This window comes from Emys orbicularis, chromosome 1, assembly GCF_028017835.1.
Source record: "Emys orbicularis isolate rEmyOrb1 chromosome 1, rEmyOrb1.hap1, whole genome shotgun sequence".
Lineage (NCBI taxonomy): Eukaryota > Metazoa > Chordata > Testudines > Emydidae > Emys > Emys orbicularis.
Window position 1 is genome coordinate 219894485 of NC_088683.1, and position 72089 is coordinate 219966573.

General features: G+C 41.9%; 1 protein-coding gene across 1 annotated transcript; it reads left to right on the plus strand.

Moving 5' to 3' along the window:
* The first annotated feature begins 21537 nt into the window (after positions 1-21537).
* On the plus strand, positions 21538-53196 carry TAB3 (TGF-beta activated kinase 1 (MAP3K7) binding protein 3). Its single transcript, XM_065413565.1, has 6 exons — positions 21538-21721; positions 35207-36656; positions 40576-40736; positions 42818-42911; positions 47610-47693; positions 53048-53196. The coding sequence occupies exons 1-6, from the start codon at positions 21620-21622 to the stop codon at positions 53194-53196; spliced, it is 2040 nt and encodes a 679-aa protein (XP_065269637.1). The 5' UTR covers positions 21538-21619.
* Positions 53197-72089: the final 18893 nt, after the last annotated feature.

Consider the following 72089-nt stretch of genomic DNA (forward strand, 5'->3'; position numbering starts at 1 on the left):
TTGGTTGTGTTTTCCCCTCTGCTCACAAATGTTATGGAAGATTTAGGTAAGACAGTAGAGACATATGTCAGGTCAATGTGATTTTGCTTCGATAGGCATCTACGTCGACCCTCAGGATGCACTCAAACACCTTTCTGGCTCTAGAGAGGTTGTAGTTAAATTGCCAATTGTTAGCATCTCATAATCTTAGTATTGCAAGGCAACAGAATGTAAGCTAAGGTCCCCAAGGCATTTAGCACAGATATACCACATATTTCTTGGTTTTACTGCAGCAGTGGCACCCTTATCTACTCTTTTCTGCACATTGTCTAATTATTTAATATTGTGGTATCCTGAATCATGACAGGCGAGCAAGCGAAGCACCTTTGTGATCCACCACATCTTTATTTTTTGGTTGTAGAGCTCTGCAGATTGAGAGGGGAAATGAACAAAGAATTGGGACGTGAATTCCATCAGTAGCCCCAGCATACTTTAAGAAGTCTCAACATCATTCACGGCCCTCAATTATTTGATTGGCGTTGCTAACTTTAATGATGAATCAGTAACATTTACTTTGTTGCAGTACTATTTCTCTCATTGTCTTTCCCATGCCAAAGCTTTCAAGTGATAGTCTGCATTCTTGGCTAGTCTCCAAAGTGCTATGATAACTCATGTCCAGAAGAACAGTCTTTTTTATCTGAATGAATTTCAGTTGTTAATGCCACGCATACAGTCTAAATTGACTGGTTGTGTTTTGGTGTCTCAGCCAGTTGCACTTGGTTTAGATCATTACAGTGTTGTCCCAGCAGTGGGCTGAGCTCTGTTTTGCCGAAAGTCCGCTTTCTTTGTGGTTCAGTTTGGCATTTTAAATGGACACAGTTCTGTGTGTTCCTCTACCTTGTTTTCAGGTTACAATTGACTTTTCTTTATAATGTAACTGTCTCTGCCCAGTCTGCTTCCAAGCTGTTAAGCAGCAAACTCCAGAATCTGGAGGATGTAGCAACCTGCAGTGCTAGGAATGTCTCCACAACAACTGGTCACTGTGATCATTGAGGCAGGAGATGGAGTTTTGTGTAAGCCATCCTGTAATCCTAGATCAGTGTTTCCCAAATTTGGGATGCCGCTTGTGTAGGGAAAGCCTAATTAATAGTTGCACTTCAGGCAAGTTTGAAGTTGAGCCAGTCTTGGTTGCAAAGCCTGTTCAAAGGATTAGAGGTGAGATTACATGATTGCATCTGCAGCCAGGTCACATGCCAGTCATGTTTACAAGGCTATAATTGGGTGCAGATGACTACTGAATAGATAGTAGACATGACTGGGATGAAATGTTAAAGACCCTTTTTTTTGGCCTAGTTAATCCTTGATGAAAGAGAATTTAACTTGAGCTATGTTCAGATTTCATGGAGTGGAATGAGGTTGCCACTTAGGTGTCGTACTTATTTATAAAAACTTTAATATCCTGGCAACTTTTCCTTCCTGGTCACTTATTTCTACAATCGCTGTAAAATGTGTAGCAGTAACCAACTGTTTTTACAAGGTTGCTGCAGTATTGAGGGGTGTGAGAAGAAATGATATATCTTCGCCTAGGAGTATAGCCCAGACATTTGACAAAGAACTTACTCATTTTTGGGCTCTGCTCTGTTAGGCAACAAACCAAAAAATAGTAATATTCTTGTATTAGAATTAGAAAGCACTGAATTTAATCTTCTGAACTAGTTTCCTTCTTGTCTTCTCATGTTTTGTTGTTGGCATACACTTTATGGAGGGTAGTCCATTTTTCAGAAGTATGTAACCAAAGCAGCAAGGGAGCTGAGATAGTTTTATGGGTATAATATCACATATTTGGAATCAGCTGCCCCCACTGCCTATGGTGATCAGCCAGTGCCTAATCTTTCTAAGCAGAACTTTCCTGGAGCAGAGCATGATTTGGGCAGCGGCGAAGCTTAGGGGAGGAGTTGAACAGGTTCTTTCCCCTCAACTCCTATCTCTTTCCAGCAGCCACACATCTGGCTCAGCTGCCAGGCAGCATTCCCTCATCTCCTCACCCCTAACACTGGCTTCAAAACAGATCCCAGCCAGCAGAACCTTGCCTCCCCATTCACCAGCTTTCATGTAAAAACAGCCAGTTTCTTGCCCTGACCCCACTTTTGTGGTCACAATCCAAAGTAGCACAGATGATAATAGAAATGGAGCCATAAATTGGATACTGGTCTGAGGGTCCTGAATGTTTGACAGCCTCTGCTCTAAAAGTAAGTTAAATCATCAGCTACCTCTGTTTGAGCACTCAAGGCATACCTGGTGTGTGTGTGGTTTACACCAGGGGTTCTCAACCTTTTTCTTGCTGAAGCCCCCGCAACATCCTATAAAAACGCCAGGGCCCAGCAGGGGAGGAGAGGGACCCTTATGCATAGGCATAGTTTTACTTCTGTTTGGGGGTGGGAGGCAAGAGCTGGCGGGGCTTGAGCCAGCTCCTCACAGCGGGGTCCACGTAGGGAGTGCCACCTCCACCCCCTGACTCACTCAGGAGGCCACCCAGCCTATCTGGGTGCAGGGAGGGTGCAGGCAAGGGAATAGCTAAGGGTGCAGGGAGGGGAGTAGCTAGGTGCTGTGTATGGGCAGGGGGGCTCCCAGCTTTGGGGGTGGGGGCGGGGGCGCTGGGGCTCCTGGCTTCATTTCCCCCCCCCTCCCCGTTCCTGGCTTGAGTGGGGAGGTTTGCCGGCTTCAGCCCCACACTGCTTTGGGGGCTTGAGGGGACGCTGGCATCCGCTCCCGGCTGGGGGGTGGGGGCCACCAGCTTCAACCACGCGCCGCTCCCGGCTTCGGGGCGGGGGGGGGGGGGGCACCGGCTTCAGCCCTGCGTCACTCCCAGCTTCTGCACTGGGGCTTGGGGCACTGGGTTTCAGTTGTGGGGCTCCGTGGCCCCCCCTGAAAGGGCTCGTGGACCCCCAGTTGAGAACCGCTGGTTTACACTATAACAAGCAAACCTTCCTAGTGCAATGGAATATTTTTCCATTTATTTACTCTAGTAAATCAAACCTCTGAACAACCCACTTCTTTGCCACTAGGCAGTTTCTGGGAATCCTGTGTTTTGTAATGCCTAAATAATAGTATTGTTTCAGATTGGTTGTTGAATCTGACCTCTTAACTGATCTGTAAAAGTAATTAGATATTGCTTGGAAAAAACTTACACTTAAAGTAGCCTTTTCTGAAGACTTCCCATGCTCCATAGACTACAAGAAATATGCTTAGATTATGTGTGCTAAGATTAAATGTCTATGCTTCAACTTTTACTGATCTTAAAGTATATTGTTTTTCCCCTTCAGCTTCACTGGAATATCAGAGAACTGATTATGTATGGTGTTTCTGAGAAAAGAATGTACAGTGTTCTACTGGGTGACTTCTTGGTTGAGAATACATTATTTTAGGACTGTACTTGCATTCTTAGAGGATTTGTAAATCCTTCAGGGTTAGTTTTCTCATAAATCAAAGAAATATCATATGATATATGAATTTCTTTATTAGTAATTTAAGGATCTGCAAGCTTAATGGGCATTACAGATTGCAAGGTGGTCATTGTCATATAAATCGGTCAGAATTTGTTATCAAGATGAAATTATTGCTTTTTTTTAGGACTGTCGATTAATCACAGTTAACTCTCGCGATTAACTCAACAAAATTAATCGTGATTAATTGCACTGTTAAACAATAGAGTGCCAGTTGAAATTTATTAAATGGATTTATTTATTTGTTGTTTTTCTACATTTTCAAATATATTGATTTTTATTACAACACAGAATACAAAGTGTACAGTGCTCACTTTATATTATTATTTATTACAAACATTTGCACTGTAAAAACAATAAACAAAAGAAATTGTATTTTTCAATTCATTGTCCGCCACTTCCCAGTGGCTGGGAATGGCGAACCGTGGCCACCAGGAGCTGTGGGTGGCCGTGCCTGTGGATAGTTGATGTAAACAAACTGTCTTGCGGCCCACCAGCGGATTACCCTGATGGGCTGTGTGCGGCCTCCGGGCCGCAGGTTGCCCACCATTGGGTTAAGGCCAGGTCTACACTACCACTTACTTTGATATAACTTACATTGCTCAGGAGTATGAATAAGGCGATGTCTACACTAGCACTTTTGTCGGTATAACTTAAGTTGCTTAGGGGTGTGAAAAAAACTCTGACACACAAGTAACACTGTCAAAAGCACCGGTGTGGACAGTGATATGTTGGTGGAAGAGCTTCTCCTGCCGACATAGCTACTGCCTCTCACGGGGATGGATTTATTATGCTGACAGGAGAGCTCTCTCCCGTCGGCATAGAGTGTCTTCACCATATGCGCTACTGCGGCACAGCTGCACAAGTGTAGCACTTCTAGGGTAGACTAGCTCTTACAAAATCAAGGGGAAATCTCCCTGTGAAGAATTAAGTTGCAGAATGTGGAAACCGGCTTACTTGCTGGTACACACAACCTATAGCTATTGATTAAGCAATTCATGAAATACATGATGTGGCTGGGGGAAAAAAAAGAACCCCAAAGTTAACCAGGCATACTGTCAGCTTTGCCAGCTTTCATGAACACCACAATTTTGGCCTGTTATATGCAATCTCCAGCCCTGGGATCTCACTTCAGCCTGGTAGTTAAAATTAGCTCAGGAGCTTGCTCCAGTCTTGGGAGTTCATTTCAGTTTAGGAGTGAAGTCCAGGTTAGGAACTTGGTTTCAGTTAAGAACTCATCCTTAAATTTAGGGTTTCAGTCAGAAGCCTTCTTGTCTTTTACTAGTGGATTTTATTAAGGGATGTTTATTTTAAATACTGTTACTGTAACTCTAAGTTAAATTAACATACATTTTATAGGATCTCAAATTATTACTTACTTTGATATTTAAAATGGATTCCAGATTATTTTCAATCTATATTTGAGACTATGATCTGCATTTTCTACACTATAATTATGGAGTGACACTCTTTACTAAATGCTAAGCACTGTCCTAGCTGCTGCTTCAATGAAGAGAATGTGATCTAGCAGTTTGTCTGAGCCTCCTTTCAGCTTTAGAGAATTGGATACGATTTCAGTAGTTACAAAGGCCATTTAAAAAAAAAAAAAAAGCCTATAATTTTTTGTTTGGTTTCTGGGGAAAAAACACACACAGTTGTTAAATTAAAACAAATAGCTTTCTTTTGATATCATTCTGAAGTATTTACATGAAATTAAGATATATTGGAAAAGTTTTTTTTATTTGGGAAGTTTAGAACTAATTTTTCTATAAATAAAAACTTATGCCATTCTATAAAGTTGAAGGGAGATATGACGAGCACATCAAGGTTCTGGTGCTTATTAGGAAACAAGTTATAGAATTATCTAGAAACATAGGCCTTGGCTACACTTGCGAGTTACAGCGCTGTAACGGCTCCCCCAGCGCTGTAACTCACTCCCCGTCCACACTGGCAAGGCATTTGCAGCGCTGTATCTCCGTGGTTGCAGCGCTGCATGTACTCCACCTCTCCGAGAGGAATAGCGAGTGCAGCGCTGCCACTGCGGCCGCCCAATGCGCTGTGAATGGCCTCCAGAATTATTCGGCAGTATCCCACAATGCCTGTTCTAGCCACTCTGGTCATCAGTTCAAACTCTACTGCCCTGGCCTCAGGTAACCAACCATGTGACCGACCCTTTACATTCCCCGGGAATTTTAAAAATCCCCTTCCTGTTTGCTCAGCCTGGCGTGGTGTGGAGTGCTATCAGCGAATCTTTCCAGGTGACCATGCCTCCACGTGCCAAGCGAGCCCCAGCATGGAGCAATGGCGAGTTGCTGGACCTCATCAGTGTTTGGGGGGAGGAAGCTGTACAGTCCCAGCTGCGCTCCAGCCGTAGGAATTACGATACCTTCGGGAAGGTATCAAAGGACATGATGGAAAGGGGCCATGACCCGGACGCCCTGCAGTGCAGGATTAAAGTGAAGGAGCTGCGGAGTGCCTACCGCAAAGCCCGCGACGCAAACGGCCGCTCGGGTGCTCCCCCCGCGACCTGCTGATTCTACAAAGAGCTGGATGCGATACTTGGGGTTAACCCCACCTCCACTCCGAGCACCACCATGGACACTTCAGAGCCGGTGTGGGGGGGGGAGGAGGAGGAGGAGGAAAATGGGAGTGATGGTGGTGGGCCAGCTGGAGACACCCTGGAATCCCTGGAGCCATGCAGCCAGGTGCTCTTCTCGAGCCAGGAGGAAGGTAGCCAGTCGCAGCAGCCGGTACTTGGTGGAGGAAAAACAGAAGAGCAGGTTCCCGGTAAGCGTTTTTTTGGGGGGGGGGGGGGTAGGAATTTTTTCGGTGCGGGCTCTTTGGGAGAGGACGGTTAGGCATGCATGCCTAGATGCGGAATAGTGCATTGATGTGGTTTATCACATTGCGGTAATCGGCCTCGGTAATCTCCTCGAATGTCTCATCCAGAACGTGTGCAATGCGTTTGCGCAGGTTTATCGGGAGAGCCACTGTGGTCCTTGTCCCAGCCAGGCTAACGTGTCCACGCCACTGTGCCGCGAGGGGCGGGGGGACCATTGCTGCACACAGGCAAGCTGCATATGGGCCAGGGCGGAAGCCGCATTGCAGTAGAAGACCCTCCCTTGCTTCCCAGGTCACCCTCAGCAGCGAGATATCGTCCAGGATGAACTCCTGTGGAAAATGTTGGGACAGTGTTCAGTGTAGGTGCCCCCTGAAGCTGTTGGCTCTCCCCAAGGCACAGAAACCCAGAGGACAGTGCAGCCCTGAAGCAATCAGTCCCCCTACTCACCATTTTGAGGCTCCCGTGGGATATGTGTGCTCTGTTTCGGACGGGAAAATTATGCTATTGTGTAGACCCTGTGTGTTTTCTACTCCTTAAGTGCGGGGGGAATCATTACTCTGTCTGGTATAAACAATGCTGCCTCTGTTAAATGTTGCGTTTTGCCTATACAGCTGCATCAGCCTTGAGACCTCAGCCGTCCCTCTTATCACCTGCTCAGAGACTGCAAAGACTCAGGAAGAGACCGCGAAAAAGCAAAGAAGACATGCTGCAAGAAGTGATGCGGCAATCTATTAAAGAGAATGAGAAAGCACAGGACTGGAGGGAAAGAGAAAGCAGGATCCGCCAGGAAAAACACAGCGCACCGGCGGCAAAGCACCGCGCACCGGCAGCGGCAAAGCACCGCGCACCGGCAGCAAAGCACTGATAGGCTCATAAGCATCCTGGAGTGCCAAGCAGACGCAATCCAGGAGCTGGTAGCCATGCAGAAAGAGGAGCAGTACCGCAAACGCCACCGCGCCCCCCCCCCCCCAGCCCTTGTCCCCAAACTCTTTCCGTTGTGCCCCACGGTCACCTCCAACCCACTTTCCCCAACTTCTGTGTTCTTCACGCCACACGCTGCCTCCAACACCAGTATCTTCACCACCCAGCCCTGAAAACCACGACCCTTACCCTCTGCACTCAACCCCCCTCACCATGCAGTATAGCTGTCCTGAAGTGCAGCACTCACTGCACAGCACACCAGACAGGACATACGCGAATCTGTGATTGTACTGTTCCCCACTCCACCCCCTTGTTTCTTTTCAATAAATAATTTTTTTTCTTTTCAATAAATGGATTCTTTGGCTTTGAAAACATTATTTATTATTGCATAAAGTAAAAGACTCCTTAGCCCAGGAAATAAACAGGCACTGCAAGTCTGCTTAGCAAACACTGATTCCTAAAGATTGGAACTACTGCACTTCACTCCCGTGCAGGGCACCAGATATCACTGCTGGTTTTCAGCCCCAAATTGCTCCCTCAAGGCATCCCTAATCCTTGCAGCCCCGCGCTGGGCCCCTGTAATAGCCCTGCTCTCTGGCTGTGCAAATTCAGCCTCCAGGTGTTGAACCTCGGAGGTCCATGCCTGAGTGAAGCTTTCACCCTTCCCTTCACAAATATTATGGAGGGCACAGCACGGGGATATAACTGTGGGGATGCTGTTTTCAGCCAAGTCCAGCTTCCCATACAGAGATCGCCAGCGGCCCTTTAAACGGCCAAAGGCACACTCCACAGTCATTCGGCACCGGCTCAGCCTGTAGTTGAACCGTTCCTTGCTGCTGTCAAGGCTCCCTGTGTAGGGTTTCATGAGCCATGGCATTAACGAGTAAGCGGGATCTCCAAGGATCACAATGGGCATTTCAACTTCCCCTACCGTGATCTTCCGCTCTGGGAAAAAAGTCCCGGCCTGCATCTTCCTGAACAGCCAAGTATTCCAAAAGATGCTTGCGTCATGCACCTTTCCGGGCCAGCCTGTGTTAATGTCAATGAAATGCCCACGGTGATCCACAAGCACCTGGAGAACCATAGAGAAATACCCCTTCCGATTAACGTACTCGGATCCTAGGTGGGGTGGTGCCAGAATAGGAATGTGCGTCCCATCTATCGCCCCTCCACAGTTAGTGAACCCCATTTGTGCAAAGCCATCCACTATTTCCTGCATGTTACCCAGAGTCACAGTTCTTCTGAGTAGGATGCGATTAATGGCCTTGCAAACTTGCATCAACACGATTCCAACGGTCGACTTTCCCACTCCAAACTGGTTTGCGACCGACCGGTAGCTGTCTGGAGTTGCCAGCTTCCAGATTGCAATAGCCACCCGCTTCTCCACTGGCAGGGCAGCTCTCAATCTCGTGTCCTTGCGCCGCAGGGTGGGGGCAAGCTCCTCACACAGTCCCATGAAAGTGGCTTTTCTCATCCGAAAGTTCTGCAGCCACTGCTCGTCATCCCAGACTTCCATGACGATGTGATCCCACCACTCGGTGCTTGTTTCCCAAACCCAAAAGCGGTGTTCCACAGTGCTGAGCATGTCCGTGAATGCCACAAGCAATTTCGTGTCGTACGCGTTACGCGGCTCGATAGCATCGTCGGACTCCTCACCCTCACTCTCACTGTCACTTTGGATCTTAAGGAATAGTTCGACAGCCAAACGTGATGTGCTGGAGAGACTCGTCAGCATACGCCTCAGCAGTTCGGACTCCATTTCCCGCAGACAGATCGCACTGCTCAGAAACCGTTGAAAGATGGCGCCAAAGGTGGACGGAAACAAAGGGATTTCTGGGATGCGAAGCGATGCATCACGGGACATTGGGACAGAACCCAGAATCCCCCGCACCCACGCCCCCTTCCCACGGCGCCAGAATGGGAAAAGGTGCTCTGTGGGATAGCTGCCCATAATGCACCGCTCCCAATAGCGCTGCAATTGCCGCAAATGTGGCCACGACAGTGCGCTGGGCAGCTGTCAGTGTGGACAGACTGCAGCGCTTTCCCTACTCAGCTGCACGAAGTCAGGTTTAACTCACAGCGCTGTAGCCAAGGCCATAGAGGGAAAGGGGAACGTGGAGCCCACTAATTAGGCAGAGCAGCGGGAGTACTGGGTGAAGTGATCTCTTTTTGATTGAGGGCAGAAGGCTTGGTTTATTGGAACCTAGAAAATTCTTGAGGTAGCCAGGGCATTTGAGAACATGAGAAGTCACTAGAATTTGCTATTCCATTCTAATGTAGGAAATTTGAAAGCTGCTAATTAATATAAATGTATGTAATTACCTAAGGTAATTGCCTAAGACAATATATGATTTTTTTTCTGACTCCACAAGTCTAAAGGGGTAGGAAAAAAGCAATTGGATGAACTGAAGTGCAAAGTAAATATGGTCAGGGTTAAAAAAAAATTCTCCTCTGAAGAGTACAGAAAATAATTTATTTGAATTCTTCATGATCTAATGTGCCACTGAATAAAACTTATTGAAGGGAAGAACAGACTGGTGATAAGTTTGATCCATCATTAAAATGTAGCTGCAGTGATCATTTAAGTCTTTGTTCCAGGCCTCTGAGCAGCTTTTAAACTGCTAGAGGACAAAGACATGAACTTGAGAGAAAAAGTTGCAACTTTCTTTTATGCTAATATTGTCTTTGATACAGCACAAAATGAGCCGTTTTTAAAAATGACCAAAGCACTTCACTCTTGATGCATTCTTTTCAGGTACACTATTAGAAGAAATGGAGAAAATCAAAGGAAGAACAAAAATAATTGTATTAGATACTAGGGCAAGAAGATTGGTTGAACATGAGAAATGACCAGATATTGGTTACAAGTATCTGTAAAGGGAAGAATAAAATCCTACTTAATGCTATTAATTTTACATCTGAAAAAAAAAAGCAGAACACTAGCCAAATTGCAAAAGATGACGTCTAGGAATGCTGAGAAAAGCACAGGAAGGAGGTCTGTGCCATTTTTTCATGTGATGAAACTAAAGTGGAAGTAGAGGAAAACATCTGAAGTTCAGTCATTCTAAGCTTCTGATATGTGAGCACTCAATAATATAGCATATTTTTACATAACTGCTCCACAGAGAGGCTATAAATTTACAAAAGCAGTTAAAGGAGGCTTTGGAGGGATTTACTAGCTAGAGACTGACATTGCTGACTCAGTCTCCAAACCTGATTTCCACACACAAAATAAATTTAATGGAAACACGTAAGGCAGTGGATCTCAAATTATTGTACGGGTGACCCCTTTCACATTGCAAGCCTCTGTGTGCAACTCCCCTTATAAATTAAAAACACTTGTTTATATATTTAACACCATTATAAATCCTGGAGGCAAAGCAGGGTTTGGGGTGGAGGCTGACTGCTCACAACCCCCCATGTAATAACCTCGTGACCCCCTCAGGGGTCGCGACCCACAGTTTGAGAACCCCTGACGTAAGGACAAATTGGAAAATTATTTGAGAAGGTATGGGATCTTTACCTAGGCATCATGACTGATCTAGAGAGACAGGTTGAACCCATATCAGGAGAAGGCTGAAATATTGCTCGTGGAACATAATCCTAATTGTATGCCTTTTAGGATTTAAAATTGAAGATCCAGATTTCCACCCTACATTTGTTTGTAGATTAAGTTCTCACAGTTCATTGCTTCAAAATGGTGAAAAATTGGCTGTCCAGCCAGCTCAGCATCAATTTGAACACCATTCAGATTGATATGGTTGCAACCTCATACAGTTAAGGTAATGAAAAAACAAATGAATTGATAAAAATGAATTCGTATTGTAGATCAGATACACAGGAGAGAAAGAGAGGTCTTAATGGCTAGTAGCTTGGTGACTTGATTGTGATCTTGTTTTACTTACAGAATTGCTACTTCTTTTTGGACAATATCTCATCTTTCGACAAGGTATCATTTTTGGCAGAAGGACTGCTGTATGGCTCTGGATTAATAGAATCAGATCTAAAACAATTTTACCTGCTTAAACATACATTTTCATTTCTGCTCCGTTGATCTCAATCTTCTCATTCATTATTAAAATATTTCCCATTCCTCAACAACAGGCATTTAGGCTTTCCTTTGTTCATTTTCTTTGTTTTTCAGGTAAGGGGTTAGTATTTGGTACTTTTCTGTATGATAGATTTCTGTGTTTTTTCAGGAAGAATAAAGAACTTGGAACAGTGGAATAAATATCACCCAAAATTTGCATATCCATCACATGCTGCTGCCAGTCATTGATCTGTAAACAGGGTTAACTGAGTTGTAAGTTGGCAGACTGAGAGATGGAAACATACAAACAGTTAAGGATTAACATTGCAGCAGTGTGTTGTGTATAAAAGACTTTTGGAGTAGTTAGCTATTTCCGTATGCAAATAAATATTATCTATTCTGTGTTAACATCATTTATAGCAGTAATCCTTGATTGTTCGTTTTCATCAGCATTTTGCAAATTTACATATGGTACATCTTGAATGTGTCTACATCCTGCATTTAATACAATAGAGAGCAAAAAAAATTATGGAAGGGGGGTAGCTTAATTCTCTTCCAAATAAGTCTTAAAGTGCAACTAAAATCAATGTCACTTTTGATCTGTAAACATACTGTATAAAAATAGCAACATCTTAGACATCAGATTTTCTCCCTGTATGTATAGAGTTCTATCTGTTTACTTACTGGTAAAAATACACATTTACCATTTCCTTTATTCTTTTTTAGTCCTGCAGAGCCAACATGGCTAAGAGAGGTTGAGTGAAATTCTCTTTCTTACTTTTTGTACATCGTCAGAATTTGGTTGGGGCTTCAAAGGAGTTTTTGATGACTTGGGGTTCAACCCAGGCCAAAAAGGGGTTGTCACTGCCTGTCCTGCAATTCTGGGTGCCTTCTGTGCTGCTGTGGCTGACAACCCTGACACCAACAGCCAACCTACAAGCATGCAGGTCACACTCTGGCTTCTATTACTTAGGTTGTTGTTTTTTTGGGGGGGGTTGTTTTTTTGCAGTGTAACCCCAACACCCTCCCCCCCACAGTCCCGAATTTCCCCAGAATTGTCTGCCTTGCAGTGTTCAGCCCTCTCCCTGAAAACTTACAGAATCTTAAGTTCATTGCTCCTTTAAAGAGACGATGTGCTGTAGCTCATTAATTTAATTAGATTGTGACAAACACTCTTATTTCATTCACAGCATTGAATTGGTTTATAGTAAAAATAAAACAAGTTTATTAAATAGTCATAGGTTTAAATGATACCAAGTACAATGAGTAGAGAGAGATGGTTACAAACAAACAAAAGTAAAAATACACTTCTGAGATTAAAACTTAATTTCAGCAAGTTACAATCTTTGCCTAAGAAGATTTCTCACTTGTATTCAGTGCACATAGACTTCAGCCTCCTTGGATGAAGGATGCAATGTTCTGTGATTCCAAGAGCCCTGGCCCTTTGACTCCCACAAAGCTTTTTGTTTCTGCTTATCTCTCCCAAAGTTCATTGACACTGTTGCAAGAGGCCGGAAGGCTTCCTGCTGTCCTCCCTTCCTGTTGACTTCCCATCCCCCTGCTGATTCATATGGAAATGGGGCTTCTATTGTTTTGATTCCCTGCTGCTTAATTTACATACAAAGGTAGAGAGCTACCTTTTCTCCTGTCTAGGAGAGAACTTGCTTTTCCCTCTTTGGTCACAGACTTTAAAGCATATCATCAGTGACTATCCATAATTCCTTGTATATAGGGCCCTATGAAATCTGTTTTTGTTTTTTTATCAAAATTGTTTAATACATTGACAACAATTAAGTATCCTTACTATAAATACATAAAAATGTTCAGAATTGGATTGCAATGGGGAAAAATATTAATTAGCCCCTAAAAAAAAAAATCCTACAATTTAAACAAAACATCCTGCAGATATACAGTATATGGTAAAAGTAACACATTTTAAATCACAAGTAGCACTCGGTAATATGACCAAACTGACATTGCTCAACAGTAACACAAGAATTCCACAGAAGTCTCTTACAATGACAATTTTACTGAATTCATATTTGAATAATAAAAAAATGCACTAAACATAATTCATCCTTGCAGCAGTTGTTGCCATTTTAAATTAAACTCAGTAACTTTCAAGCTCCCGATATGCTGAAGGAATGCTTAAATTAATTTCAAATTTGATTAAACAATTTCGAACTAACAAATCATTTTATTGCTAAGTACCATAACTTTTTGATGTCTCAGCTAATAGAGTAAATTTAGCATACCTTGTAGCACCTTCAAGAAACATTTGGAATCAGTTTGATTACAGAAACTTTACAGAACATATTTGATGTGTTGGTTGTTGATCTCCACTCTTCTCCCTTCCACCTTTTCCTTCTCCTAATTTATATCTGAAGAGCTGAAAAGGCTGGCTTGTGGTACCTTTGCCCCAATGTAGAGATACTGCTTTGCATGATTACTATGCCCCTCTCCCCCCAACTTTACCAGCAGGGTGAGCCAGACTTCCATTATTGCCTGTTGAATCGGAGGATCCAAATGAGAGTCGCAAGCCACTACTTTTTCTTTTGGTACCCAATTCCGTGGTAGCACAGTGACACAGTCCCCAGAACTTCTTTCTGTCAGTGCTCTTTGATATATCTGTTGGTATTCATGTTCTCCCTGAAACAAACCTACTGTTATTTCCATATGTGAATAGAGCCAGGGATCACATTAATCGTAATAAAATGTGAGAGATCCTTGACAATTGGAAATGAATGAGTGGATGGTGCCATGCTACTACTCTGAGTGGAATGAGAGAAAGGAGGACTCGGAGGAAGGAAATGGAATCTGGGATCCTGAGGAAGGAAATGAAAGAGTCCAATGAATGAAGATGGAGAGAGATACCGAACTGGAGGGGAAGGGAGCAGGCAGAGAAGACATTTATAAAACAGAGGAATGAGGAGCAAGAAGTGAACAATATAGGGGAGCAAAAATTATTAGAAAAGATAACCAAAAGGAGGAAAGTAGGGCAGAAATACTAAATAAACAGAGATGAAGGAAGAACCCGCTTCAACTGAGACTGTTTAAAAAAAAAAAAAAAAAAGTTTTTAAAGAAAAAGAATGAAGACCGAAAAAGAGGAAAGGAAACTCCAAAGGTAATAACAAAATGTTTTTTAAGTACATCAGAAGCAGGAAGCCTGCTAAACAACCAGTGGGGCCCCTTGACGATGAAAATACAAAAGGAGCGCTTAAAGATGATAAAGTCATTGCGGAGAAACTAAATGGATTCTTTGCTTCAGTCTTCACGGCTGAGGATGTTAGGGAGATTCCCAAACCTGAGCTGGCTTTTGTAGGTGACAGATCTGAGGAACTGTCACAGATTGAAGTATCACTAGAGGAGGTTTTGGAATTAATTGATAAACTCAACATTAACAAGTCACCGGGACCAGATGGCATTCACCCAAGAGTTCTGAAAGAACTCAAATTTGAAGTTGCGGAACTATTAACTAAGGTTTGTAACCTGTCCTTTAAATCGGCTTCGGTACCCAATGACTGGAAGTTAGCTAATGTAACGCCAATATTTAAAAAGGGCTCTAGGGGTGATCCCGGCAATTACAGACCGGTAAGTCTAACGTCGGTACCGGGCAAATTAGTTGAAACAATAGTAAAGAACAAAATTGTCAGACACATAGAAAAACATAAACTCTTGAGCAATAGTCAACATGGTTTCTGTAAAGGGAAATCGTGTCTTACTAATCTATTAGAGTTCTTTGAAGGGGTCAACAAACATGTGGACAAGGGGGATCCGGTGGACATAGTGTACTTAGATTTCCAGAAAGCCTTTGACAAGGTCCCTCACCAAAGGCTCTTACGTAAATTAAGCTGTCATGGGATAAAAGGGAAGGTCCTTTCATGGATTGAGAACTGGTTAAAGGACAGGGAACAAAGGGTAGGAATTAATGGTAAATTCTCAGAATGGAGAGGGGTAACTAGTGGTGTTCCCCAAGGGTCAGTCCTAGGACCTATCCTATTCAATTTATTCATAAATGATCTGGAGAAAGGGGTAAACAGTGAGGTGGCAAAGTTTGCAGATGATACTAAACTACTCAAGATAGTTAAGACCAAAGCAGATTGTGAAGAACTTCAAAAAGATCTCACAAAACTAAGTGATTGGGCAACAAAATGGCAAATGAAATTTAATGTGGATAAATGTAAAGTAATGCACATTGGAAAAAATAACCCCAACTATACATACAACATGATGGGGGCTAATTTAGCTACAACGAGTCAGGAAAAAGATCTTGGCGTCATCGTGGATAGTTCTCTAAAGATGTCCACGCAGTGTGCAGAGGCGGTCAAAAAAGCAAACAGGATGTTAGGAATCATTAAAAAGGGGATAGAGAATAAGACTGAGAATATATTATTGCCCTTATATAAATCCATGGTTCGCCCACATCTCGAATACTGTGTACAGATGTGGTCTCCTCACCTCAAAAAAGATATTCTAGCACTAGAAAAGGTTCAGAAAAGAGCAACTAAAATGATTAAGGGTTTAGAGAGGGTCCCATATGAGGAAAGATTAAAGAGGCTAGGACTCTTCAGTTTGGAAAAGAGAAGACTAAGGGGGGACATGATAGAGGTATATAAAATCATGAGTGATGTTGAGAAAGTGGATAAGGAAAAGTTATTTACTTATTCCCATAATACAAGAACTAGGGGTCACCAAAAGAAATTAATAGGCAGCAGGTTTAAAACAAATAAAAGGAAGTTCTTCTTCACGCAGCGCACAGTCAACTTGTGGAACTCCTTACCTGAGGAGGTTGTGAAGGCTAGGACTATAACAATGTTTAAAAGGGGACTGGATAAATTCATGGTGGCTAAGTCCATAAATGGCTATTAGCCAGGATGGGTAAGAATGGTGTCCCTAGCCTCTGTTCGTCAGAGGATGGAGATGGATGGCAGGAGAGAGATCACTTGATCATTGCCTGTTAGGTTCACTCCCTCTGGGGCACCTGGCATTGGCCACTGTCGGTAGACAGATACTGGGCTAGATGGACCTTTGGTCTGACCCAGTACGGCCTTTCTTATGTTCTTATGTTCTTATGAAAGTAAACATAGCTCAGGAGAACTGAAGCAGGAAAGGGGGAGAGAATAAAGAAAATGAAAACAAAGCCAGAAACGATGTGTAAACTTTTGTTAGTAAATATGCTTAAATCAGCTTTCTAGATTTCAGATAACATACCTCTGTCTTACAGAGGGGTTTTAATTTCACTCTTTTATGACAGTGGAACCCTACCACTGTATTAATCTGTGGGGAAGGAGGAGTTTAATGGAAACACAAAGCTTAATATATGGAGATCTGCCTATGTCGTAGAGCTGGAAGGAACCCTGAAAAGTCAAGTCCAGCCCCCTGCCTTCATTAGCAGGACCAAGTACTGATTTTGCCCCAGATCCCTAAGTGGCCTCCTCAAGGATTGAACTCACAACCCTGGGTTTAGCAGGCCAATGCTCAAACCACTGAGCCATCTCTCCCCCCAATTGTAGTCAGTTCCTCTTTTCTGAGAGTTTATGCTACTCTTTTTCCTGAAGCATGGTAAGTGGTGGTTGTCATATAGAGATAATTGGAGATCAGGTTTGGAGACTTTTAGAGGATCCCTTCCCAACTAGCTACTGCCCGTCAATGAGCATACTCTCTTGACCTTTTGAAGAAAGTGGTTCAGACAATGTTCTCTCTACCTTTTTGAAGTCAAAAGGGCATAGAGTTACTGTGGCATTACTACAGTGGACAGAACTGAACTCCGTATCCAGCAACTGAGCTGTGTACATTGCCTTTATGGCAGACTGTATTGCTTACATCGTATCATGATGATTTTAAAGACATTTCACCTCTTAAGCTTGTCCTATTGATCCAAACAAGTAGTGTGGAATGTGCGAGGTGGCTTTCACTAATAGTATGCATCAAATGTAGCAGGAGAACAAACCTTTGACCTGATGTTTCTGCTTTAATGGATATTAATTTCAGCGATGGAACTCTCCAAATAATGAAGTATCCTGACAGTGGTTAAAGACTAAAAGAAAGGGGAAAAATAGTGTAGAAAAGGCCCTAGAGAACAGAGTACTTGGGGCGAGGTGAGGAGTGAGAGGCCAGAGCTTTGCGTCATACAAAAAAGAATTATCCATTTATATGGATGAGAGGAATATCCAGAATTAAATATTAAAAAATAAATATAATAGACACCAAGATTTTGGAAAGAGTCTAAGCAGTTAAGCTTCAGGGGCACAAACCAACCTCTTTACCTATTGGAGGTTAGGAAGAAGCTATTTTGGGGGGCCGGTTGTGGGTAGTGTCACATACAGGATAGTGGACTTAATGGATCCCTCATCTGATTCTGTATGTTCCTAGAGAAGAACTTGCATATTAGTGTCCTTAAACTAAGGACCTATTTGCACTTGGTCTCAAACTTAGTTTTTGAACTAGTTTAAACATGGCTTTTTAAGCAGTTCAGTTTAATTCAGCTTTAACACAATTGACCAAGTCTGTGCAAAGTTTAACCATATTTAACAACTGAATTTAAGTGTGGCTTAAACACAGTTAAATTGGGTTATATCACTGTTTGGCTGCTAGTCTGTTTCTGCCCTGAGAGTATCAGAAAATTGTCCCACTGTTGCTCTAGGACTGGTGGAAGTGCTAGTGCAATCAGTCACAGCTGTTTTTACCATTTTTGTCTACTGTTTGCCTAGATGAGATGGTGGTAAAAATTTCTCTTGTCAGGTCAACACTAGTGATCGCTGGATGTCTTCAGCGTTGGCCAAACTGGGTTAAAAATTTCTAGCATAAGTTTCTAACTGGATTAAAGCATAGTTTTAAACCTGTTTTTAAACATAGTTTAGTTATCTATTCAGAGCCCAATGAATGGTGTTATAACCCAGTTTGAACACAGCTAGGTTTAAACCCTGCCTAGAAATATGGTTCTATATTGAGAATAACTCTTCAGACAGGGCCGTTGGCCATTCAATCTGGACCAGGACAAAGCTTGTCTAAACAAAATGTGGGTAGGCCAGAATATATGTTAAACCTCAGTTTAAACAGTTTGACATTGTCCACTCAAACATTTTATACCAAGTTAACCTGATGCAATTTAATTAAAATTATGTGTTAAAGCATTTCAGCTGTCACAGTTCCTTTCTCTGTAGTTGGTTTAATGTGTTAGTCTCTGTAGTCTAACTATGAAGGGCTCATCCGTTCATGAAAAGATGTTTATGCCTTTTCATAATTTTTTTATTCGGGTCTGGGTATGTTGCCAAAAGTGGCAGTTTCCACATAAAATAGTCATATGAATATAAGAACGGCCATACTGGGTCAGACCAGTGGTCCATCTAGCCCAGTATTCAGTCTTCCAACAGTGGCTGTCGCCAGATGCCTCAGAGGGAATGAACAGAACAGGCTAATTTATTGAATGATCCATCTCCTTGTCATCCAGTCCCAGCTGCTGGCAGTCAGAGATTTAGGCCTGGTCCACACTAACCCCCCACTTCGAACTAAGATACGCAACTTCAGCTACGTGAATAACGTAGCTGAAGTCGAAGTACCTTAGTTCGAACTTACCGCGGGTCCAGACGTGGCAGGCAGGCTCCCCCGTCGACTCCGCGTACTCCTCTCGCGGAGCAGGAGTACCGGCGTCGATGGCGAGCACTTCCGGGATTGATCCGGGATCGATTTATCGCGTCTTGTCGATCCCAGAAGATCGATTGCTTACCTCCGGGTTCGGCGGTAAGCAAAGTATAGACCTACCCTTAGGGACACCCAGAGCATGAGGTTGTGTCCCTGACCATCTTGGCTAATAGCCATCGATGACCTATCCTCCGTGAGGTTTTCTATTTTTTTTTTTTAACCCAGCTGCATTTTTGGGCTTCTCAACATCACCTGGTAATGAGTTCCACAGGCTGTGCTGTGTGAAGAAGTACTTCCTTATGTTTGCTTTAAACCTGCTGCCTATTAATTTCATTGGGTGACCCCTGGTTCTTGTGTTATGTGAAGGGATAAATAATACTTCCTTATGCACTTTCTCCACACCTTTGATCAGACATGTTAATTAAATCATACCAAATGTTACAGCCATATAATGCAACCAGGAAGACCATTGCATAGTACAAGAAACTAGTTGTTGTCTAGTTCAGAATGCTTGGGAAGAATCTATTATCTCAGCAGTATAACGTTGCTGAAATGCATTTAAATATTTTTTATGCAGTACAAATATAAGTAATAAAATAGAATATTTAGTCTGTTTATTTCTGCACAGTTCAACTAAGCTTTTCACTGTGGAATGACACTGGTATTTGTGTGGCAGTGTTTCGCAGAATGTGTTTTGAAGTACTCCGTTTTCTGTTGAAAAGTTCATGCTTCAAAATCAGATATACCAATACAATGAGCATCAAACAGTTGGAGTGAATATTGCTACAACTGAAGTAATTCTTTTATAAACACATACTTTATAGCTGCCAAAATATGATGTGCAATATAAAGTGTAAGATTCAATTTATAGTCTCTTGCTTAAGTGGCTATACTGAAGTATTGAAATTTTGAGGGGCATGGGAAGAAGCTTAATTCAGTCTTGAGAATCCTTTGGTGAGGTGGGTAGCAAATGCTCGTGCAATTTACTTTCAATTAAGATTCCCATCTAGATGGTTTTTAACATTCTTAATGCCATGCTTACAGTGTCAAGGCTAAAAGTGTGGAAAAAATTGTCTACAAATCTGGCTTGTAAAGCACGTGCAAGATTCTGTCCACCCTAAAGTATGATAGTTTCATAATGAAATCTGGAAACATACAGAAGAATTTTGTTGTGCTGCTAAGTGCATAATCTTACTCTGAGCAAAGAATTAAGTCAGCAACCCAGGCTATAGAACACCCTTGTCTCCTTTCCACACCTGTCAGATGAGGATAATAATAACTTCCTCACAAGAAGGTTTTGAGGTTTAGTTAATGTTTGTAAAGTATGTTGAAGTTTAGCTATAGTAAGTACTTAATATTGCTAGGGTTACTTTCTGGCCAGAATTGTAGAAGGCATCCTTGGCTTGGTATTTTGACTTCAGCTACAATACTTCAGGCTAGTATTGTGTTGATGAGTCTTAATGGGCAAACCATGTTTACTCAAGATGTATCTGTGTCCTATGTACACTCTTATTCTGGCTCAAATGCTACTTGTTATAATACTACTAGGTAAAAGAATCCTGACACAAAAGTAGACACTTTTCTCTCTGTATTTAAATATGAAGGTGATAAATGTTTTATGAATACCCACGATAAATACTTACTGTAATCCTAAAATCACTTGGTCACTCTTCTTTCCCCGATGGTATCTTGAATGGATGCTCACGTCTTGAAGGCTTGAAAATATTCTTTTCCTACTGTCTGTACCTATTTCTATTTTGAAAATATATTTTTTATTTTAATATAATGAAATAGAAGCAGACATGGCTTTGTTTCCTGGTGTGCAAGATTGGATGTTGGCTAATTGCTTGAGTCAGCAAGAATTTTCCTGTATATGTCACAACAATGGTGGCTGTATTTTTTTTTCTTTCTAATTTTCTAATTAGTGGATGATATGGGAAGGAACGAGATTAAATCCAGAGAACATTGCTCTGTATTTTGAGCAGTTTTAAGGTAGGGTACATATTATGCCTGAACTACTGAAGTGTCTAAACAGATACTGTGTTAGAAAGTTGTAGACCTGAGCTGCAAAATCTGTTATCTGATGTCCGCAGTTGCTGTCTAATTTTAGTTAGTGGTATATATTTAAAAGTGGTGGTGTTTGTGCACTGTGGGAGTTGGGGAGATCTAATTATTAGCTAAAATACATAATTTAAAATACTACTGGTAATTGCACCACCTAGACTTTTACTCTCACTGTTAGAACATAGCTCTATTACTAAAATAATGAATGAACCCTTGTATAGTATGTCATATCCTCAAACACCACAAACTTTTAACTATTCAAAATGTCTTTGAGAAGTAAATTAATATTAATCCCATTTTTATCAACTGAGGAACTGAGGCAGACTGAAGTCAGAGAGGGAGTCTAATGCACATCTGGGATTAGAAATTCATGACTCAACTCCTGTGTTTATTCCACGCCCCTTTCAATCTGTGAATCTAGAAAACAGTTCAGGTCATCTATACACAAACTTCATTTGGTCGAGGGAGAAGGAAGTTAGCTTCACTTTTACTTTGGATGAATTAGGATGTATTTAATAAATATGATCATTGTTGTCTGTTTTTCTTAATAGAAAATGCCTGAAGCATCAGAAGATCATATCCACTGGAAGACTTATTGACTTCCATTCTTGAGAATCCCAGAACAACATCAGTCTGGCATGGCGCAGGGCAGTCAGCAACTTGATGTGCAGGTACTCCATGACCTCCGGCAACGTTTCCCTGAGATTCCAGAAGGGGTGCTGTCTCAGTGCATGCTCCAGGTACGCTGCAGCAGAATACAATAGCATAGTAACAGTTACCATACATTTATCCTTGTAGCATAAAAAGAACCCCCTTGTAATAGAAGAGTTAGAAATCAATTCAATTTCACAGTTGTCTTCTGGGTTTTTTTAAGTTTCCTAAAGGATAACAGGTGTGACGGTGCCCCCCATAAGGCTTTATGGAATATGCTTACGAATGTATATATGACATAACTAGAATATGTTTTATGCTACATAGGCCATGTAACACATCTCTGTAAAGTTATGATCTACTGAATCCATTAATCCTATTTGTATGCATGTATCATTTTTGTACTTGCAGTTAGGAATATTGGCTGCATACTTGCTTGATTTTAACTAGCCTAGTAGAGCATTTGGTCAGCTTCTTGAGAAAAGTGCAAATTAAGTGCCCAATCAAAAACCACTTAAGCCAGCAATGAATTTGAAGATGCCAATCCACATCTGAGCTTTCACAGGAATGTCGCTTGGCTGGTAAAAACTGAGTCATGCATGGACATGTGGCTTGCCCATGTGACTCCAAAACTCCATCTTGGAGGTGGACTTTGCATGAGAGAGAGGAGGGGGTCTTCACCCACAAGAGAGAGTCTATTTAAACCCCTGGGAAAACCCTCCATTTTGTCTTCAGCTGGCTAAAGAGAGAGCCTCTTCACCCCAAGGATACCTGAAAGAAACTGGAACAAAGGACAGTAACTACAGGGGGTGTGAGTGATTGCTCGACTCAGACTAGCAGGAGACTAGTCTGTAAAAGGAAGCTTACTGGAACTGGTGAGGTTTTATTTGTATTCAGTTTCTTAGGGTATGTCTACACTACGAGAGTAGTTCGATTTCACTTAAATCGAATATGTGGAATCGATATTACAAAGTCGAACGTGTGTGTCCACACTAAGGACAGTAATTCGACTTTGTGAGTCCACACTAACGGGGCAAGCGTCGACATTGGAAGCGGTGCACTGTGGGCAGCTATCCCACAGTTCCCGCAGTCCCCGCTGCCCATTGGAATTCTGGGTCGAGCCCCAAATGCCTTCTGGGTAAAAAAATGTGTCGAGGGTGCTTTTGGGTACCTGTCGTCATCCGTCCGTCACTCCCGCCCTCCCTCCCTCCCTGAAAGCGCCGGCGGGAAATCAGTTCGCGCACTTTTCTGATCAGTGACAGCGCGGACGCCACAGCAGTGCGAGCATGGATCCCGCTGCGACCATCGCTGCAGTTGTGGCCGTTCTCAACGCCTCGCAGCTTATCATACACCTTTCCCTGAGGCAGATGCAGAGAAATCAGGAGAGGAGGCTATGGCACCGCCGTGAGGGCCTGAAGTCGGAGAGTAGCACAGAGCTGTCAGAAACCATGAGACCCAGCGCCCAGGACATCACGGTGGCAATGGGTCTTGTGGATATTGTGGAACGGCGATTCTGGGCCCTGGAAACAAGCACGGACTGGTGGGACTGCATAGTGCTTCAGGTCTGGGATGAATCCCAGTGGCTGCGAAACTTTCGCATGCGGAAGGGGACTTTCCTCGAACTTTGTGAGTTGCTGTCCCCTGCCCTGAAGCGCAAGGACATCCGGATGCGAGCAGCCCTGACTGTCCAGAAGCGAGTGGCCATAGCCCTCTGGAAGCTTGCAACGCCGGACAGCTACCGGTCAGTCGCGAACCACTTTGGTGTGGGCAAATCTACCGTGGGGGTTGTTGTCATGCAAGTAGCCAAGGCAATCGTCAAGGTACTGCTCTCAAAGGTAGTGACCCTGGGAAACGTGGAGGTCATCATAGATGGCTTCGCCACGATGGGATTCCCAAACTGCGGTGGGGCTATAGATGGGACTCGCATCCCTATCCTGGGACCGGACCACCAGGCCAGCCAGTACATAAACAGAAAGGGCTACTTTTCAATGGTGCTGCAAGCACTGGTGGACCACAGGGGACGTTTTACAAACATCAACGTCGGATGGCCGGGCAAGGTTCATGACGCTCGCGTGTTCAGGAACTCTGGTCTGTTTAGACGGCTGCAGGAAGGTATTTACTTCCCGGACCACAAAATAAGTCTTGGGGATGTGGAGATGCCTACAGTGATCCTCGGGGACCCAGCCTACCCGCTAATGCCCTGGCTCATGAAGCCCTATACTGGCGCCCTGGACTCAGAAAAAGAACTCTTCAACTACCGGCTGAGCAAGTGCAGAATGGTGGTGGAGTGTGCTTTTGGCCGTCTCAAGGGGAGATGGAGAAGCTTACTGACTCGCTGTGATCTCAGCGAAACCAATATCCCCATTGTTATAGCAGCTTGCTGTGTGCTCCACAATCTGTGTGAGAGCAAGGGGGAGACCTTTATGGCGGGGTGGGAGGTTGAGGCAAATAGCCTGGGGGAGGGATAGCTCAGTGGTTTGAGCATTGGCCTGCTAAACCCAGGGTTGTGAGTTCAATCCTTGAGGGGGGCACTTAGGGATCTGGGACAAAATCAGTACTTGGTCCTGCTAGTGAAGGCAGGGGGCTGGACTCGATGACCTTTCAAGGTCCCTTCCAGTTCTAGGAGATGGGATATCTCCATTAAAATAAAAATAAAATATAATATAAAAAAGCCTGGCTGCTGATTACGCCCAGCCAGACAGCCGGGCGATTAGAAGATCCCAGCGGGACGCGCTGTGCATCTGGGAGGCTTTGAAAGCTAGGTTCCAGACTGAGCAGGGTAACCAGTGACTGTTAAGTTTGTGGACACAGAAGCTGAACCTGCCCCCGTTTCTTTACCCAGTTAATGTTGACTATCCTTCCAAGTTACATACCCCCTTCACCACCTTTCCAAAAAATAAAATCTGTTCTGTTTTGTTAATGAACACCGTTGTCTTTATTACTGTTTTCGCGGGAATGTTTTAAACCGGGGACGCAGACTGTGGCGGGGGGCGGGTTTAGTGTTCTGATGCAAATGATGCTTCTAAACTCCAGGAATGACAGGCTCCGCAGTGGTGGACTGGTTGTTTCTGCGGAGCCTGCCAGCACTCCTGGGCGGGACTGCGTGTATGTGTCGGCTATGTGACTTTCTGGCAGGGGGAGGAGGGTTACAGATCCCCTGCTGCGTGGCTCTGTGATCCAGGATAAGGACCGCGGCATAAGATCTCTAACTGCCCTCCCCCGCCACAAAGTCACAGATCAACCCCCCCCCCCCCCCCCCGAACATGAAAACCACCTCCCAGACTGACCAGGGCAACTGGTGACTGCACTGTGTATGTGTCCTGATGCTGGGCCTGCCCCCGCCTCTGTACCCTGCTAAAGGTGACTGTCCTGTCCAATTACCAAGCACCTTCCCCCCCTTCAGACAGAGTCTCCTCCAAAAGAAAATCATGGAAACAGTAATTAACAGAAACGAATATTTTATTATGAACCACACATGAAACGGGGGAGGGGGAAACTTGGACGGGGGCTTGTGTGAGGTGGGTAGGAAAGGACTTTTCAAATTTTGGGGAATGAGAGCCTTCTAGTGCTAGAGCTGTCTGCAGGGGTTGACTGAAAGTTTTAACGGCCCTTGCCGCCCCTCCTTCTTTGGACTTTGGGTGAGGGGGGTGTGGGACTTGTTGGCGGGGGAGGGCGGTTAGAGATAGACTGCAGCGGGGCTCTGTCCTCCTGCCTCCGGTCTTGCAGAACATCCACAAGGCGCCGGAGCGTGTCCGTTTGCTCCCTCATTAGTCCAAGCAGCGTTTGAGTCGCCTGCTGGTCTTCCTGACGCCACCTCTCCTCCCGTTCCATGATTGCTCGGTGCATTTGGGACAAGTTCTCCCTCCACTGTGTCTGCTGGGCTGCCTGGGCTCTGGAGCAGTCGATTAGTTCTGAGAACATGTCCTCACGCGTCTTCTTCTTCCTCCGCCTAATCTGCGCTAGCCTCTGGGAGTGTGATGCCAGGCTGGGTTGGGAGACAGTCGCAGATGTGTCTGTGGGAATGGGAAAAAGGGAGTGAATTCCTGAGACAGATAAATGAAGTTGTGAACAAAGAACATAGTCTTTCTTTGTGAACAAGACCATGCACTGCACCTCTCACATGCGCACTCAGGACAAGGTCGAATTTTCGGCCCTCGCCTTCAGTGCCTGGGGTCTTGCAGTTGCGATCTGAGAAGCGGGGCAGGACACCTGAACTTGTATAGCAGGCAAACATGGTAAGCCGTAGACTTGTGGCTGCTTAAAACTTTAATAGAAGCACTGGGCTCCTTTCGCATTGAAAGCAATGCCAGTCTCTGCTGGCAGCAATCAGGGAAGCATGAGCTCTGCCCCTGTCCCACCCCCTCGCGGCTGTCCCAGGGAAAGATCCCTGTATGCTGCCCCTCTCCCGCCTCCACCACGTGATTGTAAAGCAGTCCCAATACTAACATTCCCCTCCCTAATTCAAAGCAGGGCGTCATGAGCGACATCACCCTGATGAGGATCTCGGAGAGCGACAGGGAACGGATGCTTAGGGAGAGCATGCAGAAACCAGGGCCGTATGCCGCCATGCTCTGCCGTGCAATGATCCCAGAGTACTTGATAGAGTCCTGGCGTGGAAACGTGTCGTACCATGGTGGACCTAATAAGATCGCCCTGCCAAGGAACCTGATGCACAGGCTTGAACATTACCTCCAGGAGAGCTACGTAGAGATCTCCCATGAGGATTTCGTGTCAATTCCCGGACATATAGACCGGATTTTGGTGTAGCTGTACTGGAAGGGACTACAGAGTGGAGCGTCTTGGGCAGCAAAATCATGAAAATCCGGACATTGTTAGATTTTTTTTACATAGTTGGGACTAAATAGTTAAGCGCCTAAGGCAAAGAAATCATGAAAAACCAATTGTTGATATTATAAAGATTCCAGTTCTGTTACAAATAAATGTTTAGATGTTTAAAGCACTTACTGCTTGATCCTTCCCCTGAGTCTGTGTCCGGGGTAACGGATGGGGACGGTTGGTAGGGGATCTCGGTAAGGGTGATGAAGAGCTCCTGGCTGTCGGGGAAATCAGCGTTGCAAGCGCTGTCGACTGCCTCGTCCTCCTCATCTCCTTCCTCATCTTCCCCGTCCGCTAACATTTCCGACGAGGAACCGGCCGCGGACAATATCCCATCCTCAGAGTCCACGGTCAGTGGTGGGGTAGTGGTGGCGGCCGCACCTAGGATGGAATGCAGTGCCTCGTAGAAACGGGATGTGTGGGGCTGGGATCCGGAGCGTCCGTTTGCCTCTTTGGTTTTTTGGTAGCCTTGTCTCAGCTCCTTGATTTTCACGCGGCACTGCGTTGCATCCCGGCTGTATCCTCTCTCTGCCATGGCTTTCGAGATCTTCTCGTAGATCTTTGCATTCCTTCTTTTGGAGCGCAGCTCATAAAGCACGGACTCATCGCCCCACACAGCGATGAGATCCAAGACTTCCCGATCAGTCCATGCTGGGGCCCTCTTTCTATTCTGAGATTGCATGGCCATCTCTGCTGGAGAGCTCTGCATCGTTGCCAGTGCTGCTCAGCTCGCCACGATGTCCAAACAGGAAATGAGATTCAAACTGCCCAGACAGGAAAAGGAATTCAAATTTTCCCGGGGCTTTTCCTGTGTGGCTGGTCAGAGCATCCGAGCTCGGACTGCTGTCCAGAGCGTCAACAGAGTGGTGCACTGTGGGATAGCTCCCGGAGCTATTAGCGTCGATTTCCATCCACACCTAGCCTAATTCGATATGGCCATTTCGAATTTAGCGCTACTCCTCTCGTTGGGGAGGAGTACAGAAGTCGAATTTAAGAGAGCTCTATGTCGAACTAAATAGCTTCGTGGTGTGGACGGGTGCAGGGTTAATTCGATGTAACGGCGCTAAATTCGACATAAAAGCCTAGTGTAGACCAGGCCTTAGACATAGACTTGTGTGTTCTATTTTATTTTAGTTGGTAATTCACTTTGTTCTGTCTGTTACTACTTGGAACCACTTAAATCCTACTTTCTGTATTTAATAAAATCACTTTTTACTTATTAACTAACCCAGAGTAATGTATTAATACCTGGGGGGGGGACGACACAAACAGCTGTGCATATCTCTCTATCGGTGTTATAGAGGGCGAACAATTTATGAGTTTACCCTGTATAAGCTTTATAAAGGGTAAAACGGATTTATTTGGGGTTTAGACCCTATTGGGAGTTGAGCATCTGAGTGTTAAAGACAGGAATACTTCTCTCAAGTTGCTTTCAGTTAAGTCTGCAGCTTTGGGGCACATGGTTCAGACTCTGGGTCTGTGTTGGAGCAGACTGGCGTGTCTGGCTCAGCAAGACAGGTTGCTGGATTCCCAGGCTGGCAGGGAAAACAGGGGCAGAAGTAGTCTTGGCACATCAGTTGGCAGTTTTCAAGGGGGTTTCTGTGATCTAACTCGTCACAACAGGCACTTGGAGAACAGCAAACTTTCTCAGTTTACTTTCTATATATATATTTTTGTACAAGAAAGTAGGTATTCCCTGTGGCTGAGCAAGTTTCTGTCATCTCAGGATGTGAGAGTGGAAAACTCCTTTTTTCTCCTCTGCCATTCAGTGTAGACAGTGTTGCCCTCATACCTGAATTTAAACTGGGGGTTACTGGATTTTTCACAAGACCAAACTTTTTATGAGCAGTAAGGCCCTTGCTATGTTTCTTAAAGAAACAATCGTTCGTCTTCGAGTAGTGTCCCTAGGGGTGCTTCACTGTAGGTGTGCTTGTATCCCTGTGCTGCTGATTGGAAAACTTTGGTATCAGTGACAGAGTCCTGTGGCACCTTATAGACTAACAGACGTATTGGAGCATAAGCTTTCGTGGGTGAATACCCACTTTGTCAGACGCATGGCCACAGGACTCTTTGTCGCTTTTTACAGATCCAGACTAACGTCTGATATTTAGTATCAGTGTCAGTTAGGCCTGCACATGCGCTGTCTCCCTTTGTGCCCCACCATAAGGCTAACCAGTATGTGCGGGCTAAACCCCCCTCAGTTCCTTCTCAGCTGCCTTTGGCTAGAGTCGGAGCCATCAGCAGTCCGTTTGAGATCGTTAACGTCTTCCTTTTCTTTAACATTTTTAGTAGCTAGTTAGTCTTTTTCAGTCTTAATTGTAGTTTTTCCTTATTTTCTCTTAAAGAAAAACTTTTAATTTTCCCCCCTTTTTCGTCTGGGATCTCTTCCCCCAACAGGGTATGCCCAGCTCACCAGGCTTCAAGAAGTGCCTCTTCTTGCAAGGAGGCCATCCCTGTGGCAGATGAATATTCTTGATGCGTACGCTGCCTCAGGAAAGGCCACATTCTGCAGAATTGTGGTCTCTGTCAACAATTTAACCCCAGGTCTCGAAAGGACAGGGAATTGAAACAGAAGATAATTCTGATGGAGGCAGCCCTCTAGTCATCTTTGGATCCATGCCAGGAGTCACCCAGAAGGCATGAGTCTTCTCTGCAGCCCTCAACATCCAGGGACTAAGGGTTGAAGAAATCAGCCATGGACCCCTCTCGTAAGACATCTAAAGAGATTGCTGTGAGTCCCCAGAGTGAGCCCTGAGCTAGCCATAAAAGATCTCTGTCATGCTCGGTATCATCAGTACTGTTGGCACCGAGGCAATCCAAGCACGGTACCCATAGCTCACGATGGTCTAGAGCGGCAAGTATCGTTGATGCGCCTAAAGACCTGATGGGCATAGGCACCGTCAACCGTGAGCCATCCAGCACTGGTGAGATCCCCGACTGCAGGAGTTCCGGCACTCAAGAGAGCTCAGTGTATCTGATATACCAGAGTCTCCCCTTCTTGGCACTGGAGCTTCGGTATCAAGTCTTCTCTGGTACCTTGCCAGGCACCCCTACTTTCTAGTCACCACTCCTTCCATACTCTCTATGAAGCCTGTTATCAAGGGACTCCTCAGGCATACCATCAGCCTGCTCCACCACACCATGGTACAGCCAATCATGGGCACCACTGGGCTCTATCCCACTGCTCCAATAGCCCTACTGGGATCCATGGGCATCATATCAATCATACGCTTCTTGGGCTTCCAGCTACATCTGTGAGCCCCTGAGATGTTCTCCTTCAGCCACTGAACCTCTAGAGGAGATTGCGGAGGAAGAAGAGGGCAGATTCAAAGAGGAGGTTGCATTGAGAACCAACATCTCTTCCTCCTCTCCAGATGAGGCAATCATGCCCCTGCCACTATGCTTAGCCAATGATTTCCAGCTTTTCCAGGACTTGGCAAAAGTGTAGCAGACACACTGCAGATACACCTGGGAGAGGTAAAAGATACTCAGCACAAACTTCTTGACATCCTACTCTTCCTCGTCCTCCAGAATAGTCCTCCACATCAATGAGGCTCTCCTGGACCCCACAAAAACTATATGGCAAACTGCAGCATCAGTAATGCCTACGTGTAAATGGGCTGATAAAAATCATTATGTCTCAGCTAGGGAGACGGAATCCCTTTTTTCCTGCCCTGCCCCCAACTCCATCGTTGTGAATGCAGTAAACTCCCGGGGTTGCCAGCACCAAATGAGATCTATCCCCTATGATAGGGATTGGAAAAGCCTTTACCTCTTCAGGAGAAAGGCCTACTCCTCTGCCACATTGCAATTTCAAATGCAAATTATCAAGCATTAATGGCAAAATATATCTGTTAATTATTCGAAGCTCAGCACCTTTATTGATCAGATCCTAGAGCAAAGTGTGACCAGTTCTGAACTATCATCCAGGAAGGGCAACTATTAGCCAAAACAATGCTCTGGTCAGCCCTCGATATAGCTGATACAGTGGCCCAGTCCATCTTCACTGTAGTGGTTGTGTGACATGCATTGTGGTTACGCCTCTCTGGATTCCCTAAAGAGGTGCAGATGGCCATTGAAGACCTTCCCTTTGAAGGCACCAAGTTGTTTGCTGAAAAGTTTGACGCGTTGCTGCACACCCTTAAAGATTCCAACGCTACTCTCCGGTCATTTAGGGATCTATATGCATGGACAAAAGAGAAAATTTAGTCTGCAGCCTCAACATAAATTCCATACCTCCCAATACCCAACTCAAAGCTTCTACAAACCTCAGAGAAAGAAATCTAGATTCTTCAGGTGCAAACCATCAGGCCCACAGCCTTCCACAGCACAACCAGCCACCTCAAAACATCAGTTTTGACGTGTTGGTCGAGGTGTCAACAGACCACTCCCCTTAACCGCTGCCGCTGACCAACCTACCCCGCCCGTTTGACTACCACCTTGCCATGTTCCGCAGCACCTGGGAACGTATAACATCAGACGAATGGAAATCCATTCACAATGGGTACTCCATCCAACTTTACCTCCCCTGCCCCAACACCCTTCAAGGACCCTTCTCACGAGAGTTTACTACAACGAAACAGTGCAGAAGCACTAAAGCTATGGAACTGGTGCATTTCCCACAATGTCACACTATTAGTGCCTACCTTCCGGGAACACAAAACTCAATAGCAGACCATCTCAGTCGCAACTTCCACACGTTCATGAATGGTACCCAGCAGTACTTCATGACCTTTTCAAGCAGTGGGGGACACTGGCCACAGACCTGTTCACCACTTGCCTGAACAAGAAATGTCCACAATACATAGAGCAGGGATGGGGAAGCACTCCCTGGGCGATGCTGTCCTTCCGTGGGACAAGGACCTTCTGTATGCCTTTTCCCATTGGCTCTACTGTCAAAAATCCTATTAAAAATAACAAAAAGGAGCACACCTCATATTGACTGCTCCCACTTGGATGAGACGGACTTGCTACCCTTACCTGTTGCAACCGAGCCGAGGCTGGGGGCAGGGTCGGAGCAGAGCTGGGACCGGAACAGGAGTGGGTGGCACTCCCTCCCCCCGTGAGGGCTGGCTCGGGCCCCGCTGCACCCCTCCGAACATTCTTGGGGGATGCGTCCCACAGTTTGGGGACTTCCGTGCTAGTGAGAGCCAAAGATGATGGCTTTGATATCGCTGCTGCTTTCCTTGGCAGCAGTGCCTCCACTCACCTGTTTCTCCCTGCTCTTCACCCCCAACTGCCTGACCTAGGACAGTATATAGGGGCAAGGAGAGTAGCAGGTGGGGTAGTTACTGCTGAAGGCATATCTGAAGTAACTTTACCTGAACATCCCCTCCTTTTTTCGTCAAGAGGAGGATTGGGTTCTGTGTAGTAGGCTAAACCTTTTCCTTTGGAGTTTCCCCTTTTTATCTGCTGCCTGGCTGGTCAGAATGGCTTTCGTACTTCCCTTTTGCCAAGTCAAATTGCAGTCTTTTCCCCAAGCAGCGCCATTAAAAGGAGGCAGCAAAATGGGGACACAACTTAACTGTAGAAGTGCTCCAGCAATTTCATTACTGCTGAAATCTCTGCATACAGTATCTCCACCCATCATAGCTCTGAACTGCTTTCAGATAAGAAGTGCAGGATATTCTTGTAATACAGAATTTTCTGTTTACTCTGACGTAGTCCTTTCTTCTGTACTGGTAAGTAGATTACTTGGATGAACCATGTTGAACTATCCGATGTCTGTAACTTGTCAAAGCTAAAGGACCCCTGTGTCTCTGAAGTACAGTATCCAGACACTTTCTGGACATCTGAATACAAGGTTCTTTTTAACATACCGTGTTCCAACATTTTATTTTATAGTCTTTGAAGTATATAAAAGGTTTCCATGTCCACACAAGGAGCATTTTACCAGTACGGGAATATCTGTATGCAAAGCACTGTAGGTATAGTTGCAGGTATACTAGCAAAGCTGCTCTTTGTACCAATATAGCAAAACCACTCTGTATGATTGAAATAAGTCATGCCAGTAAAAACACAGCTGATGTAACTATGCCTACACCTGGGACTTCTGCCTACACAGCTGTATCAGTCAGGGATCACACCTCTTCACAGCCCTGACCAACATAGTTGTGCCAGCATAAGTCCGTAATGTAGACCTGGCCCAAGGCTATGCAATATGTGAATTAAAAAGGCAAACGAACCAATAGTCATTGGCTGACCTGTCATCACACCACATATTCCAAATATTTAAAACTATATATGTCTCAGATACACCAAAAATTTGGGGTCTTTCTAGACAGATGATAGTGTGTTCCATGGGACATCTCCTAGCTGCCATCTTTCCCCCTCGTGTCTGTCATGTTATGTGACCTGAGGGCGCCATGGACTCTTCACTGCGTTCTGCTTAGGTAGTAGGTGGGTGGCTGGCAGCAATTGCCTGTGCTCTCTGGTGTCTGATACTGCTCTCGGTTGCATTGGTGCCCTCTCTAATTATGGGGCTGGAACTCGGGGACCCTGCTTTAATTCTGTACTACCTGCCACTTACGACAGCTCTGTTATCCAGCAAAATACAGATGTGGAAATTGGTGTTAGAAGAATGGTGCATGGTGCGATGTGTCAGAGCCAAAGATGTGAACTGGGCTGGACTTCACAGGGCCAAAGATGAGAGAGAAGTAGGTCTTTAGCTGAGAATATGCTGTACATCCTTCTTATTCTGGTTATTGAGGTCATCCAAAATATAGTGCTAGAATAAAGATGACTTTGCCTAGACCATTCGCAGATCACCTAAGTAGGAGAGCTAATTGTAACTCATAAGTCTATTGATACGATATATATAATATATATATATAGACAGTAAGCATCATAAAGAGACTACAGTGATGGCGCTTAATCAAACAAGTGAAACACCTTACTAATTAGCATTGATTCCTCAGTGCTGGAGTCATTCAAAAAAGTAGCATCAGTGGCAGAGGAGAACTTGATGAATCTATACATTTACTTGTGCCTGATAACTATTTTATTTTTGACCTATTGAGATCTATGGTATGCTGTAGAAAATACCCATCTTGGGATCAATTTTGTAAAATGTATATGGTCAGAAATAGTCAAATGTGACTAAAGGTACAGATTAGATTAGCGTTTGGATTTGAGGCTGAATCACAGCTTTTGTTTGGATTTTGTTCTAAAAACGCGGGAAAAAATCTAAGATTTCTGTGAAAAATAGTAGCAATCACAACATTTCCACAATCCATTACAATCTTGAGTGACTTTCTAATGTGTTTCCTATTATCTTGGGCCAAGATATCATTAGAACAGCTGTTGTCATAACACTTTGGCCATAACTAAAGTGGGGAAAAAAGCCCCTTTTGTTTTTGACTCAGAACCAAAACTTTGCTTAGATTCAGGTCCAAGGTGTGCAGTCCAAACTATACCCCTCCTGAAATTTGAAGGGGTTTGGATTCTTCATTCCTCTGAGGGCTGCACAAGCTTTTTCAGCATGCTTTTTTATTTATTTTAAAGAAAATGTAATAGTTGAAGATGCAATGTCAGAATATAAGCAGTACTGGAAAATGGCTATTAATTTCTAAACATTTTAAAGATTCTAAATTATATATTTATCAGTTGGCCAATGTAGGATTTATTGTATTTTTAACTTTTCCTTGCTTTTAAGTGCTTGGGTTTTCTAAACTATGTCATAGGTAAGTGTACTGTTTTAGCATCCTTAATTGTATTTAAAGGCTTTTTTTCTAGTTTACTTGATAGCCAAACCAGTAAGAGTTAATAATTTGGGCAAAATGTTTCAGATTTCATTTTTTAAATTTGATAGAGAATATTGGTAGTTTATCTTTTAAAAAACACTCTTCACAAAGGACAGATTTCAGTCTGCATTACTGATAGTAAAATATTCAATATGCACCATTTTCAGACTATTTGTAAGTAGTTTTTAAACTCTGTTTAGAAAATACAATATACAGAGACTTGGAAGTATTGAACATCTCAGTCCTGGTGAGTATTTGTGGCTGTCTGCTACGTTGAAACTATTTTCTAGAAAGAGGAAGGTGATCAAAAGAGTAAATTGAAGTGGATTAGGCTAAGGGATAAAGGACAGAAATCAGGGGAGGCCTGTTGCAAGGAAGGTTAGACAGAATACATTTGAACTATGAACACACTTTTACAATAAAATTTTTAACGCTGGGGTTTCTTTTAAATTGCAGCTAATGGGAAGAGCAAACCAAAGTTAAACAAGATGAGTATTTAGATTGCAAATTCAGTAACCATGGAGATTGGATGGCTGGAATATGCTAAACCACTTTGAAATGTTGTTTTGAACACTTCAGAGTTTCAGACTGTGAAATAGTTCTAATGTGTAGTATTTTCTCATTTGAAATAGTGTTAAATATACATACATCCTTTTCTAAAGAAACAGAAACTTGTCAGGAATGAATGCCAAAGCTATAACCATTACCAAATTCTATTTCCCCTAACTTGGACTTGCTACATTTTATGTGGGTCACTCAGTAGCTAATGTTATCATAAGATTTCACTGTAAGTAACATGAGCCACATACTTCTTATATAGCACGATCTAACAGGGATTATCTTTAATTTATTTCAGGAGTCATAGGTATGCTGGCTACTGTGAAGTGTTATCCCTAAAATGCGTTCAAGCTAGGCTTAATTGGAGCTTCAGTTGAATATACTGATTGGCGTTACTAATGTAATTTGAAGATAATTGGTGTCAATTCTTTCTTCTAGAACAACAACAACCTTGAAGCATGTTGTCGAGTCCTTGCGCAGGAGAGCAGCAAATACTTATATATGGAGTACCATAGCCCTGATGACAGCAGAATGAACAGGAATCGCCTTTTGCACATTAACCTGGGTATTCATCCCCATACCAGCTACCATGCAGGGGAAGGAGCTCAACTTAACGGTGGTCGTACACTGGTACATAGCTCAAGCGATGGACATATTGAGCCACAATGCACAGCAGGTAAACAGCTGATATGCTTAGTTCAAGAACCACACTCTGCTCCAGCTGTTGTGGCAGCTTCTTCTAATTACAATCCATTTTTCATGAATGACCAGAATAGAAATGCAGCTACTCCTCCTCCGCAACCAGCTCAACAGCCATCTTCCATGCCACCAGGAATGAACACATCTGCTATGCAAGGCCCTCATCCTCCTACATATATGCACATACCTCGGTACAGTACAAATCCTATTACTGTTACATTATCGCAAAACCTCCCCTCTGGACAAACAGTACCCAGAGCTTTACAAATTCTTCCACAGATTCCAAGCAATCTTTATGGGACTCCTGGTTCTATATATATTAGGCAGACGTCTCAAAGTTCTTCAGGACGACAGACTCCTCAGAATGCACAGTGGCACTCTTCTCCACAAGGCCCAGTTCCACATTATACTCCACGCCCGCTACCTGTTTATCCACATCAACAGAACTACCAACCTTCACAGTATTCTCCTAAACAGCCCCAGATCCCTCAGCCAGCTTATCAATCACCACCTGCATCTCAGTGTCCTTCTCCTTTTGGCTCTCCTCAGCATCAGGTACAGCCTACCCAATTAGGTCATCAGAGTTCACATGTGTTTATGCCTCCTAGTCCTTCAACTCTTCCACCCCATGCATATCAACAAGCGCCCCAAAGTTATCAAAAACAGGGTGGTCACTCAGTATCTTATCTCCCTTATGGACCTAGCTTATCCAAAGGTTCTATGAACAAGATAGAAATTACAGTTGAGCCACCACAAAGACCTGGGACTGCAATGAATAGAAGTCCTTCACCAATAAATAATCAGCCATCTCAACGAAACCAGCACCCGCTGTATGCAGCCACTACTCCATCTTCAGGCTCTCCTTCAAGAGGTATGTCAGGTCAACCAAAACCACCATTTAATGTTAATCCATTATATATTACCTACACACAACCAACTGGACCTACAGGTGCACTAACACAGTCTCCCCGGGTAATGGTATCTCAGCCAAACTCAACAGTATTTAAAATCACAGTAGGTCGAGCGCAGACTGAGAATCTTTTAAATTTAGTGGACCAAGAGGAGCGTTCTGCAGCACCAGAACCTATTCAGCCCATTTCAGTAATACCAGGATCTGGAGGAGAAAAAGGAATCCATAAATACCAGAGGAGTTCCAGTTCTGGATCAGATGACTACGCTTATACTCAAGGTAAATTTCTTGAACTGTCAACTGTTATTTTAAAAAATTAAATTAAATTAAATTGAACCTATTCAGAAGAACATGATGACTTTTGGCCTGTGTGATCTGAGAGATTTTGATGTACTAGAAGTTTTTAAAATGTAACATGGAAAATATGAATTGATGAGAGATTGTTGTCAAATTCTAATGATTTATTATAAATGGCCATACAAATCATCTTGTCCCATAAGAGAACAAGATGACATTTGAAGAAACTGAAAAGTTGTGTATTTTAAAACTAACAAAGGCAAATGCTTTTCTGTATAGTTCATTTACCAAGTTGTTTTGAAGTTTTGACACAAATATTTAAATACAGATTAGATAATTTTCATAGACTCATAGAAATGTGGAGCTGGAAGGGACCTCAAGAGGCCATCAAGTCCAGCACCCTGCACTGAGGCAGGACCAAGAAACGTAGATTATCCCTGACAGGTGTTTGTCAACCTGTTCTTAAAAACCTCCACTGATGGGGATTCCACAGCCTCCCTTGGAAGCCAGAGTTTAAATACCCTTATAGTTAGAAGTTTTTCTTAGTATCTAACCTAAATCTCCCTTGCTGCAGATTAAGCCCATTACTTCTTGTCCTTTGAATAAAATACATTTGAATACATTATAACAGATATATTTATTTGTTTAATAAACAAAATTATTTTAGTTGCTACACAAAACCAAAAACATTGTACCAAGACAAAACCAAATAAGCCAGCCAAGGTAATAAACAAAAATAAGGAAAGAGAGCGGTCAGGGGATAAAATATTAAGGTTGCACAGTAAGGCGAATCCACATCTTGATTAAAGGTAGAATAATTCAGTTATTTTAAGCTTTTAAAAACGTTAATTTATCATAACTGACATAGCAGAAATGGTTTTTAGGCAGGATTTGGATGCAAAGAAGACGGTTGTTTGGTTGGTTGTTTTTATATGGATAGGGGCAGCAAATACTTTGAGAGAGCCCTAATATCAAATACCAAGTAATTACAACTTAAGTAAAAGAGAATTGGGTGAAAACTCTACCCAAACATTTGAGCAGAAAAGTGCTTTCTTCAGAGTTGCAGCTTTTGAAACCTGGTTGATATACTTGAACTCACTTGCACAGAGAAAGTTTAGTCTGCCAACATTCAAGCCAGTCAGCTATAATTGTCATAATGCTAATTAGCAGCAATTATTCAAAGCGTCTACTTCATACTTAGATTTCTAATGAGATGAGATTATCTGCCTTTCCTCTATCCTCCTCCTATCCTTTCTTTTCACTTCATTTTATTCCTATTTCACATTATTTCACCTCTCAAACTCTGCCCTGCGGTATTTGGGCCCTCATTTCCCCTGTCGCCTCAGAGCTATCTTTAACCTCTTAACATGAAATTGCTCTGTACCAGATTGTTTCTGTGCACACAGCATCCCCTGCTGATTCCTGGACTGAAAGCAGGCAGGAATAAACTTTGTGAATGGTAGAGAACAGTAGGAGTGAGGTGGAGCCAGTTAGTATTTACTCTAGGCAGCGTTGCCAACCTGGCCCTACCTGCCGGGGCCATACACTCTCTCGTGGCGTGCCCTTTAGCGGTTCCAAACAACCTTGAATAACTGGCAGAGTAACCACTGTTCCACAGATTAACTCAATTGTGTAGGAAAAATATAACTGATTTCATGTGAGTAAGACAAAAAATGGGTTCTGGATTGCAGAATTACTTGCTAAGTAAGGTTTTATTTGCTGCTCAATTTTTTTGCACCCTGTTTTTTTCCCCTAGATACTATTTTCTTTTTTCTTTGGTAGTTAGTTTCCTTCATTTGGACAGTTGAGTTTCTTAGGTTTGTATGGTCGTTGGGGCAGAGAACTGTATCTTCCTATATGTTGGGGCTTCAATAGTGGCTTTATGTGCTACTGCAGTATAAATATCAACAGCAATAATATTTAGCCTCTGCAGACTTACATTACACACTTATGTAGCACAACTGAGATTTAAAGAGGAATATACTTAAAATCTTCTGATTTTGCTAATTTAGGAAACAAATTAATTTGTATGACTTTTCTATAAGTCTCTACCGTGGTGAAAAAGTTCCAGAAATATATAAATCACTACTGATTTTTTTCTTTAGTGTGATATATTATATTGCATGATGATATAGCCTAATAAGATGCAGCACATATGGGAGGGCATTGTATATGTCAGGTATAAACTGGATGATGAATGAGCATATAAAGCAAGAAATTGGTGAGCCATGTATCATTACTGTTGTGAATTTTTTAAAATTAATACTGTAATTATGATCTTTCAAACTCTTCTCTTGACTGAGACATATTGTTTTTATGAAAGGTTGTTGCTGGTTTTGTTGCTTTAATGTTATTTAATAAGATATCCTGTTTTCAATCCCTGTGTTGCTACTGGCTTCTGACATGCGAGGGTCCATACAAAATCCAAGTTTAGCATTTCTGTTTCAGGTAGAAAAGTGGCAGCCAACAAAAATACCATATTTTTATGCTCCTGGCTCTTCCTCTCTGTTTTTTCTCCTGCTTCTGTAGGATCTGTCATGTCTGCTCTTAGCTCCATCTGTGGAGTTTTTTCCTTTCTTTCAATTAGTATATAATTGTATTTTTCATACCGTGTTTTGTTTAACATTTTTAATTTCTGTTTGCATTGAATGGAGGTCAGGAAGGGGAGAGACTGCAGGTGCCTTGCATGTAATAGCACTTTACAGGCTTCTGTAGTGTGTCCTTGTACATTCCTTTTTTCTGTTTATTTCAAAGTAGAAACATAGGAATAACCTGCTGGCAAACCCATTACTTAGACAGTCTACCCATCTGAATACCAGCAGTAAATCTCTTCCCTTTGCCCTCCCCGCTCAATTGCCCTTGTCAAGAAGGATCTTTCCTCTTCATTTGAGCATCAGTGAAAGCAAGTAGATCAGAAAGTGCAAAACCTCAGACCAGTGACCTGTATTAACTACTCCTGTTTGACATTAAAGTAAAATATTGAGGAAAATCCTGTCTAGTCTCTGTCAGAGAAGACTGAATATTTATTCCTAGCTAGTCGGATTATCTTTACCTGCTCACCAGCTGCCTCAGGAACCCATGACAGCAAAAGTCTTGTTAACTTGAGACTGACCATGACAAATTTCATTCCAAAGGCATACGTTTTTGAGGAAGTTATTAACGACTGAAAGAGGTTTAGAAGGAATGGCTCAACTTTAACTATAGAATTAAAGGTCCTGAAGGTCTTTACGTGAGGATTCTTGTAACTAATTTATGTCTATCTTCCTTTAATAAGGGATTCTCCTTGCTCGTTAGTTTTGCCTGTAAGCATTGGTGAATTTATAATACTGGATATTAAACCTTCTACTGTTCCAAAGGGCAACAGCAATTTTTAAAAACGTTGTTGTATAGTCTCTAATAGAACTGAAAAAATCAATACAGGTTTGGCTCTTGACTAATACGTGAGGCCTTCTGAGAAATCAGACGACACTATTACACAGCAGCTGTGAAGTCATGTTCTGGTGCAGTCTTTCAGACTCTAATTCTTGCCTCTGGTATTTATTCTTGACAGTGCAGTAGTAGTATAATTAGGTTGCTATTTCATCCTGAGAAGCTCTCTCCTTGCACAGGTGCCTTTGTATTTTTGAGTGGAGAAAGACCAAATACAAAAAAAGAAGCAGTGACCAAAATGGTAATATGAACGTCAAATTACTGTCTAAAACATTATTTTTATTCTGGAAGAATTTACTGTCCTAAACTATAATTCAGTTGGCATGAAGCATCTTTACACTGATATGTGGCTGCATGTTTATGCTCACCTATTATTTTGGAAAGGTCACTTGTGTATATTACACATAAATTAAGAGTTCTGTTTTTTAATTAAGTGCTTTATATTGACTGTTTATTCCCTATACTACTCTAGCCTTGCTATTACATCAGCGAGCAAGGATGGAGAGGTTAGCAAAAGAACTGAAGCTTGAGAAAGAGGAACTTGAGCGGCTGAAAACTGAAGTTAATAGCATGGAGCACAATCTTATGCAGAGGCGACTCAGAAGAGTAAACTGTACAACCTCAATCCCAACAGTAAGAAATTTGTATTTGTAAACATCAGGGTTTTTTTGAAGCTCCCTTGTTCAATTATTGTTCATGCAAGCAGCTTACAAAGTACAGTGTGTAATAAGATATTTTGGAGATTAAACTCTTCGAATTGGCAAGTAATTTTTGCTCTTTGCTTTGTGGTTTGTCTGCAAGATCAGTTCTTCCTTTGAAATAAACAGATATTTGGTACTTTAAGAAATACATATGGGCTACACTTTCAGAAACTTTGTTGTGCACACAGTGAAACCTATATGTGTTTACTTTTCTGTATCCCAGAATGATGACTGCTTTCAAATATACTGTGAGTGCCCAGGAGAAGATTAATGAGGAAGTCTAGATTTTATACCTAAGATTTGGCATGCACAGTTTGGTTATGTATGTAGGACAGATTTTTGAAAAGGAGCTTCAGTATGCCAGGCTACTGTCACTGCTTGGAATATATCTGTACCTCTTAGACCTCCCCCTTTTTACCCTCTGGTGTGGAAGCTCTGAGGGCACTTAGGGCTTCACTTGGCTGGTCACACCCGGGTAGTCTCAAGTGTGTTAAATGGGAGTTACTCTCCTCAGTTTAGCTGTACTCATTGTTAATCCCTGCTGTTAGTAATGAGTAGTTTTTCTGGTATAGACAGGTCCATATGTATCATGACACCTACTTTCATTAATATATGCAAATGTCAGGAATGGATCAGTTGATCCCTTACTTCCCACTATCCATTCTATGCAGCATTGTACAGTTGAGAAATGTTGGGCTAAAAGTTTTGGTGTAATGCATTTCATCTTGAGGTGGGAGGGAAATGTAACTCCTGATTTGCAGCTGCTAATATTAACATAAACTAGAGGTCAGATGCTGCTTTCAGTTTATAAGGATAAAAATCTGGAGTAACTATTGCCCAGGGTTTTTGGAACCCAAAGCAGTGGTAACTTTACTGTATCTTTTTTTAGGTGGTATTAGGAATAAATTAATGGGGGTTTATCTTATTTGTTTGATAAATGATTGATGCAAGCAAGAGTGCTCTTATTTAAAACTATTTTTATTAGATTTTAAGTTCAGATACATACATATGCTGTTGCAGTAGGTTTAGAGGATTTAAAAACATTTATATTTACCTGAAGTTACGAAATGGTTTTAAAGGATTAGCTTTAGGAGGTCCCCTCTTTTGTTTGACTGCCGGAGATGCCAGATTCTTGCCCAAAGAAAACTTCTTTGGACTGCTCCAAAGCAAATTTTTTTACCTAATTTTTTATAGCCAACTTTAAACAAAACACCAGTTTATAGTGACTTCAGTGGGTCACCATAACAACCCCTAATTTTAGCAAACCTTATTTTTTATTAAAAAAACATTTTTAGTTATAACAATAAAATGTACGTCAAAAGTGTTAGAGGCACTTAAGACCAAGGATGGCTGTCCAAATAATACATGTATTATTTATTTTATATTTATTATTTTGATAGCAAAACTGCAAACATGCAGTTATTTGGCCTTGCTTCTTAGGGCCTAAGATTTTCCTAACTAGGTGATGGTTTTCAGCTGGCAGTGGCTGAACATACAAAATTGCTGACTGCAGTACTGTCAAATTCGGGGTTACATACAGGAATGTCAAATTCTGGGGTAACAACTGCACTGATTTTTCAGGAGTTAGACCAGTTCAACTGACAACAAAATTTGGTCATTGACCTTTCAAAGATTCTCAAGGCAATATGCATCTGGTCTAAGGATATAGGAGTACTGTAACTGCCATCATAGGTTTTGTAACTTGATAATTTTAAAAGCCAAGCACAATTTTCTTCCTGGTAAGTATTAAAACTAATGTGTATACGTTTATTTATCGCCAAAATGCCTAATGAATAACTCATTTTAAAAATATCTTTAAACATTTCCCTTGAAATCATGTTGACATTCGCTATGGATATTTTTTTCGCTGCACTTACCCATCATTGGCAACCCTGCCCCCGGTAACATTATTAATAGGACCTGTTAACATATGAGACAAATAACATTGTTATATCTACATTAGAGTTGATGCTGACTTTCCTACAATTGCTATTTTGGGTCCTTTCTTACTAGCCTGAGGAAATGACCAGATTGAGAAGCCTGAATAGACAGCTCCAGATAAATGTTGACTGTACTCTGAAAGAAGTTGACCTCCTTCAATCTAGAGGTATAGACTTGATTGTTTTTGTAACACATAAGTTTTAATGTGGTATGTGTTTAAATATGAGTAGATCTTTGGCTTTTTCTTTTCCTTTTTTATCAAAGCTGGGTTTTACTGATATCAAGTCATTACTTCAGAATGAAAGACACAACCTGTCTTTTTTTCTTTGTCAGTTTTAAGCTGGTTGGATAGTGTGGTTTTTGTTAATAACATTCTCAATAAAAGTGGGCCCAAATTAAATTAAGTAATTACTTGTAAATAGCAATTTGAAAGGACTTTGTCAAGATAGTTGAATCTAAAAATGGGCATACCTTGATAATGGTTCCATACTCAAGTTCTTGAGTTCATGATATATTCATTGTTGCTGCAAACATATCTCTTTGCTGTGACTCATTGTGACACTAAATCAAGTGTAGTAAAGAAATTGCTACGTGTGCTCTTGCTGTGTCACATCTGCCACTTTCAGACTGAGAACACACTTGCCATATCTGTATTTTGAAGACACATGGACCAGCCTTACAAGATAAAAAGACCATAGTGATTATAGTCTAAAAAAGTCTGGTATAAATCTTGTCTCATTTCTAGGCTAGGACAAGAAAGAAGAAAGTAATACCAACTAAACAATGTATCTTAACACATTCCTTTGCTTGGCAAACTATTGATGTTAGAGAAAAAGAATGGAAAAGGAGGTATATAAGAATTAGAAGAACTAGCACCAAGGACCCTGAAAGTGATGCAACTCAACATGGTTTAAAACCAAGAATCCAGCAAATACAAATAATTCTAATTAAAAGATGCTTTCAAAAACTCCTAAGGAAATTTGTGGTAAATGTATTACAAAAACAGTTAAATTGTAAATCTCTGGGGCCTTCACCCTAGAAGCTCTGTCCTGAAAAAGAAATTGCATTTTCAGTTATCTATGAAGCAATCCAACACACTGAAATAGATTTTGCTGTCCAAATAGAAGTTGCCCTATGAAAACAAAGCAAAACCGGAGATATGCAGGGAAAACCTCTGATCCAGTAAAAGGTTGAAATAGAACATAACATGAAATAAACATAGAGAGGAAAGCTTTCAGATGACTAGAACAAAACACTTGTGTCCTGAGCAAATAAACTACCTCTCAAATGTAAACACTGGTAACAATACCCGAATGACTTAGCATCAGTCCATTTAAAAGAAATAGTCATATCTGAGTCATGTTCTAAGAGCTTGATCCTGCAAGTTGCTGAGTAGTTTCTGGATTGCTGAGTTCCTTCTTAGGGACCTGAAGGTGCTCAACTCATAGTAGGTTTCAGAGTAGCAGCCGTGTTAGTCTGTATCCGCAAAAATAACAGGAGTACTTGTGGCACCTTAGAGACTAACAAATTTATTAGAGCATAAGCTTTCGTGGGCTACAACCCACTTCTTCGGATGCATATAGAGTGAACCATATATTGAGGAGATATATATACACACACATACAGAGAGCATGAACAGGTGGGAGTTGTCTTACCAACTCTGAGAGGCCAATTAAGTAAGAGAAAAAAAACTTTTGAAGTGATAATCAAGATGGCTCAGTACAGACAGTTTGATAAGAAGCAAGTGTGAAAATACTTACAAGGGGAGATAGATTCAATGTTTGTAATGGCTCAGCCATTCCCAATCCCTATTTAGCCCTGAGTTGATTGTGTCTAGTTTGCATATCAATTCCAGCTCAGCAGTCTCTCGTTGGAGTCTGTTTTTGAAGTTTTTCTGTTTTAAGATAGCCACCCGCAGGTCTGTCAAAGAATGGCCAGACAGGTTAAAGTGTTCTCCCACTGGTTTTTGAGTATTATGATTCCTGATGTCAGATTTGTGTCCATTAATTCTTTTGCGTAGAGACTGTCCGGTTTGGCCAATGTACATGGCAGAGGGGCATTGCTGGCACATGATGGCATATATCACATTGGTAGATGTGCAGGTGAACGAGCCACTGATGGTATGGCTGATGTGATTAGGCCCTATGATGGTGTCACTTGAATAGATATGTGGACAGAGTTGGCATCGGGCTTTGTTACAAGGATAGGTTCCTGGGTCAGTGTTTTTGTTCAGTGATGTGTGGTTGCTGGTGAGTATTTGCTTTAGGTTGGGGGGTTGTCTGTAAGCGAGGACAGGTCTGTCTCCCAAGATCTGTGAGAGTAAAGGATCATCTTTCAGGATAGGTTGTAGATCTCTGATGATGCGCTGGAGAGGTTTTAGTTGGGGGCTGAAGGTGACAGCTAGTGGTGTTCTGTTATTTTCTTTGTTGGCCCTGTCTTGTAGGAGGTGACTTCTGGGTACTCGTCTGGCTCTGTCAATCTGTTTTTTCACTTCAGCAGGTGGGTATTGTAGTTTTAAGAATGCTTGATAGAGATCTTGTAGGTGCTTGTCTCTATCTGAGGGATTGGAGCAAATGCGGTTATATCTTAGAGCTTGGCTGTAGACAATGGATCGTGTGGTGTGTCCTGGATGGAAGCTGGAGGCATGTAGGTAAGTGTAGCGGTCAGTAGGTTTCCGGTACAGGGTGGTATTTATGTGACCATCGCTTATTAGCACAGTAGTGTCCAGGAAATGGACCGCTTGTGTGGATTGATCTAGGCTGAGGTTGATGGTGGGATGGAAATTATTGAAATCATGGTGGAATTCCTCAAGGGCTTCTTTTCCATGGGTCCAGATGATGATGTCATCAATGTAGCGCAAGTAGAGTAGGGGCGTTAGGGGACGAGAGCTAAGGAAGCGTTGTTCTAAGTCAGCCATAAAAATGTTGGCATACTGCGGGGCCATGTGGGTACCCATAGCAGTGCCGCTGACTTGAAGGTATATATTGTCCCCAAATGTGAAATAGTTGTGGGTGAGGACAAAGTCACAGAGTTCAGCCACCAGGTTAGCTGTGACATTATCGGGGATACTGTTCCTGATAGCTTGTAGTCCATCTGTGTGTGGAATATTGGTGTAGAGGGCTTCTACGTCCATAGTGGCCAGGATGGTGTTTTCTGGAAGATCACCGATGGATTCTAGTTTCCTCAGGAAGTCAGTAGTATCTCGAAGATAGCTAGGAGTGCTGGTAGCGTAGGGTCTGAGGAGAGAGTCCACATAACCAGACAAGCCTGATGTTAGGGTGCCAATGCCTGAGATGATGGGGCGTCCAGGATTTCCAGGTTTATGGATCTTGGGTAGCAAATAGAATGTCCCTGGTCGGGGTTCTAGGCATGTGTCTGTACAGATTTGTTCCTGTGCTTTGTCAGGGAGTTTTTTTAGCAGATGGTGTAGTTTCTTTAGGTAATCCTCAGTGGGATTTCAACTCATAGTAGGAGGTTTTACCCAACACCACTGAAATTCATCCAGCCCATCTGCCAGAGATGAAATTTTGGGAAGGATATTAGGAGATCCAGTGGCAATTTTTACAGAAAATGCCATGAGATCCTGAATGTCCATGCAGAGCAAACAGAATCTTATCTCTCCTCCCCCCCCCCTTTTTTTAAAAAATATTTATCTAGATGTTTCAAACCTGATCCATAGAAACATGCAAAAAAAGAGACTAGAAGAATATGGAATGAGAATGTCCTCTAGCAAAGGAGACAACTTGCAAAACATTCAGAGCAAACTGAAAAACAGATTCCCACAGTATACAGACAACTCATTCTCTGTGGGGACTGTGATCCCATTTTATAAATGAGCATATTTAAAATAAATTACGTATCAGAACGCCGACACTGAAATGGGATTGACAGGTGTCAAATTCACAATTAGGCATATATACAATCGCTGCTAACCACAAAATTAAACCTGTGTGCCAGGTCCAGCTGAGAATATAGGAAATGTGAAAGACCAGTGAAACTGCACAGGATAAATGAAAATGAAGAACAGAAACACCATGGGATTCATACCCAGAAGGGTATGGACAGAGAGAACTGTTCAGAAATGAGTGCTAATCTTCACTTAAATCCAAACTGATTTTCATCTGATTTTCTAACCAACAATCTGGAAGCAGCTCCTATTTACAACCCTTTCTCTCCTGCATCTGCAGCTACAGTAGGTTTGCGCTACATTCCTCTACCAATTTATTAAGAGCTCCACCTTTTGAAATGAGACAAAGCAGAGGAAGAGAGACAGTGTAACTAATTTTGAGCAAGTAAACTGAAAATTTAGGAGACCAGCTGAAAATACCAGAGGAAAATTAAAAACACTACAGAGGAGAGATCTTAAAAAAAGTTAATGTCCGAACTTTAGTATGGCACCCCTAACAAAACAGTACCATTTTTAGGCCCAGTTATTTTGATTCCATTTCCATATGGTCAAGGGGATCTCAATTTAGGTGTATAGTTCCTTAAACAATTGGTATCCTCATAGGAAATAAGATCAATGGGGTGAAACATTATTTCCTTTTTCTCTTAGACATTATTTGGCTTATTTAAACCTTTATTAGTTATCACTGCTGTCTGTGGAATACTGCAGTTTTTATTGATAAACTTAGTTCTGAAGAGTGGCAGAATTTCAGAGAGATGTGGTAAGTCTGCTACAATTTCTTCAGTGTAGTAGTATGCCTGCAAAGTAAATGCTGCAATGGGATAATATGATATGAGTCAGAAAGATATGGAAGATGTAATAAGCTGTAAACTTGCATCATATAAAAAGGTACTATTTGTACATATACTCTCTAATATCCTTTCTTGGTATTGTTTATATTTATATCCCTCTTACCAGGTAACTTTGATCCGAAAGCCATGAGCAACTTTTATGATAATATAGAGCCTGGTCCTGTTGTGCCACCAAAGCCATGTAAAAAAGGTGAGTTGCTAAATAAGGGCCAAGAAAACCATTCATATATCTGACTGTTATTTAGTAGTTCTCACACTGAGAAGGAGATTTTCCATGTGTTACAGTAAGTGTTAACGCAGTTCTTTTTATACTATCAGTAGTAGCAGGAAACATTTTACTTGTTATTTTATATATTTTTACAAGCTGTGCAGCTAAGACACTTAAACAGATTTATGTTGATACAGCAACAATAACACTGGCACTAAAAGCTATTTTCTATCAATGTGTTTAAAATTAATATTCTGATCATATGTTTATGCATAATTCTGCTCACTAATAGAAAGTACATACGCTTTTACAGTTGATTTTAGATTAACTTGAACTTCCAATTAACACATTTTTTAAAATAAATAATTTTGGTTAAATCCTATTTAGGTTAGGACACCTCAGTCTTCCAGTAACATTAATTATTGGGATTTTTATAAACATAACTGCAGTGATAGCCATACATAAATTAAATCAGTAATACAAATTCATAATTTGAATTGGTATTTTGTTTTTCCCATTAACATTGTCTGCTTGATGGTCACCGTTTTGACCAGAATTACAGAGAGTAAATTTCATAGTATTAATAATATTTCAGAGCAGTAGGAGTTCCACAGGTGCTGTATTCCATATGTTGCAGGCTGTTCCCCCAAAATCGAAAACTTTGCAATTGCTAACCTAGCCAGTATTATTTGCTCTGTGCTGTTCACATGTCATTTCTTTTGTCTTGTGGATAGTATGATTGCAGAATGCTATTGTGGTTAGCAGAAGAAAGATGATCTTGTGGTTGAGGCGCAGAATTGGGACTTGGGAGATTTGGATTCAATTAATGGCTTTGTCACAAATACCTGGTGACTGCAAGTCATTTAGACCCAGATTTTCAAAGGTATTTTGGTGTTGCTGTGCTCAGCATTGCAATGCCTAACTGATTTAGGAGACTGTCTCAGTTTCAAAAGTGATTGAGACATTTAGGAGCCTAAATCCAATTCAGTGCTTATTTAACAGCATAAATACAGATTTAGGAACCTAACTTTAGGCCTTTAACTTAGTCCTGTTTGAAAGGACTAAATTAACGCAAACTAGGTACGTTTTAGTTTACCCGCATAGTGTCCACACTGGGGAGTTAGTGCTCAGCATGCTAGGGTGGGTGAAAAAATCAAGACATTTATTTAAGAGCCTAAATATAGATTTTTGGAGACTAAGTTTAGGTATCCACATTTGAACTTTGGCCTTTGTAGACAAACCCCAGATTGTCTTATCACTTTAAACAGGAGTAGAACAGTGGGGAAGGGAATGAGGGAGAACAAAGTAGAGAAAGGGCAGGAGTCAGGATATGGCAGAGAGTTGGATAAGTTTACCACAGGTACACTTAAACTTTGCTGTTTTTACCCTGATGCCTTGCAGGAAAACAGCACAAGGCAATTATTCCACAACCTGTAGTGTTCCAAAAGATAGTGTGTGACAATGAAATGAAATGAGAGCAATGGATATTGATCAGTACTTGCTTTTCTAGCCTCTCTTCTTTTAGGATGTATTGGCTGGAAAAGTCAAGTGCATAGAAACTGAAGCTGGATTAAGCTACTGAAATTATAGTAATGTTAAAACTGTTTTTGGAACAGGGCAAATCTCTTAATGGACTGTACCTGTCAAGCCATTATCATCAGACAAAGTATACAGGTTAAATAGGTAGTTAGCAGAGTGTGGTGCCCATAAGTCAGTTCTTTGGTCAGGGGTCTGATGAAATGTGTGCAATATCTACACTAAATTAGTTTGTGCTGTGTGGTAAAAATGGTACATTAAATAGTCTACACAATAAGTGTTAACTAGTAGTTTGCTGGTAGCACTTTGACAATGTTGTGCAATTTTAAAAACTGACAATCAATTTGTAGTTCATTGAACTTTTCAGACTTTGATAGGCTTGGGCCGTATTTACATCCTTCTAAGTATTTATTTTACTGCTGTTTTAGAAAGTGCCAACATAAGGGTAAAAATCAGGTTAAGTAATTTCTAAGAAATTCAAAGAGATGACAGTGAAGCAGTTGACAAGTAACCTGGGGCAAAACACTGATTTTCTGAAAAATGGATGATGATGTCTGAGATACAGAAAAATGAAACCTGAGAATTCTTTGTCAAGACATACATACTGGAGCAATGTGACATGTACATGGTTTTAGATTTTTGCAGAAAAACTTGAAATATAAAGGATGATTTCTAAATATATTTGACCTAGGGCACAGATCAATTTTATACACTTATATACTTAATAAATGTTGAGGGTTTTTTTATGAGCAACTGCTGACATTCAACTACTTGACACCAGTGGGAGTTGGGTCATGCCCCAGTTCAAGAGGACAGGGCATTGCTGGAATGGGAGCTTAGGAATACCTTCAAAACTCTATCACCAAACTGAAAGAAGTTTGGGATGATTGCCCAACCTTAAAAGTTTTCCCTTTCAGGGTACTGTTGAATCACTTTTATCCCTGACTTTCATAAAAGACATTTCTGAAGAGCAGACTGCTCGTGCACCAAATCCCTTGAGAATTTATTTAGGAAAATACCTGGAATATACCAGGGGTGGCCAACCTGTGGCTCCGGAGCCGCATGCGGCTCTTCAGAAGTTAATATGCGGCTCCTTGTATAGGTGCCAACTCTGGCGCTGACTTTCCAATGTGCCAATGGTGATCACTGCTCAACCCCTGGCTCTGCCCCAGGTCCTGACTCCACTCCGGCCCCTTCCCCAGAGCCTGCCATGCCCTCGCTCCTTCTCCCTCTCCTCCCCCCCCACCCCCCAAGAGCCTCCTGCACACTGTGAAACAGCTGATTGTGGCAGGCGGGAGGCACTGGGGGCAGGAGTGGGGGAGCTGATGGGGGGCTGCTGACATATTACTATGGCTCTTCGGCAATGTACATTGGTAAATTCTGGCTCCTTCTCAGGCTCCGGGTGGCCACCCCTGGAATATACCCTCTCTCAGATCTTTCAACAAACTCCTCTCTCTCTCTCTCTCTCTCTCTCTCTCTCTCACACACACTTGTTCCTCCTTCATACTGCACATTTGAATATAGCGCCATCATAGTATCAGTGCTTTGAGGAACAGCATATAAACATGTTCTAGCAAAGTGTACTGTATACGTTTGTCTGCTTGTCATGATGTTGCCTTCTCTCTTTATCTTGTTTAGGAACACAGATTCCTCAGTCCCTCCCCTATAACTTCATGGATGCTAGTTCCATGGAATTTATCGCTGACTAAAGCAGGGGTGGGCAAACTTTTTGGCCTGAGGGCCACATCTGGGTATGGAAATTATATGGCGGGCCATGAATTCCCGGTGGGGAAGGAGGACTCTATGGGATGTAGCATGGGGGGAGCTCTATAAGGGATGTTACCGAAGTGGGAGGAGGGAGGACTCAGGGGTGTGAAGAGGGGGGGAGGGCATCTACAGGGGCGGTACGGGGGACTCTTAGGGGCCATGCCGGCAGTGACACCAAGGTGGCCGTACCAGGCACTGTCACGGGTGGAGGCACCCTAGCTGGGACAGGTGCGGCCGCTGGGCAGTTTCGTGGCTCTCAAAGGTGGGGCCATAGAAGACCAGGAGGGGATTGGGTGCACTGCTGCATGGGGGGGTGGGGAGGCTGCCACATAAGAGCGGGGTTCCGATCCCAGAAACAGCGCAGTGTGGCTCTGCGTGCTGGAAGATGGTGCTCATCAAGGGAATTGTGAGTCGGGGGCTGGGGAGCGCTGGGCAGGCGGAGTGGGGCAAGCCCCCAACCCCGTTCCCTGACGGTAGCTCGAGGGCTGGAAGCGGCCTGCGGGCCTTAGTTTGCCCACCCCTGGACTAAAGGAAGGGGTCGGAAAGGTGTGTGGCATTTATCTTCCTTTGAGGCATCCTACAGTGTTGACTTTTGGATGCAGGATAGTGCATTAGACCATTTTGGGGGGGGAGGGGGTTTATGGTAAATCTTTTGTTATTAATTACTGACAGCCTTTAATAACAACTATGGAAAGAAGACTCTTGGAAAAAGTCACTAGGGTAAAACGACAAATATGTAAATTGGGTGCTGTGTGAAAGTATAGGCTTTTATAAATAAATTCTAGTTGATGGTAAGAATAATCTACTTGGAAAAGGAGTCATGCCTCAAAGAAAAAATATAAATCTTTTGGAAGTTTTTTTTGAAGTGTTTGATCAAATGAAAAACTGAAAATAATTATCTGGCTTCTGAAGTTAGTATCTCTCTTTGTAATATTATGAAACACTCAGGATGCAAGTATTATGAAACACTCGGGAACCTGCAGCACGCGTGCCGATTTTTAGTGGCACTCTGCTGCCAGCCAGGGTCCCGGCTGCCGGCCCCGCTCAGCCCGCTGCCGGCCTGGATGGACGGAACCCTGGGCCGGCAGCGGGCTGAGCGGGGCCGGTGGCCGGGACCCCGGCTGGCAGGGGCCGGTAGACGGAAACCTGGGCCGGTAGACGGAACCCCAGACCGGTCTGGGGTTCCATCTGCCACTCCCACTGCCTGTCTGGGGTTCTGTCCGCCAGCCCCTGCCAGCCGGGGTCCCGGCCGCTGGCCCCGCTGCCAGTCTGGGGGTCCGTCCGCCGGCCCCTGTAAATGTAAAATGTATTACTGGCATGCAAAACCTTAAATTACAGTAAATAAATGAAGACTTGGCACACCACCTCTCAAATGTTGCCGACCCCTGATGTAGGTAGTTAAATGGGTAAAAGGACAACAGAAGGAAGAACCATCAAACTCTTCTTCCTAAATGGCAGTTTTTTAGGCACTATTAGTCGCATGTTTGTACAAACCATACTCCTAATGAGAAAGCAAGTTATTTCAAAGCAAAATATGTTGTATTACATGCAGGTCTAGTATACTGATTTACTGGCAACCAGGGCAAGAGTGCATTGCAATGGACCTGCATGACATCAAGATTCTTCCGTCAGCCCAATAGCGACTAGTTTTGGGGCTGAATGCCTGGCACTTAGCATGGAGTCTTCAAACCCACTTTCTCTTAGAAAATTCCCTTCCTTTGATACATGTACAGACTCATACATTGAATAGCATTTACATGGGCCTTGGGGTGAATTCATTCCCTGCTAACAGTCATCCGCTTTGAACTGCCTTCTCAGTACGTAATAAATACATAATGTATGTATTTTGTACATTCTGAATTTCAAATCCTAATCCAGTTGTACAGTGCCATTTAGATGGCTGTGTAAAACAGCTGAAAACGACTAGCTAGCGGATGAGTATCTTAACCTACTCCTCTAAATATTTGCTAAAATTGCATGGTATATTTTCTTATGAAGGCTTTGTTTGAAAAATAACATTATTTTTTCTTTAGAGCATCAAACCAGCTCCAAACAGACTCCACAGACTCAGCCAAGAGATGAAGACTTTGAAGGGGCTCCATGGAACTGTGATAGCTGCACCTTTCTGAACCACCCAGCGCTAAACCGCTGCGAGCAGTGTGAAATGCCACATTACACCTGAATCTGGAAAGGGTCTGCATTAGGTTGAAAACCGGTTCTTAAGCCCACAGCCATAGGAGAAGGAAACATGGGGAACCTTTCAGTCCATCTGCCAGGCCTTTGTTAGTCAACTATTTTCAGATTACAAGGGGGGAGGAAAAGATGTGAAACTGTTTCCATTTGTACTGCACTAAAGAATAAATTTGGGGAGTGGGGAGGGAAATATTCTTTTCTTATCCCATTGCAGTGAGCAAAGCAGAAAGGATACCCAAAACCAGGAAAGGATTCACTCTTTGAAGAATGTATACAGGAAAGCAGATAATTGCTGTTTAATCCTGTGGCTGCAGTTACTGCTTAGTGGCTCTTAATTTTTAAATATAGAATTTTTAGTAATGATGTGAAATATTACAGTTATCCTGACAAACTGAAGCCATAGCTGACCTACCTGGTCCCAGCTAGCTGGAAAACAAAGGCTCCCTGTGCTTCTGGATTGTAAACTACTGAAAAAGAAGACAGGAAAATGCAACTGTAAATTTTACAACAGATAGAAAACAGAGAGAGGGGTATTTGTAATTGCTGCTGCTTTTCAGGGTGATTTAAGTCTACACAAAAATTTGCTGTTTTGAGATTGTGACTTCTGGTGCGAAAATGAGGTACTGTATGAGCCTTATAAAAAGTAGAATTGGAGGTGATTCTGCAATCCCTTTTGCTTGTATAGTGCTCACCATGCAGTGTCAACACTGGTAATTAACTAAGAACCAATTCTACCATATTACTGATGAAAAGATTGCTGCATGCTTTTATTAGGCCATTGTGTGGTAAAGCTAAAAGTAAATTATGCTTTTATAAATAACGTTCTCCTAAGACTGCTCTGTAGCAGTACAGTGAACATATGCCAAATGCCAGAACTATTCCAAATTCTGTTTGGAAGTTTTGAGCTCAGCCATGGTTATGTATGAGAAGTGTTTGCACCCTGTTACTTAGGCCTTTTCAGCTTCCAATTTTGTGAAGAATTCATGATGTTTACAGCACAGAAGGTAATTTGTGCCCCAATCCTGATTTAGCTGAAAAAGAACAATCAATATTAGCTCTTCAATAAAGGTTTATTTGCACATTGTTAATAAACCAGCCTGTATAAATAGCAGATGGCAGATCTGGAAAAGTTGCACACTGCATTTTTTTATTTTGGTCAGGAAATGTTTGCAATATAGTGAAGAATACAAAACACTTGCAAACTAAAAACCATACTGGTACTTTTATGTATATAATATATTGTATTATATAAAACGATCAGTTTTGTTTAAACGCTTCAGTTTGCTGTAATAAAGCAGTCATTATTTGTGAAATCAGAACTTCTGGATTTGGGCAGCTGAATGATTATGAAGTGAAATTGTGTGACTGATTGAGGATGTTTTTAAGAAGCTGGTACAATGCATCTGAACTTTTACACTGTAACCATTGTTTAAAATCCAACATTTTCACAGCATTTGAAAGGGAGAGCTTTTGTTATTTTGCCTGTATTGCCTTTCTGATGTTTTCCCTCCATGCAGTTTAAAAAGATAGCAGCAAAAACTGCTGTCTTGTGATTCAGATCAGGAACTGCCTTTTATCTGGTATGATATTGAAATATGTTCCTTCACTCATTAAATCCTAAGCATAATCTAAAATAATCTATTTAATAAGTCTGCTTGAGATCAATTGAAGTGTGCATCATTAATAAGCAAAATGAAGTCAAAGGCATCGGTGTTGAGATTTCTTTTTAAGTTGATGATGATTTTGCACTGTATGATGAGGAGCTCATATGTAAAAGAAAACACAAATTCCCGCTGTCCAGATGAAGTTAAAAATAAGAGTACATTTTTGTAATTCTGTTTGTATAAATGGACAGTGTGGCAAAACTGAAGGGACAGTGTGGAAAACAGATGAGCTGAAGCATTTTACTTAAAACATTTTTCTTGAGAGATTAGCAACACCATTACCTGTTGTATATTCAGGTATTCAATACAATACCAATTCTGTCATAGTTCTTCAGTGATGATGCCTTTTCTTTTGTATGATTTCAATTTTCAGTCCTATTTATGTTGACTTTTTAACAGCTTTAGTTTCTGCTGGAATAGCAAAAATGATAACTAAAATGACAGTCATCAGATGAGAGTAACAGTAGCATGCTTGAGAACAGTTGTGCCACTTTGTTTTAAGACAGTGTAGATGCTGTTGATTAAAAAAAAAAAATGCATGCAACTCATTCATTCTGTGAGCTCTAATAATCCTAAATGCATGGTTTCTGGTGGTATGAAGACAGTCTAGTCTTAGTCATAGCTTTCACCAGCTAGCAGAAGACAAAAAAGAGGCAACCTATGAGGAGATGCTATTGGGAGGGTGAGAGAGGGTGCCATCAAATGGGCAAGTTGATTTTAAGAGCAAAGCTGATTTTTATTTGAGCTTTTTTTCAGTTCTCATTTACTGGTTGTACAAAAAGTATTGAAAATTTTTTCTGTTGTACTCATTTACTTGTAAATGTCCATGCACAAACATTAGCAGTAAAAGAACTATATATGGTACTTGAATCTTTAGTTTGTTAGAACATAAGTTGTATTTGAATATTAGATCATCCATTTTGCTTTTTGGAAGCAGGCAACACACCCTTTCCCACTCCCAACTGAAATGTAGACTATGCCAAAAAAGGTTTCTTTGTGTAATATTTATTTAATGCACACAAAACCCTAATGTCAGCTGGCATATAAAATGCACTGTATTGTATAAAACTTTTGAGTGTATTCGTGTGTGGATGGCAGGATGCTGATGCCGTTGTGGTAATGCACTACTTATTTTTAATAACAAGCTTTCCCTCAACTGTGCTATTAGACTAGTATGGTTCAGTTGGTAACTTACTTGGACTTTAGGTATTTAAAAGGATTTCACTATTCATTTAAATTAACTTTTCTAAAAACTTATTTTATATTTATCATCTATTAGTATCAATTATCCCTTCCTACTACCATAGTTCTTTAAAAGTTTTAGTCAGAGTGGGACTTGTGAACAATATTTCAGGGTATAGCAAACCAAAAGAAATCCTAAACTTGGCTATGCTTTGAATTTGATGTAATTATCAACCTTGCTTGTTTGGGAGGGAGAAGGGCAGGTGGGGGCTAAGAAGAAAATAATTTGTAAAATATAGTCTAAGATCAGATTGAGTTGTGCATTTGTGTGTCTGTGGTATGTGTGTTTTCCCTTAAGATGGGAGGTGTGATGAGAAGGTGTAATAATTTTTAAAGAGCTGGTCTCGGTCTTAGTACTTTCTAATCATGTGCTACTAAATCAGGTTTTCTTTAAAAATATATTGCTTTCTTTCAGTTACTGTATCTGTCCCAGTTATACTCTCATTTCAGTTTTTCCATGGCAACACATGTCAACATTAAGATTGATTGTAAAATCCTTTGAAACTGAATTCAGAAATATTTAAGAGCTGAAATTGGGACAAAACAAAATGGGGGGCGGAAATAAAGAATGTGAGAATATCAAATAAGTTAAAAATGAAATTGCCATCTTGATCCTTTTTAATATTCATTGGTATACCCAGGAATGTGAAAATGGCTTTCATAGTTCAAGGTGGACAGTTGGACTCATAGATACTTAACTGCTTCTCTGAGACTGTAAAATTTACATGCTGTGATACTACTGTGACTCTCCACTCCATAAAGACAGAAGACATGCACGCAAACAATGCGTCTTGTAGTCAATATTGCTTCTGTGTTCTGCACCTATTTTATTTCCTTTCCAAATGTTAACATAATTATTTAAAGTTGGCCATGATTGAAACTTGCTGTATGTTTTAGTTTGGGGCATTCTCATTGCTTGTCTATAAATATTAATACAGGTAGGTTTTTCTTGACTTGTTTGAATAATAAGAGGTCATTGGAGTTAATGCAATATTATAATTTTGGATTTTCAAGACCTGAAAGAATTTTTTAAAACTCTGTTCTTGACATTTATTTATTTATGGTGGCACCGATGTATCTAATCCATATTTCCTGCTGTGTGGAACCCTGTTAAATTTTTTCATTAAAACAAGACAAGATCTTGTCAAATCCTGTAAATATGATGTCTTTAGTTTTTAGATGTATATGCTGTGAATGAGATTATTACCAAGAGATGAAATTGTACAAAAGCATTAAGAGGCAATGCATGCATGGTATCTCCAGAAAGTGCATACTCGAAAAGTTGCAGATTTCTGCAAAAATAAATTAATAAACTAAGAAAACATCACATCCTGCATTTGTTCTCGTGTGTAGTAGAAGACATTTCCAAAATACCAAATTTTCTTGCTTTGACACTAAACATGTTTCTGTTAAAGTGTAGCATTCTCCATAAACCCATAGCTATATCACACTTTTGTTTGTGTCTTTGTAAATCAATATATTTCCCCCTGAACAACTGCTCTATGTTGGACTTGGGCCCCAAACTTGCAGGTCGATCTACAGGGGCAGACCTTTGAGGTGTGTGGTGTCCCACTAAAGTCAAAGGTGCTTTGTGCAGATCAGATTGCAGGATTGGGACTGTGCACAAATGATGTTCACAAAGTGTTTTGGTCTCTCTTCCTTTCAGCAGCAAGCCAGAGAACATTCTGATTCCAGAAGATGATGCTGTTAATGGCAGTTGAAAATTTATTATAGATTTCCAACCCCCCCCCCCCCCAAAGGCTTGAAGAAAAGGTTCTTTTATTGAATGAATGGTGTAGAATTTTAGTCATTTTTTTCCTAAGAAGACTCAGGTGTGACTGTTGAATCACTGCAAAGGTAGTTTCCTTAGCACAGTATCTTTCTTCAAACTATAAAGTTTATTAAATTGATTTGTCGTGTGATCTGGTAAGTATTATAGGAATTATTCTTTTCAGTTGATCCTTCTAACCCTTCTATATGAAGTATGGTGGTAGGTAAGTACTAGGTTTAATTGTTGCTTCTCAGATTAAGTGTATTGTGGCTAGACAACTGACTTCATTTAATTTATATGAAAATCAGTCTCAAATAGTGGCTTGCTGATGTCTATTGAATTCTAAATCAAAGATTTCCGTCCTTTGAATGAGGACTATTCAAGCTCCATGAGCAGGATTTTCACAAGAGCTCAGAGTTGGCCTAACTCTTCTCCCATTTAACTCATTGGGAGTTTAACCATTGACTTCAGTGGGAACAGTCAAGCTAATCCCAAGCAAACTTTGGATCCCCAAATTTGATCTAGCTCAAAACTGTAGTTTGGGACTATTGCCTAAAATCTAAGCCATTACGTTGTAACTGAGCAAGGATGAGTCCTCCTGAGGCTGCCAATGCCAGTGAAGAGAGCAACAGTTTCCACTGTCAGAGCAACCTGAATGTTTTTGTAGTTTCCTGGGTTCTTGTTTTGTAGCAAATGAAGAAACATTGGAGCTTCTAAAAAGCCAGTGTAGCATAACTGGGGTGGAGGGGTTGGGGGATAACCTGCTATGAGGTAAGGGTTTACCTTACATAATATTACCACACAAACTTGGTTGACTTAGAGTTAAGGTTGCTCTAAGCATGCAGATTCACTTCCTCTAATTCATACTCATTGTACAAGCTTAGCTATAGGTTCAGAGTTAAGTTTGTGTTTGTGGGCTGCATCCTTGTCTAGTGTGTGAGGAGCTGCTGATTAGCTAGGTTGTGGAGAAGAACTGATGCAGCACTTGGGACCATTGCCAGTCTGTCATGTACAGAAGTTTGGAAAACACTAGCATTCCCTTGCTTTCTCCTTCACTCATCTGCTGGATGCTTCCTCAGGAGCTTTGCTCACGCCCTATACCATCATCGTTGGTCCCCCAGGGCATCTTTCATACCTTGAGCCCCTTCCTCTCCCCCCCCCACATATCCCTGATCAGTCCCTCATGACTCCATTGTAGGCTGTCTCACTCTTCCCTGCATGCTTTACTCCCCCATCTATAATCACTAAAAAGGCGACTTCTTACAAGGAGCCTGACCTATAGAACGTGGCATTGACAAAACTTCCCATGTCCATCAAGTTTTGTCAAAGAAAGCCGGCTCTGATCAGGTAAACTTTGCTCCCATGTAGTCTACAAATCAAACATTAATATCCTTACTGTAACTGCAGTGTTTGTTGTAGCAAGGTGGAAGAAACAAGATATGTTTTAACACTTTGCTTTCAACAGAATGTGAATGGATGAAGCATCAGCTTAGCATGTGAGCTGGAAAATCAGCACCAAATAGAAATTGAAGTACTGAATGTAAAGTATGGAACGAGATATAAATTTGTTCCACACTACAAACTCCTCTAATTACCTCACAATGCCACACCCAATCTTGCACTAATTTAACTAAAGGTGTAGTTTTAAAACTAATTTATTTAAAATGTACAACTTGGTCTTGTTACTAGGGAAATGTACCAGAATTACTATGCTAGTATAATTATACCACCATAATTACTCATATAACGCCTCATGTCAATACTCTTAGAGTAATTGGACTTTTTTTGGTTTGCATCCACAAAAATAATTATAATGGTTTAACTAGGTTGGTAAATATCGTGGTGTAAACTAGACCTTTGTATGTGAGACATTTACATTGGTTTAAATGTGGTTTACGCCAGTTTAGCTTTGATGCTAAAATAATATAAACAAGGTTTAAATTGATATGATTGTCCATGCTGGGATTTGCTCTGGTTTCAGTACTTTGTTTTTTAAACCACACCTTTAGTTAAACAAATGCTGCTTTTGTGTGTAGACAAGCCCTTAATTTCTCAAAATTAAAAAACAAGTATCCTTTCCTGAAAGCATTTTTTGTATCTGCTCATTGTTATGCTACCTTAAGAGCATGTTTCATGCTGCTAAACGTGAACAAATAGTTTATTTTTTTTTAAATTAAACATTAAAATAATAATGAAGTTAGAGTAGCAAATATCTGCAGTTGTTAAAATGTCGCAAAGGCTGATTTTTGGTTTTATCTGTGTTCTATACTTTGAGATAACTAGGGTTTGTCTATATTCGAAAAATTTTAGTGGATTAACTAATTTTTAAATTGGTGTAGTTAAACCAGTGCAAACCTCTAGATGCACTTAAAGTGGCTTATCCCCTATTTAAATTGGTTTAACTTAAACCAATTTAAGTGAGGGTTACCCTGGTTTAAATTAAGCTACATTACAGGTTTGAACCAGTTTAATTAACCCAAATTTTCTAATGTAGATCAGGCCTTAATTTATATACAGAGGCAAAAGGAAGCTATTTCCATAAAACATTCCTATAAGTGAAAAACTTCAGATTTTCAGTTGCATGAATCTTTTTCTTCTGGTATATTATAGATGTGCTATGTGAAGTTTTATAGGAACAGGTGTTTATTTTAACAGGTAATTCCTTATTTAGAAGGTTTGCTAAATTGCTGATTATGCTATGTTGTTGTCAGGTAAGTAAATTCCAATCAAGTCATTAAAGAGTCTCCCTTCAGGAATGACAACACTTCACGTTTATTTTACAAAAAGGTCTACAAAGGTTCCAGAAAATATTTTAAAGTAAACATTTCTATAAAAATGTGTAGGAAATACATCAATAGACTTTGGGCAAATGCACTTGTATAACAATATAATTAGTTTCTTTGCAGATAGTCAAAGGGCATAGCATGCCAGTAACTTGCTGTAAAAGTCCATAGGCTCATATGAGGGTTTTTTTTATTATAGGTTGTCCTGGATTCATTATTCCCATGCCATAATGACCTTGCTGAAGTTCACAAATACTCCTTTGTTAGATTTGCTAGGGGGGAAAAAAACCCATACAAAACATTCAGTTAATGTTCACAAAAGGTTTGTCTTAAGGCTCATGTAAAAAACCCCACAGTAGTTAAGAACAACATGCGGCTTTCCTTCCTCTCTCCAAATAAAGCACATGTATGGGGTGTATTTCATGATTTTTAATTAAAGTGAAAATTTTTCATTTCTGTAAATCAGTATAGCAAAATCTGGTTTTGATTACAGAATAAAATTCTGCTCTTGGATCTGAAAGTTCTGGATTCCAAACTTTTGTTGCTCCTAAATATGCAACATTTCAACTGATACCAAATTTTGCAGAACTGACAGTAGGACTTTGCCCTAAACCAAAGTGAAAACCATTTTTTTCTCCTTTGATTGAACTCAATCTGCTGATTTGGCCTAATGTTGTGTGTGTTATGAACCTGGAAGACCATTATGGCTTGGCACCCCTTTTTGCTGGTCTGGTCTAGGAAATGCTAAATGATTGGTAAGTGCACCAACTATTAACTTGCAAGCAGGGACGGGCAGCCATACCATGCATTACAATCTTTATCCTAAATAAATTTGAAAATTTATTCATTTTACTTTAAAACTAGATGACCCGGTAGTGAAAATGGGCTCATTGTCTCTCAAGAATCATACTGTTCTTGAGGGAGAAAGTGGGGAGAAAACCAAAGAAGATGTCATTTTTTGGTTTGGTTTTTTTGTTGTTGTTCCAGTTTGCAAAAACCTCAGAATTTGGAAGTTTCAAAATTTTCACACACTAACAAGAACACAAAAGGACTGAAGCCTAAGCAAGGGGCAGCAATAGTCGAACAAAGAGAAACGAGAACAAAAATGGATTTCATGTGTGTTGGATGCCATATGTATTTCAGTCTGTATAGTGGTATATACTGACCAGACAATGGCATGCTTTAGGTTTGGGGGCAGTTTCTCCTTGTGAAAGGAGATGTTAACAATCTCTGAGTAGAGGTCCCATCCATTCTCACTGATGATCCAGGACAGCCAGGAGTCTTGATTTGTGTCCCTGATTACAAGTAATGCTTCCCATCAATGTTAGTTGTGTAACTGGGATACCTGGGGTGACTCTGTATCTGGTCCTCCTCTCTGCTTATTATTCTGGTGGCCTTGAAGAAGTCCCCTCAAATGAAAACAGTCTCTCTGTTGATCCTAGGGCTAATCCAATTCAGTTTATAAAGTGATTTAGGGTTGGGAAAACTTTGAGGAGTGACATCTCTTCCTCTGTTCTTGAGGCAGCAGTTTGCTTTGCTTTCTGTGTAGTGGCCAACTTCACTTTTTAAAATGTTATATACTTTTGATGAAGGGCATTCAGGTGTGTTTCATCACAGGAGATGTTGAGGCTTAACTGTGTTATAGGAATTGTTGCTGTTCAAGAAAATTTTAAAAACAATCTAATAGGCATCTCTCGTGTTTCTTGATTATCAAAGAACCTTTGTCTTGGAAATATATAACTTATCTGGGGAGTTTTGCCTGATTATTGAAGATGTAATCTTGTTACACAGACGTATTGAGTCATCCATATTTTGTTTTCTGTTTTCCACTTTTTTGAGTCATTAGTTCTAAAACTGCAGTAACTGGTTAATCCAGCATATGCATATACTATACTTGTTAAAATATATTTGTATTGTAGTTCAGTGTATTATGCAAAATGGAAACAGTGCTAGCTAAGCAATTCGTTTAATGGGTGACTATTCACTGCGGGGGAACCCTCCTACTCTTAGTTAATTGGTAAAAATCTAGGATATTTTATTAAAATTGCTTGTTTTGAGAAACATGACAGTAACTTGCTGACTCCATAATAACTCTGTAGACCATTCAGAAAAGAGGTAAATGGTACAGACAAGAACTGTCACCTCCGGTGCACCAACATCTGCCAGACAAAATAAAATCTGCATTGCTCATTTGGTATAACTAAAATGAAATAGTTATAGTAGAACAGGATCAATGGTTTTAAAAATACATTTGCTTTGTTTATACATATTTTTGATTAAGTAAAACCTAAGCTATTTATCAGCAAATTATTATATTGTGACAAATACATTAATAATGTTTAATATTTATAGAACCATAAATTACAGATTTTTCAGGGGAATAGTAAGAGGCTTTTTTGTTTATAGGATTAATCTTACCAGAGATAGTATCGTGTTCCCTGAAATGTTCCATCATGTTTTCCCTCTTCGCTGCCCTCCAGTTCTACCCCAAGATACACATCCTCTCTCCCAAGCAGGTGCCCCAAGTACTTGATTGTTCCTTTACTGATTTTCCCTGCTGGACGGGAGAATTTCACCAGGTTTCCAATTTTCAAGTCTGTAACATTTTTTGGTGCAAATGGTCGTCTTGGTAACACTACCTTACCCACAGGACTCCTGGTGTAAAAAGAAAAAAATTAAAAGCAAAACCTTTTTCTAAAAGAGTGAAACTAATTTTAAATTCTGAAGAAAACTCTTTGTTTGCTGGCTTCTTTTCAGAGTACCAAATAACTTTGCATTTGTGATCCACTTTGATAAGTGCCCTGTGAATTCCAGTTAGAATTCTTACATTTCTTAAAACTTCATTCTCAATTGCCAATCCAGAAAGATTTCTGGGGGAGGGAGGGATGTTCTGCCTCACCACAGCACAGAGGCAGCTCAGGTAGATTTGTTTTGTATTTTTCTCCTGTTAAATTTGTTCACTATAAAGGGATAGGAATGCATAAGCAGTCCCACTGCACTTCCTGATCACTGCTTGCCTGCATAGTTACTAACCACAGCAAAAATAGAATTTGCAACTCCACTGGAACTGAGTTGGTGAAAGCCCATCACTTGGGACTTACTAACAATGAATTGGACAAAGCACTAGAAATGTATTGTATGGAGTAATCCTATTCTGTCAGGGAATGGAATAGGTGACTTAGTAAATCTGATGTCACTAATTGTTATGCCTCTCAATTCTTTCACTTCCCCTCCCTTTCTCCTTTTGGTGCCTGCTAGACCAATTGCAGTGCCAAGAATTCCCCCTACTCGTGAGACTGGCTTAACCCAGCTCACTGAACTCATGGGAGCACCATGCCAAGATGCAGCCTTAAAACAGATCACCCAAATGGAACTGGCCCTGTTGAAGGCACCATGACACATAAAAGGAGAGTTAAGCATTGTGAAAGCCAGGGAATGGGGGGAGAGGGGGAGCTCCTCTGAGGGCTTTGCAGATGTGGTGATTGATTTTTGCCATCTGGCAAAATTCCAGGCTAGCAGAGTCACTCCCATCCTAAGTTAACGCTTCTGATTTCACCTGCCTTCTCTTTAGGCAGCAGGAGCCTAGCAACGCATTCCAGATGAGAGGATCTGAACTAAGCATATCATGGTGGGTGTGTACACCAAAATGTACTGAATGAGTGGATCTGTGTCCTGTCACTATCCTGAAATATTCATGTATGTTCTTCCCTTCAGCATATTTCCCATTTCCCTCATCTCCAAGGGGCCAAAGTTCCAGCCCTCTCAATTTCTTAATGAAGCATCAGCCTAAGTATTTATCATTGTGCCTGATAAAAACTTATTGTGCAAACAAACTGTTTTGGTAAAGGTGAACAGCTTTGGAGTCTGGTTTACACCAAAGCAGAGGGTTAAGAAATCCTTCAGCACACTTTATTGGACAAGATTCTGAACTATCTGTTCTTAGTTCAAGAATTCTCTAAAACTAGGATTGAGGCCTCATTCTCAAATTCAGACTCTCTGGAGAAAAGTGGAGTAGTGAGAAACCATGACTGAGGGGAAGAGAGAATGCGTAAAAGGTTATAAGATCAGTGATAAAGAACCAATACAGTTGTTCAAACTCAAAGTGCATGCATCTATTCCAGTCCTGACAGATTCAGATTCCTGTGCAGGTCTGAATTCCCTTTATCTATGTTAAGTAAAATAATGGAAGAGGCCTTTAGTTGGGATTGTGATTTATCAACTGCTTTGACTTCGTTACACACAGACCTACCTTACTCAGCCTCGAGCAAAGAAATCGACAGCTTGCACAAAGCTAAATCTACGGACTACAAATAGATTTTCTTTCTAGGTCCTTCAAAAATGTATTGGAGTTTAAAGCAGGCAGTTCACACCATACCAGTTTAAAGCAGGCAGTTCACACTTATACCAGCACTGAAAAACCAAATAATCATAGTGTAATGTGACATCAGCACAGCCAGTGTCTTACACGTCTGCAGGAAGGGACCAAAAGCCACCAATCTAGATGAGAAGCAATAAGCAGAGTATGCTATGTTGTACATCATTTTATCAGCCTGAGCGAAGGAGCTGCTGACCTGAGTAGAACAGATGTGGCTCCCAGGAGAAGTGTCAGTTTTGTGATGAATTTCATATTTTTGTGACTGGAACTATTCAAGGAGTTGGATCTCTCCATGAAGCCCAACGGAAAGTCTCCTTTATTACTCATGACATTCAAGGAAATTTAATGACTGATGCCTTCTCTGTGTTATGGGCTGGGCTTGGATGAATGCCTGCCTTCTTTCACTGCGTGACAGAGCACAGAAGCAGTGCTGGGTACTAGCTCTCAGTCCCATGTTTAGTCCATCAGCTCCGGAGTTGTTATCCTGGTTCTGCCACTGACTTTGTGTGGCCTTGGGCAAGTCCACAAGCTTCTGCTTTCTCCTCTAAAATGGAGGTGATGACTCTTCCTATCAAGGGGGCATTATGAGGACTTGGGCCTGATCCTGCACCATCTAAGTCAATGGGAGCTTTGTCATAGACTTAAGTGGGCAAAGGATTGGACCCATAGTGCATGTTTGAACAGCTTGTGAAAACGTGATGCACCCTGTAAGTGCCACATAGGGTATAAATAATACACTGAGGAGTGCCAGCAAACTGGATACTGTACTCAGGGAACAGTTACTCCATGGGCCACCTGAACCACACCAGGCTAAAATTACCTGCATATCACAAGGTAAGAAAACTGACCCCACAAAAGCTTTCCTGGGAAAAGTCCTGGGATGTTTTTTTCTAGCAGTAGTTCACAAGGGCCGGAAGCCTGAGCCAAGACTGAAGATGGAATTCTTGTTACATGGGGGCTGGCAACATTCTTTTGCCATCATTCAGTACAAATGCCAGAGGCAGGATTTACATTCACTGATGCATGAATACCGACAACATAGGCGAACTGGCTCCTCCTTTGGGGCTGTATCAGAGAAGTTTTAAATTGTACCAGGGACTTCATAGGAACCGTGTTAATGGAAACTACTGTGAGGCTACACATCCCTTAGCCAGGCTGCTTACTCAGCCAGTGCTGGCCCCCAGCTGGCTCCCCAATGGGCATTAAGTCCAGTTCTGCTATTGCAAAATGAGATAGCTATGGAACTCTTGCAGGGATGTGTGGCCACTCTGTGATCCCTGGACCGAACAGGAGCTAACTCGTCTCCTAAGAGCTACTGCTAGCTTTGTATCAGCCATCAGAGCTCTAGCTGCACAAGTTCCTTGGTTCTGCAAGTGCCACTCTTTTTCAGCCCCTCCAAGCTTCATGCCTAGACTTCCTGAGTGAGTGGTTCTGGGCCGATTGCTCATGGATAGGAAATTAATATTCTGGAGTTTCGAATGGGAACTTTGCTGTAAGTGGCTGTAAGATGGAGGGGAAGGTGGAAATGATTAGTGGCTTGTGTGTTTTGCTCCCTATAAATTTGGAAGCATTTGTACTCAATCATGCCAATTCCATCCATGTACCGGGGGCAATATAAATGCTTGCCCCCCAAATATACAGCCATTTAATTGGCAATGGGCTAAAGTCAGTGGCCTAAGATTCCACTGAAGTCGACAAGTATCATGAAAACTGCTTATTTTTCCCTAACGGTAATAACTTGTCAAATATTACCTTAATTTTGTGCTGTTTACAAGCTCTCCAATACCTTGTTAGTCTTACCAGACTAAATAAGCATGGAAACAGTACTACCCTTTTGCCCTTTGAGGTGGTCCTTAGAGAAAAAGGAGTGTGTGCAATGGCACAGTGATACAAGTCAGCATGCCCTGGGGTAGCCGGTGCCATCCTGTCTTTGGTCTATGGTACTTCACTGACCTTGGCTGCCAACCTGGCACCCGTCATCATCACTAAATTAAATGATATATAATTAGGCTGGTTTTTTTTCCTATATTTTAAAAACAAAAAAACAGTATATCTAAAAATCTCTCTTAAAGAAGAGAGGGTTCCTCACCCTGTGCAGTAACTGACGTTCTTCGAGATGAGTTTCCTTGTGGGTGCTCCACTTCAGGTCAAGGTACGTCCCAGCGCCTTCGATCGGAGATTTCTACAGCAGTACCCCTACCGGCTGCGCACGCGCTGTGCCTGCCTCTCAAGCGCTCAGTGTTTGAATAACGCGTGCACGGCCCGCTCTCATCAGTTCCTTCTCTACAACAGAGTGCATTACGAATTCCGAAGTAGAGGAGGGCAAGTAGTGAAGCATCCACAGGGACACTCATCTCGAAGAACGTCAGTTACTGCACAGGGTGAGTAACCTTCTCTTCAAGAGATGTCCCTGTGGGTGCTCCACTCCAGGTGACTGAAAAGCAGTACCCTTTAGGATGGTTGGGACTTCAGATGAGGCAAGAAGGCTGTTGACAAAACAGCTCTACCCATTCTAGTGTCGGACACTGCAGTATGGATGAGAGCGTAGTGATTGGTGAAGTAAGGTTCGATGCCCAAGTAGCTGCCTTGCATGTGTCAGACAGTGGGACATCATGGAGAAAGGCCGTGGAGGTGGAGACAGCTCTGGTAGAGTGTGTCCTAATTGATGTAGGAGGGTGTATTTGCCTGAGTTGGTAACAAAGGCATATGCAGTCAGCAATCCATTTGGAAAGTCTTTGTGTAGAGATAGCATTTCCCTGTGAGTGCTGAGTAGTAGAGACAAAAATTCTGGGGGGTTTTCTAAACGGTTTTGTTCTATCCAGGTGATAGGATAATGCTCTGCGAACATCAAGAGTGTGCATTGCTGTTTCAAAGGCATTAGCGTGAGGTTTTGGGGAAAATGTTGGGAGGTTCGTGGAGATGAAAGGAAGAGTGTATTTTAGGTAAGAACTCTGGATGCGTGCAGAGTGTGACCTTATTGCGGAAGAGCGTGGTATATGGAGGGTCCACCATAAGTGTCCGCATTTTTCCTACTCGTCTGGCAGATGTGATTGCTATGAGGAAGGCGGTCTTCATGGATAGGTGGAGAAGGGAGCAGGTAGCCATTGGTTCAAAAGGTTTATCCATCAGGGCTTGGAGTACTAGGGGTAAATCCCAAGGTGCAGCAGGTGGTTTCACATCTGGGTATAATGTCTGGATACCCTTCAGGAACCTTTTGGTGATTGGATGGGCAAAGACCGTAACTTTGTCAATCTTATGGTGGAAGGCAGTGACTGCCGTAAGGTGGACCTTGAGTGAGCTCGTAGAGAGGCCAGATGTAACAGGTAATCCAGTATCAGTGGGAGTGAAGCAGAAACTGGAGAGGTCTGTTTGTCAGTGCACCAAGATGTGAACAGTTTCCATTTATGCAGGTAGGTAGTGCGCGTGTTGTGTGTTCTGCTGCGTAGCAAGACAGTGCGCACTTGGTCCGAACATGTTAACTCCGCATTAGAGAACCACTGATCAGCCAGGCCCTCAGGTGGAGATGATATACATTGGGATGAAATAGTTGTCCCCGGCGTTGTGATAGGAGGTTGCTGAGTGGGGGAAGAGGAATGGGTGGCTTGACCGACATGCGTAGGAGGAAGGGGTACCACAGTTATCAGGGCCAAGCTGGGACTATGAGAATGATGTTGGCTCTGTCTGTTCGTATCTTCTGAATTACTCTGTGCAATAGAGGCATTGAGGGGAATGCATACATGAGTTTTTCGGTCCATGGGAGCATAAAGGTGTCTCCCTGTGAGTGTTTCCCCAGGCCTGCTCTGGAGCAGAATGTCGGGCATTTTTTGTTTGTTGCTGTGGCAAATAGATCCAGTTGCGGATAACCCCAGGTCTGGAAAATGTTGGAAAGAATGCCGTTGAGTTCCCACTCTTGCTGTATGTAAATTTTTAAGAGCAGAAAGAGAAAAGACATTTTTTAAGCTGTCAGGACTGTGATAGTCCTTCATCTAAGTCTTCCTCAAAGAAGTGTCTCATATGCCAGGACAATTCAGAGGGTCATGCACTCTGAGTACTTTACATATGTCCCTTTTTAAACCCTTTATACAAAGAAAAACACCAAATTTACCAGCTGTTTGAAGGTGCACTCTTTTCCACGTGTAATGCCTGTTGGCCAAGGAGGGCTAGGGGGTAGTCCAGAGCAGTAGTCAAGTGTATGCAGGTGGTTGGGTAGCCAGAAGGTCAATTGTATCAGAGGCAGTCCAGGGCAGTGGTCAGAATTCTCACATGGGTCAATAGTCAGATGATCAAATCCATGGCGCTGGGTCAGCGGGTTAGGAAGGTGAGGCTGGGTGAGGTAGGTGAGGTGATGCAGGGTTGGGAAAGGCAGCAACCAATAGGCAATGGTCTATTGCTCAGACAGCTCCCTCCTCCTATTGGGGTCTTTGTATAGGCCAGGTAACCAATGAGAATGCTGCCTGTCCATCCAATCAGGGGCTTGGAGCATGGGTCTGCTGTGGGTCTGTAGGTATTTATTACTAAGATCGTTGGTCAGTGGCAGCAGTTCAGTGCACCGGCATAGTGCAGTAGGTAAGGTTGCCACCTAGAGAGCCGGTAGACTTGATTCAATATTGGGGTCATAAAAATGGCCGTACTGGGTCAGACCAAAGGTCCACCCAGCCCAGTGTCCTGTCTGCCGACAGTGGCCAATGCCAGGTGTCCCAGAGGGAGTGAACCTAACAAGTAATGATCAAGTGATCTCTCTCCTGCCATCCATCTCCACCCTCTGACAGACAGAGGCTAGGGACATCATTCCTTACCCATCCTGGCTAATAGCCATTAATGGACTTAACCTCCATGAATTTATCTAGTTCTCTTTTAAACCCTGTTATAGTCCTAGCCTTCACAACCTCCTCAGGCAAGGAGTTCCACAAGTTGACTGTGTGCTGTGTGAAGAAGAACTTCCTTTCATTTTTTTTAATCCTGCTGCCCATTAATTTCATTTTGTGTCCCCCTAGTTCTTATATTATGGGAACAAGTAAATAACTTTTCGTTTTTCACTTTCTCCAAACCACTCATGATTTTATACACCTCTATCATATCCCCCCTTAGTCTCCTCTTTTCCAAGCTGAAAAGTCCTAGCCTCTTTAATCTCTCCTCATATGGGACCTGTTCCAAACCCCTAATCATTTTAGTTGCCCTTCTTTGAACCTTTTCTAATGCCAGTATATCTTTTTTGAGATGAGGAGACCACATCTGTACACAGTATTCAAGATGTGGGCGTACCATGGACTTATATAAGGGCAATAAGATAGTCTTCATCTTATTCTCTATCCCTTTTTTAATGATTCCTAACATCCTGTTTGCTTTTTTGACTGCCGCTGCACACTGTGTGGACGTCTTCAGAGAACTATCTACAATGACTCCAAGATCTCTTTCCTGATTAGTTGTAGCTAAATTAGCCCCCATCATACTGTACGTATAGTTGGGGATATTTTTTCCAATGTGCATTACTTTACATTTATCCACATTAAATTTCATTTGCCATTTTGTTGCCCAATCACTTAGTTTTGTGAGATCTTTTTGAAGTTCTTCACAGTCTGCTTTGGTCTTAACTATCCTGAGCAGTTTAGTATCATCTGCAAACTTTGCCACCTCCCTTTCTCCAGATCATTTATAAATAAGTTGAATAGGATTGGTCCTAGGACTGACCCTTGGGGAACACCACTAGTTACCCCTCGCCATTCTGATAATTTACCGTTTATTCCTACCCTTTGTTCCCTGTCTTTTAATCAGTTCTCAATCCATGAAAGGATCTTCCCTCTTATCCCATGACAACTTAATTTGTGTAAGAGCCTTTGGTGAGGGACCTTGTCAAAGGCTTTCTGGAAATCTAAGTACACTGTGTCCACTGGATCCCCCTTGTCCACATGTTTCTTGACTCCTTCAAAGAACTCTAATAGATTAGGAAGACATGATTTCCCTTTACAGAAACCATGTTGACTTTTGCCCAACAATTTATGTTCTTCTATGTGTCTGACAATTTTATTCTTTACTATTGTTTCAACTAATTTGCCCGATACTGACGTTGGATTTACCGGTCTGTAATTGCCGGGATCACCTCTAGAGCCCTTTTTAAATATTGATGTTACATTAGCCATCTTCCAGTCATTGGGTACAGAAGCTGATTTAAAGGACAGGTTACAAACCATAGTTAATAGTTCCGCAATTTCACATTTGAGTTCTTTCAGAACTCTTGGGTGAATGCCATCTGGTCCTGGTGACTTTTTACTGTTAAGTTTATCAATTAATTCCAAAACCACCTCTAGTGACACTTCAATCTGTGACAATTCCTCAGATTTGTCACCTACAAAGGACGGCTCAGGTTGGGGAATCTCCCTCACATCCTCAGCCGTGAAGACGGAAGCAAAGAATTCATTTAGTTTCTCCGCAATGACTTTATTGTCTTTAAGCGCTCCTTTTGTATCTCGATCGTCCAGGTGCTCCAGTGGTTGTTTAGCAGGCTTCCTGCTTCTGATATACTTAAATATTTTGTTGTTACCTTTTGAGTTTTTGGCTAGCAGTTCTTCAAACTCCTTTTTGGCTTTTCTTATTACATTTTTACACTTAATTTTGCAGTGTTTATGCTCCTTTCTATTTACCTCACTAGGATTTGACTTCCACTTTTTAAAAATGCCTTTTGATCTCTCACTGCTTCTTTTGCATGGTTGTTAAGCCATGGTGGCTCTTTTTTAGTTCTTTTACTGTGGTTTTTTAATTTGAGGTATATGTTTAAGTTGGGCCTCTATTATGGTGTCTTTGAAAAGTGTCCATGCAGCTTGCAGGTATTTCACTCTAGTCACCGTACCTTTTAATTTCTGTTTAACCTCATTTTTGCACAGTTCCCCTTTCTGAAATTAAATGCCACAGTGTTGGGCTGTTGAGGTGTTCTTCTCACCACAGGAATGTTAAATGTTGTTGTATTATGGTCACTATTTCCAAGCGGTCCTGTTATAGTTACCTCTTGGACCAGATCCTGCGCTCCACTCAGGACTAAATCGAGAATTGCCT

Bases quoted from the DNA above. Each gene is read 5' to 3' on its own strand.
- TAB3 (XM_065413565.1), top strand. From the start codon at position 21,620: ATGGCGCAGGGCAGTCAGCAACTTGATGTGCAGGTACTCCATGACCTC. The intron at 36,657-40,575 runs GTAAATTTCTTG...ATACTACTCTAG, and splicing joins TGACTACGCTTATACTCAAG to CCTTGCTATTACATCAGCGA. The intron at 47,694-53,047 runs GTGAGTTGCTAA...TTTTTTCTTTAG, and splicing joins ACCAAAGCCATGTAAAAAAG to AGCATCAAACCAGCTCCAAA.